Source organism: Nycticebus coucang, chromosome 18, assembly GCF_027406575.1.
Source record: "Nycticebus coucang isolate mNycCou1 chromosome 18, mNycCou1.pri, whole genome shotgun sequence".
NCBI lineage: Eukaryota > Metazoa > Chordata > Mammalia > Primates > Lorisidae > Nycticebus > Nycticebus coucang.
In genome coordinates, this window is record NC_069797.1 from 56,101,055 (window position 1) to 56,169,674 (window position 68,620).

Below are 68,620 nucleotides of genomic sequence, written 5' to 3' on the forward strand. Positions count from 1 at the left end.
TGAAGACCAGCTGCTTAGTCTGGGTTCTGCCTACAGCTAGCTGGAGGCCAGCCTTTGGTGGTGGTTGGGGGTGGGGGGTGACCTCCATCCAGGGCACAAGGATATCCTGTGGCAGCTACACTTAACACTTCTCTCCCAGCTTGGTTTTATCCTTAGTTTGTAAGAGAGTAGTCTGTTTCCCTCTTCTCCTACTCCTCCCCTCCCCAAATAACACTCAGCCCTTATTGAGCTATATAACTGTAGTAGTGGCCCAGCTGAGATCTGAGGATCTCCAAGCCCTTTTGTAAACACTCATTAACTGCCTGGGAAGAACCAAGAGCCCTGTTTAACAGCTGGGAGAGAACTGAGGCACATCAGGGTGAAAGCCTTGACCTAAGCTCACCCCATGGACTCCACCCTGAGGCCTTCCATCCTTACCATATAGCTCCTTTCCCCAGTTCTTTCTGCAAGACAGAGAAGGAGGTGGAGGCATTGCTGTCCTCTCCCTTCCCTTAAGGCTGTCCCTGACTTCCCCTGGCCCTTCTCCCCATGACATTTTCCCTGCTCTGCTGCTGAAGATACATGGAACTCTCCTTGCAAAATGTTCTAAATCCAGAACTTTGCAGACTTCTCATCCACCTTTTCCTTGCCCATCTGGCCCACCAAACCCAAATTCTGCCTTATGAGCTACTGAGAAGGTGGCTATCCTAGACTAAGTTACTGACCTTGAGTTACCTATTGTGTTAAAAGATCCCTTTGCCCTTGTATTTATCTAAAATGGTACCTGAGGACCAGGTGCGGTGCCTCATGTCCTTAATCCCAGCACTCTGGGAGGCTGAGGTGGATGGATTGCCTGAACTCATGAGTTCGAGGCCAGCCTGAGCTACAGCAGAGACCCCGTCTCTAAAAATTGCCAGATGTTGTGGCAGGCACTATAGTCCCAGCTACTTGAGAGGCTGAGGCAAAAGAATCGCTGGAGCCCAGAAGTTTAAGTTGCTATGAGCTATGACGCCATAGCACTCTACCGAGGGTGACTAAGTAAGACTGTCTCAAAAAGAAAAATAAATAGGGCGGCGCCTGTGGCTCAGTGAGTAGGGCGCTGACCCCATAGGCCGAGGGTGGTGGGTTCAAACCCAGCCCCAGCCAAACTGTAACAAAAAATAGCCGGGCGTTGTGACGGGTGCCTGTGGTCCCAGCTACTGGGGAGATTGAGGCAAGAGAATCACCTAAGCCCAGGAGCTGGAGGTTGCTGTGAGCTGTGATGCCATAACACTCTACCAAGGGCGATAAAGTGAGTCTCTGTCTCTACAAAAAATAAATAAATAAAGAAAAGAAAAGAAAAATAAATAAATACTAAATAGAATGGTACCTGGAAAGATAGTGTCTCTTTAACTTCTTTTTTTTTTTTTTTTTGAGACAGAGTCTCAAGCTGTTGCCTGGGTAGAGTGCTGTGGCATCAGAGCTCACCACAAGCTCCAACTAGGGCTCAACAATCTTGCCTCAGTTTTTTCTATTTAGTAGAGATGGGGTCTCACTTTTGCTCAGGCTGATCTCGAACTCATGAGCTCAATCCATCCGCCTCAGCCTCCCAGACAGCTAGGATTACAGGTGTGAGCCACTGCCCCCAGCCTTTTTTTTTTTTTTTTTTCAAGACAGGAGACAGAGTCTCACTTTCCTGCCCTTGGTAGAGTCCTGTGGCGTCATAGCTCACAGCAACCTCAAACTCTTGGGCTCAAGCGTTTCTCTTGCCTCAGCCTTCCAAGTAGCTGAGACTTCTGTGCCGGCCACAATGCCTGGCTACTTTTAGAGATGAGTCCTCGCTCTGGCTCAGGCTGGTCTCAAACCCATGAGCTCAGGCAATCCACCTGACTCGGCCTCCCAGAGTGCTGGGGTTACAGGCGTGAGCCACCACACCCAGCCAAACTTGTTCATTCTGGTAGTAAAGATTCAGGAACCTCCGGTTTGGTGGCTTGTGCCTGTAGTTCTAGCACTCTGGGAGGCTGAGGTGGGTGGATTGCTGGAGCTCAAGAGTTTGAGACCAGCCTGAGCAATAGTGAGACCCTGTCTCTACTAAAAATAGAAAAAACTAGCTGGCCATGGTGGTGCATACCTGTAGTCCCAGCTATGCAGGAGGCTGAGGCAAGCAGATCATTTGAACTCAGGAGTTTTGAGGTTACTCTTGAGCTATGATGACTCCAGAGCACTCTACCCAGGGCAAAGAGTCTCAATAAATAAATAAATAAATAAAACAAGGATGCAGGACCCTGCTGAGGACTGGGTAGGTGCCCTACTTGACCTCTAAGTTCTGCATCCTGTTTGACAGATAATTGCCATTTCTTTTAATGGATATGGCCTGAAGCCCTTTTTTGTTTTTGTTTTTCCCCTCCTACCGTAACCCCACCTGCTTATACTCTCACCTGTATTGTATATTTGCACACATCCCACCTTCCCAGATACACACGCCTCAATCTAAGTATATAAAACTACTCATTTCCAGCTGCCATCTAAGTCATCCTGCCCCTTTTACTTGCCAAAAATCAAGTCCCCCCCAACCCCAGGGTGGCCTCCTAGTCACTTAGGAATAGTGGGCAGGAATGAGGAGAGGACAGAAGTGAGCACCTACCCATCCAAAATGAATGCTCTCTTCCCAAAATTCTCAATAGCTAAATGATTCAGCAGAAGATTTTTTTTTTTTTTTTGGCAGGGGCTGGGTTTGAACCTGCCACCTTCGGCATATGGGGTCAGCGTCCTACCTCTTTGAGCCACAGGCGCCGCCCAATGTAAAAGATCTTAACCCCATCTCCAGCACCAAAATCCAAATCCATCCACTCAGGACAGGCAGAAATGTCTATTTCCTCCTGTTGTATGTCATCCTATCCTGAGCTAAAGTCATCCGTATGCTCTGTATTTGAGACTAGGGACTGTTCCTGTCTAACCCATGACTCAGATCTCCATCTTCCTTCTTATTTCTCCCTCATCGGTCCTTAGCTTTGCACCTGCTGACCCAGTTCTGGGTGATAGAAGAGGGTGGGGAGAGCCTTCTGCTTAGAGAGGGGGCTTTAGGACCCAACGGGAACCTGTGCTTCTTGCAGCAGCCTAACCCAGAAGCAGGGGGGAATCCTGAATCGAGCTGAGAGGGCTTCCCCGGTTTTCCTGGGAACCCCTTCGCCCCTTGCCAACACACACCTGAGCAGGTAGGACCATGCACACCCCTTCCCCATTCTTCCTTGGCTGCCTTTCATCCCGGCCTCTCTGCTTCTGATCTTGCCATTTCCCTCTCACCAATTCTAGCTTTCCCCAACCCTCCTTCCCATCCGTTTCTCACTGTAGTCCTGGGAGGTGGGATCCTGGGAACTGTGGGCTGTCTGAAAGCTCGGAGCCTGAGCACCCTCCAGTGCCCTTCCTGCATTTCCCATTCTCTAGCAAAGAGTGGAAAGTGTTTGGGGGGGTGTCTCTGCCCAGGCCCCATGCCCTTATACCCTCTGTTGTAGTACTGCCTAAAACCCCTTCCCCCACCTCACCTAGACAGGAGAATTGGCTAGGGTAGCAGAGAGTGGAGAGAGCCAGAGAAGGACCTGAGCCTCCCTGAGGAATTTCTCTCTTGCTTCCTTACCCAAAGAGCTCAGGACTTTGCCCCCATTCCCTACTCATCTTCTAGGGAAACTAATGCCCCCTTCCAGGTTCTTCTCACACTTGGGTGGCCAAGGTGCTGAAGGGTAGTAGAGATTGTTAGTGTTTTGGTAACCTTTTCCTCTAGGTTAAGTTCTTTAACCTTAGTGCCTCCATCCTTGCTAGCTCCTCAACACTTATTGCAAAAAGCCCCCACCCCATTCCTATGTGTGTATGTGCCTGTGGTTGTAAGATCTATAAGCTTTGGACAGAAGTGGTTATGTCCACTGAGGGGGAAGGATACCAAACTGTGACCCAGGCCAGAACAGGCTCAGCCCAGATGGCTAGGGAAGAGAGCGTAGACCAGATTCGGGAGGTTACCCAGCCCTGCCAGCTCCCTAAGCTCCTTGGCTTTCAGAGCTTCAGGCTCCTAGTATTACACTAGAGCTGGGAGGTCCCCAAGCTTCTGCCCTCCTACAGGCCCTCTTAGAGAGGGCGAGATGGGCATCTACTGTTTACAGTGGCTTATTTTTACCCTCCTGTGGCTGGCTAACAGGCCTTGCTCTCTGAAGATCTAGGGCATCTCATTCTAGTTTGGTGGGCTTACAGGAAGGGTGTATGACTTGCCTGGGTAACCATGTGTGAGTGTGTATCTTACCTCTGAGGATAGTGGATGGGAGGTGGGAGTGACAGAAGAGACTGGTCACACTTTAAGGGAATCCCTCTGGCTCTTAGTGTGCAGTGGGGTGGATGGCATATCCCCATCTAGTCATTCTGGCTAAGTGTGGGGTGTGCTCTGCATTCTTCCATGGCTCCCAAGGTCCCATAGGGTTGGTTTGGGGGTAAAAGGTAGATAATTGAGTAGCTTCAGACTTTTCTTCCAGTCTAGATCTGAGAAGAAAAGTAGAGATTCTGAGTGTGAACAGTGGACTAGGAATCAGAGGCCTGAATTGGAGACAGCCTGGTCACTTAACTGTGTGTATTTATACAGGTCTTCCCCTTCCCTAAGCCTCAGTCTCTTCATTTGTAAAAATGGCTAATAGTAGCAAGCCCTGCTTGCCTGACCAGGATACTGTCATAAAGGACCCATAAGATAATGTATCATAAAGCTCAGTACCAATGGTAGTTATAGCTGGGGGAATCGAGAATGGAATCCTCTTCCTAAATCTAGGTCAATCTCTCGGCCTTCGGTTTTCTTCCCCCATCCTTGTCCATCTGGGGGATGTAGGAACCAGGCAGGGCTATTACCCCAGGTACTGCAGAATTCCCCTAATGCAGGTTGTAGCTGTTGCCAGAGAGTATAGATCTCTTCACCAGGCTTTTTTCCTCTGGGGCTCCACACCTTCTCCCCTGAGTCCTGTCTCCACCTTCCTTCTGCCATCCCTGCTTGGTGTCCTTGTCTCTCTCTCTCCCCTGCCCAGTGGCCTCCTTGTCCGGCTCACTGGGCAGGAGCCCTAATCGGATTCGACAGCTGAGATATGTGTGGCGGCTAAGAGCAGGCGGGAGGGAAGCCGGTGGGAGGATGGTATGAGGGCTGCCCCTGGCACTGCCTGGACCTCCTGAGTTCTACCTTGGGCCTGCTAAATTCTCATTTGGCTTGGTCCCAGAGAAGGGGTGCCATAAGAAGCTCAGGAATGAACAGGCTGGGGTCTGGAGCTTAGGGGAAGAGGAAGCACACCAAGGTCCTGACGACCTGGTTGATATTTGATGCCCTTAATATCAGAGTGTCTCCCTCTGATGAGGATGGAGAACAGCAGGTGAGAGCCAGGCTGATCCCACCTCCTCCCCATTCCTGTGGTCTCACTTTCTTCTCTCCTGCTGTTCAGAAATGTCTTCACTTTCCCCATCCAGCCCCTTTGGCCACTATCTCTTTATGGGTCATGTCTGGGAGCTGTTGGGGGTGCCATGTGTCTGCCTTGATCTGGGCTGTTTCCTCCCCTCTAAGGTATTTCTCCCACTCACTCTCTGGGCTGGGTGCCAGGACTCCTGGGTTTCCCGCCTGCCTCATGGTGCAGGGCTCCAGAGAGTCACTAAGCTGGTTTCCTTCCTCCTGTGCAGGGAGGGCCTTCCCCTAGGGCTGGGAGGTGTCAGGAATCCCAGATGGGATAGGAGTGGGGGCACAACAGCCCATGGCACCATAGCACCCCAGCTTCTCCCTCCTAACCTCTGACTCAGCTTGGGGGCAGCACATGTCCAGCCTGGCAGGAAGGCCAGTCCTTGCTTCTAGACTTCTGTCTTTACATGTGAGTAGCCAAAATCTTCTGGTCTCATTTTTAGCTTTCCCCCATGATACCTGGGGGTAGCTGTTGAAACCCCTGTGTTTTGGGGAACAAGGGATTAGCATAATTGAGGCTAGGGCACTATTTTGTCTTCCCTCCAGTCAGGCCAGGATGAAGGAAACCAGCACAAGCTTCCACATGCCAATTCCTTCTGCCCTCAAAAGACCAGTCAGAGGAGCCAGGCCCTGCCCTCTTGGTACCCACAATGTGGTTGGCACTGATTTGTCAGAAATTGGGAAGGTTTCCCTCTAGACCGCTTGCCTCCTTTCTCTTCCTCCCACAGGGTAGGGTAGCTCTGTGATTGTAGGCACTTATGGGCAGGCCTCCCCCTAGGGAAGGGGTGTGGGATACCCCCAAGATGGCCAAGTTGGCACTAGCCCCAGGCTGGAGTGCTGGACACAGTTCTGACCTGGGAGTTAGTGGGGGAGGGCAGGGCATGGGCCTCCCTGCCCCCCTTATTTCCTGCTCTTTGGGCAGCTGTGGGTGAGAAAGGCTGCAGGGACTATTTTTAGTTGGTCTGTCCCCTGGCAGGAGGGACGTGCAGAAAAGCACGGGGCAGGCAGAAGGGCTGGCTAAGGTGAGAGTAAGCAGGCAGGCAGAGGAGTGAGGAGGGCCAGAGGAACAGCGACAGAGCAAATAGGCATATTGGGCAGGGCAGGACCTTGCCAAGAGGGACCTAACCCAGGTAGATGGGCTTAGCTGGGCTAGGTACGTAGAGTCGTAGTCCTGGGACTCCTCAGGGGTTACTGGAAGAGGCTTTAAAGGCTACCTAGATAAACACTTCCCTTCACAGAGGGGGAAACTGAGGCCCAGAGAGGTTATGACATTTAACCTAGGGCACTCAACCAGTCCTTAGCTCCATGAAGGACCCTTGCACCATTTTTCTCCAATTGTGGTCCCCCACCATCCTTCACTGTGCTTCCCTTGCATACTGTGGCAAGGACCTCAGGCACACCTGGTCTGTTTCCCTCTCTGCTTGTTTGTGCAGGGTCTCCATAAGCCCCACTCTGGTTTGTTTATAAGTCTGTGTGGAGAGAGTCTGTGTCCAGGCTGGAAGGAGGTCAGGGTTGGTGTTGGGTGGCCTGTGGCCACTGGTGTGAATTAAGGTGCTGGACAGGTTCCAACAGGCTCACAGGCTGGCAAGCTATGGAAATTGGAAATACCTTAGAGAAGGGACATCTGGTCCAACTCCCTCATTTTAGAGACCTAGAGAGGGCCAGGGATTTGTCTGCAGTTCCAGGATGAATCAGGGACAGACAGAAGACTAGGATGCAGGTCTCCATCGTCTCCAGATCCCTTTGTGAGCCCTTCTCCTGCCAAACCCAGGATCCTCAGGTCATGGTGGTTTGCTAATACCTCCAACAAAGGAAAGGGGGCAGAACTGAGGAGTGTAAAGATTACTACCTGCATATGATCACTAGTCAGAAGGGAGCCCTCCTCTGAAGCCTGGAGGCATGGGTGGGTGTTTGAGGAGAGTTGTGGGGTGTGGAGGTAGAAAATTCAGGGGAGAACTACTGTCCCTCAGAATTCAGAGTGTATTCTGTCTCCTGCCTCAGCCTCTCCCCCAGGGCCACATTGTGTACAGCCGCAGGGGAAGCCATTCCATAGACTGTGGTATGAATGACACCCCCTGGAGTTGTTCAGGGCCCTGCCTATGTAGCTAGTCATACTGCACCTGTCCCCCAGCTTTTTGCTTTGAGTTAGCTTCAGGCCCAGCTGGAAAGTGGTGTTCCAGACAGGCCTTAATCCAACACCCTCTTTCTAACCCTATCTCCTGCCAGTCAACATCTTTTATTCCTCTGCTGCTCACTCCTCCCCACCAATCAGGTCTCAGTGAGCCACAAATTGTGGTGTAGAAGCTCCTCTCCTTCACTCCACTCAGTTTCTATGTCTCTGGGGTGCTGATTTATCATGCCCCCCATCAGGCCTGCCACAGTGTGTGAGAAATCAATAGTGCAAATGGATTGAAGCTGTTCCGCCTGTCGGCTCCCCTTGGGCCCCACTGTCTCTCCTGGGACTTGCAGAGTTACTCATTCCCCTTCTGGGTCAGCATACACATGGACATACACATCTGTGGTTGTAGTCAGAGCACTGAGCACAAGAATTACTCTTTCTGTCCATCTCTGTCTCTTTCATTCTCTCTCTTTCTCAGCTACTGGGCTGGTGTTAGCATGACAAATACCCTTGAACATTTATTTTCTAGCTTGGGTAGAGGGGGGATGGAGGGGCTTAAAGGGCAGTAGGCTGCCAGCCAGAGGTTGAGAAGGAGGGAGGTGGGTGAGGGAGATGGTGGGAGAGGACAAGATGGGGAAGGGATTAGGTGACAGCCTACCCCATCAGCTCTGGTAACTCAATCCCTGCACCTCACCCTCCTGATTTCCCTCCTGCTCAACAACTTCAGCAGCTGCTGGCAGAAGCAGGGCTGGCAGAAGTATGTATGAGTGCATGTGTATATGAGGGGGTGAGAGGGGCTGTGGGGGCAGGAGGTGCTGCCAGGACATGTTAAAGGAGACTCACCTCCTGGGTACAACTTGGGTGGCAGGAGGAGGAGAGGCAGGGGGAGAGTGGGTGGTGAGTGATAGGCAGGGGGCAGGCTACAGGGGGCAGGGCAGCCCAGGGGTCTCACAAAACTTGTTAGCACTAGAGCTAGGCCTAGCATGGTGGGGGTGGGCAGTGGTGAGGGGGTAGGGTCAGGCACAGCCATTGTTGGCCCCAGGATGCTAAGAGCTGTTCTTCACCAGGGGGCGCATGTAACCATGGAGGGACAGTCTTCCCCTGTCTCCCATCCCTAGGCTGTGCCTGGCGGGCACCACAGTCCTGGTGGTGACTAAGTCGCTTATGTCCTGAGGCTGGCAAGGGGCCAGGTTCAGCTCTTCTCGGTAGGTGAGTCACTGCCCTGGCATCTTCCCCGGATGCAGCTGAGTCACCCAGCCATGCTTGCTAGGCAGGTGGGCACTATGCTTGGTGTGGGAGTGGAGGGCTATGTATGTAGCCCCCAGTGTCTGATCTCTCTCTGGTGTCTTAGCCCCCAGCCATAAATATGCAGAGCCAGGCAAGGATGGTGCTTCTCCCATGTGCTCCACTGACGGGGTAAAGGAAGAGGCAGCAGGGTACTGAACAGAGTGGAATATGTTTGATTTGGAATAAATAGTGGGTGAGGGGAGTTGAGGAGGTCACTGGGAGTTTGAATCCCAGCTCTGCCATTGACAAGTCATATGACTTTGGGCAAAGCAATTTCTTTTTTGTGTCTCAGTTTTCTCATCTTTCTCATCTGTGGGATAGAAACAGGAACCCTGCCCCTTCAGGACTTCGAGAATCAAATGAGGTGGGATTATTAAGATCTAGGGGGAGGAGCTCCTTTTGGGATAATCTGGGAGGCTGGGGAAGGGAAGAGGAGTTAGGGCTATTTCCAATAGACAACTCCACCCTACCCACATTACATCCAGGTGGTTTTAGGGACAACTGCTTTCTATCCTCTTTTCAAGCTACCATTTATGTGATTCTTTAGGAGTTCCCACAGATATGAGAGGGAGGCCTTGTTTCACTAGAAGTGTTGGGCCTTCTTAGGGTGTTTCAAAGCTATTTTATGTCTCCTTTGACTAGTGAGAGTTGTCACTGGCCCCTGACTTTATGGGCTCTCTCTTGGCTTCCTCTAGTTTGAAGAGGGATCCTTGTCTTGGGAAACCAGACAAGGCTGGGAAACCAGACTCAGGCTCCTCCCCCAGCCTATAGCCTTCTGTGTACAGGTAAAGGGTAGGCCCCAAGAAAGAGCATCTTTCCTAAAGAGTGAGGATCCCTTGGGCTCGTGGCTTTTCTTTCTGTGCTAGTCTCCTGTCATCTCCTGGGTACTCTTCTCTCTTGTACCAGGGTCCTTGGTGGGAAAGAGGAGGAAGCCCTGTTGTGAGCTCAGCCCAGCTGGAGTTCAGCTGCTGCTGCAGATTGAAGACTCCTAGCCTCCCACCTGGGATCTTTCCTGTTTTCTGGAGTCTAGTTTGGGTAGGGCTTGACCTTGGATGGGTGGTACAGGTTGCCCTGGGCAGGAAGAGAGTGCTGGAAGGTGTGCAGGCTGTGTTTGTATACATGGCTGCTGGTCTCATGTGTGCCTGTCTAGACCCCCTGTGGGGGCTGGGTTTGTGCATTTATGAATTTCTTTATCTGCATAGACCTACTGTTATGTTGGTTCGGAAGTGTGTCCCATCCTTGGCTTCATGCACTTACATATGCACAAATGTTTGTATGTTCTTCTGTATGGATGTGCATGCATGCATCTTGGGGGTGTACACATTCGTGCCCCGAATGCACGTGAGTATGCGTTTGTACGAGGGTGCCTGAATCTCAGCCAACAGGAGCGTACCTGACCTGCAGGTGTATATGAAGATAGTACGAGGCGGGGAGGAAGTATGCCTGCACACTTGCATTTTTGTGTCCGTGAGCCTTCCCCTCTAGCCTCAGCTGGAAGAAAGACTGGTAGGATCTAGGTCAGGAGGTGTCTGTGGGCACCGGGAGGGGAGGAGGAAGGTGGGCTGGCGCTGACACACCCCCCCACTAGTTCCTCAATTGGGCGAAGCTCCCTGCTGTTGGCGGGGTTCAGGCTGGAAGGCCCTTGCGGGGGCGAGGCTGGGGGCGAAGGGGTTAAGCGTCTGCGTCCACATCTGGGAGCCATTGGCGCATTCCTGCCGGCTGAGCGCATGTTTGCGGATGGATCTGGACAGGACAGGGCGGGAGAGGTTGGGCGGGAGGTTCGCACCGGTGGACGGAAATCCAGAGGCGAGCAGTACACAGCCCAGGCTCAACTGGCGGGAAGGGTCCCGGGAAAGTAGGGAAGCCGGGAGGCTCTGCCTGAAGCTGTCCTGAACTGCTGAGGCAATTTCTCCCACCGCTGGAGCTCAAGGCAGAGGGTCCCGCCAACCCGGCTTGTCCTACTTTACCAAGGTTGGGAGGCTAACGCCAGAGACAGATACCTAAAATTCTAGACCTGCCTCTGCAACTAACTGGTGCGAGCGTGGACAACCCCCTCCCCCGCGCCCACTCTTCCCCTGTCTGTAAAGCGGAGCCCGACTGACGGGTGGGTCTGAGAATTCTGCCACCGGGTCAGGCTGAGAGACACCTCAGGGGAGTGGACGCTTGGAAGTGTGGCACTTCCTCTTCCAATGGGAAGTCCTGTGGGGGCACTTGTGACCATTTCTCTGTCTGGGAACGGGAGGGGGGTCTGTTCCCTAGTGATTCCACTTCCCAACCCAGTGAACTGCTAGCGATAGGGACGTGATCCTCCTAAACAGAGCAACAGGCTGGGACGGGGCTCATGACGGTGTTGGGGCCTGGGGTCTCTGCAGATAGAGGGTGATTCAGATCCTTTGCAGCTGAAACATGAATGAGAGTTTTTCTGGCTCCTCTAGACTTGGCCAGGAGGGGGAAACTTGAGTCTGAGTCTTTTAGCCTGGAGGGGTGCTCCTGGGCGCCCCTACTGGAAGATCCAAAAGCCCTTTGGGGCGGAAGTGTACTTTAAGGGGACTTGAGGGGCTGGGTTGGGCCAGAGCCCCTCCTATTCACTTGAGCTGGAGAAGTATTTGGGGAAGGAGGTGTACGTGTGGGAGACCTACTCCTGTACTCCTTTTTTGCAGATGAGAAAATTAAGATACAGAGAAGGGAGGTGACTTGCTCAAGGTCATACAACTCTCAGTTCCAACCGGTCCCTGGAGGAGGATTGTAATTATGGGCAATAAGGGCTTGACAGCTAGGGTCAGTCACTGCGTTCACTTCCATATTACGCCGCTGCCTCTCTTCCTGGGTTTAGGTAGGTGTAAGGTGTGAGTGTGATCCGTGAACCTGTGAGTGTGGGTGTGTGTGGTTGGGAAGAAAGGAGTGTTGGATAGTACACTGCCGTCCTTTCCCCACCGAGCCCTATTTCCATTTTGTATACAGACTTTCACCCGTTCCTCGATCTGCATCTCCTTTTCTGGCCTTGAGGGAGGGATTCTCCCAGATTCCCACGGTCCAGCCTTGAGCTAGGAGGGCTCCTTTAAGACTCGCCCTTCCCTTGGTCTATTAGGAGGCGGGGCGGCTGGGCGTGATCCTACGGACCCGCCTCTGACTGATGATTGGTCCGTGGGCGGAGGGGGGCGGGTCTGAGGGAAAGGGCCTCCCTCCACCCTGCTCCGTACCCTCCTCCCCCCCCAGTCTGGGGCTCCGGGTAAAGTTTCAGCCTCCGCACGTGACTCGATATGGCCGCTGCCGTCGCCCCGCGCCCCTGAGCCGCGGCCCCCCGGACGGCTCCTCTCCGGGGACCCCGTACCCCCGATGCCAAGCGGTACCCAGGGTCCGGGTTAGGGCAGACGCCGTGCCCGCGGGCACTCCCAACGGGTTGCGTCCCCCCACTGCGAGGTAACCTCTCTCCGGGTTTTTTGGGGAGTCCCTGGCTCCCGCAGGCATAGGGTCCCCAGGGCCTGCTCTTGATAGGCGCTGCGGGAGGGGCCTTGGTGCCGGGCGGGTTCCGACGGGAACCCGGGGTTTCCTGGGCTTCCCACCCCGTCGCCGCCGCCACCGCGTCCTGGGTGGGGGAGCCCCGTCTGTGCGTCTGCCTGCGCGGTGTCTTCGCGCGCAGCCTTGAGGCGTCTGGGGCGGTCTGCCGCGCGTGTCCCCGGTGCTCGAGCTGTTGCAGAACTGCTGCTGGGAAATCCTGCTCTCTCTTTTCTCTTTAAAAACAAGCAAAACAAAAAGACTTTCAAACCTGTTTGGGGAGAGATCGGATGCCCAACAGACTGGCCCCCTCCTTCTTACCCTCCTGTTATCTGAGCTGTTCTGTGGTTTGGGGAGAATCAGCCAGGGGGCCCACCCCTACCAGAGGGAGCCGGCTGGGGGGCGGAGCCCGCTCAGCTGGTGTCCCCTGTGGAGTGAGAGGAGCCGTCAGAATTGGGTGCGGAAGCCAGTGCAGTGTGTGTCTGTGGGGTGTCCCTGGGTCTTGTGCTACCATGGGGTGTGGAAGATTTTGGGCGTGATAGTGAGGACGGAATAGACTGGCCGACCTTGCTTTGCTGAGGGTGTCTGGGACCTGGTGCCACCCACAAGGCTTGGAAGCTGCTAGCCAGGTGTGTGTGTTTTGGGGGAGCTGGGAAATCATCTTGGTTATGTCCCCTCTTTTCTGGGCGCTACCCTGTTGTCAGGTTGCTTGGTGGGAAGGGAGACTGACCCCCATTGTGCTAGGCTGGGGTGGGGACCAACTCATACAAAAAAGCCCTCCAGCCTTGGAGATGTTTCTCCACCCTCCATCCTATCTTGGATGTGTTGGCCTGGAAGGGTATGCCGTGATGGGGCTGGCTCCCTGTTCTGTAGCCAGATTGTCTTCTGCCTGCTGGCTGTGTGCACAAGTGTGTATGTATATAATCTCTGAAGGGATTGTTCCTGAAAACACTCCCCCTCACCCCTACTGCTTACCCCAACCACTACTTCTGCTCCTGATGTCCCCTACCCCCAGTTTTCTGGCTAGGAGATTCAGTGTCTCTTAACCTTTTCTTTGGCTGTAGTCTTCATAGGGCAAGATTGTTTGGGGGAAGTGGTTCAGTAAGGACCTCTCAGGTCTTGCTAGGAAATTGTCGCTCAGGCCCCAAACTCTCCTTTAGGGCTTGATGAGGAGGGTGCGCTGGGGAAGCCCCAGGTTGGAGTTGGGGTGGGTTGGAGTCTTGGGGCTTCCCCTGGGTGGGGGTGGAGATGATTTTGGGGGAAGGAACAGGAGAAAGAGTATGTGGAGTTAGATGTGTGGTTCATTGTCCTGGAGGAAGAGGGGGTGGTGGTTGTGGAGTCAGGGAGTTTGTGGTTCTGAAAAGACAGTACACTGGGAAGACTTAGGACATTAGCACTACCTGGTTGTCTGCACTTTGTGGTGTTCTGAAACAGAGAGGTCTGTGGGGTCAGACTCAAGTAGGCTCTTGGGAGCTGAGGATTTTGGATTTTCAGGGATTTTGAGGGTATGAGTAAGTGTGTGTGAGGTGGCCACTGCAGAGGTTTCACCACCAGACTGATGACAGTGGTACAGATTCAGTGGCTGTTCTGAGAAGACCTTGGGCTTGGAATGGCTTCATCCTGGCCACCTCCTCCTATAGCCTCTAAATCTCTCTTCCTCCAGTCTGACCCTAAATGCCCTTGCTTCTACCCTGGGACACATTTTTAGTCCACTTCTTACTCCCTAACTTGCAGCAGCCCGGCAGGAAGCTAGCTGTGGGCAGCCCCATCCTGATTGCCCTGTGCCTCCCCCACCGGGCACAGTCGCCTACACGTGCCATGACTTGGTTCCTGCCACCCTATCTAGTGTGGGGGAGAGGGCATTGTCTGAGAGGCCTTTCAGGTCTGTTTTCGGGATGTTGACCCAGGCCCCAGTTAATAAGCTCCTTTTCCCCTAATTCATTTAGTCTCTGAAGCTGGCTCTACCCACTGGGACCTTTCCTCCCAGGCTACTCCTTGCTTAGACTCCAGGGTCTTATGTGGGATGGTCCTCAGAATTGTGTGATGTGAGGGTGGGGCCTGTCCCAAAATACAAACTTCAATGTTCAGTTCCCTGTCCTCTGGGAAACATGAGCAGGGCAGGACTGGAGGGCTGGGTATGTTTTGCCTCTTTGGGGTCTGTTTGGGAGCACTGCCTGGGATCTGGGGTGATGGGTAATACTATCCCTGTGACAAATAAATGGGTAATCTTCACTTGCTCAGCACCCCACACCCGTCTGATGGAGGTGGTTTTAGGAGTATGGGAAGCTGGCAGGGTCCCTGGCATGATGACCAGGGTTGTCTTGACTTACTGGGTTTTGGGAAGGGAGTGTGGCAACTGATATCCCCAACTCTCAGGGCTTTGGCTGCACATTCTCTCTGACGCCTGCTGTCTTTCCTCCCTCTGCTCCCCTTTCCACCCTCAAGCTGCTGTCTGGAGCCCACACGGTTTGTGGGGAGATGCAGGGTGGGGGACAGCGCCTGGATCTCCGTGTGTGTCCAGGGAGTGTTCTGGAAATTGGCAGGATTGATTGAGGGTGTTCGGGTGTTCCCTCAGAGTGGGCGGCATGCGGGGACCTGGCCCAGAGTGTGAGAATGTGTCAGCGTTGGTGTGTCTGTCCCCAGTCTGGCTCCGGTGTGGGTGTCTCCGGTGTGGGTGTCTCTAACTTCGTCTGGATCTTGCAGTCCTTCCCCCTTCATCCCCCCCTCAGGCTGGGACCGCCTGCTTGTTCTCTCTCTCTCCCTGCAACTGGAGCCTCACTTGCCTGTTCCTGGAATTTGGAGAGGAGGAGGAGGAAGAGGCAGGCAGACAGACCTCCCACACTCTAGCCCGCCTGCCTGGCATCATGGGGAAATGAAATAGGTGCTGTGGAACTAAGTTTTCCCTGGCTTCCCCAGACCTTCCAGCACACATCACATGGCCCAGGGGCCAGCTCTTACAAAAGGGCCATGGGCTGCCCACCCCTCTGGGCAGTGATACCTTCTGTTACTTAACATCCTGCCCCAAAGGGCCCCTACCGGACCTCCAGGCACCACTGTCAGCCTGGGGAACGGGTGGGGGGATTAGGCTGCTGCCAGACTGGCCAGCACCTGTTACCAGCCCCAGCCCTGTAACTGGAGCTGGCCAGGGAGGGGGCTGCAAAATGACAGATGTAATTTTTGCAGCAGCCCACCTCCCACCTGGATATGCCTTTCCCTTCCGGCCGGAACAAGGAAAGGCTCCCTACTCAGTGTCACCCTGATCTCATGGATGATGCCCCTGTCCTGCCGAGTGACCGCCCAGCCCCATCACTGGCTTTTGGGGGGGGGAGGGGTCGCTCCTCTCCAAGTTTTCAAAGCACTGTAGCCCTGGCAGGGGTGTGGGGATTGTGTGGATGGGGGTGGTTCTCTGTTAATATTTTAATTGCATAAAAACTGGGAGCTCAGCTCCAGGCCAGTGGGGAGTCTGGGTCTGGCTGGCCGCCCAGCTTGGGCTAAATATAGTCTGGGACATCTGCAGAGAAAGGGAGGGGGGTGGAGGGAGGTTCCATTCTCCCACCTCCAGCCAAGGTGCCCTCGTCTGGGCGGGCACCTTGGAGCTTTGAGGGGGATTCCTTAGTACCAAAAGCAGAGGAGAGGCGGCAGGTGTCGGGCACAATCAGAACCTTGCCTGCCTGGATGCTAATAGATGCCAGAGATGAAAAGGAGACTCAGGACAGGTCCGGAGAAGGGTTTGCAGGGTCTGGATCCTCTGGCTCTATTCCTTTTCCCCCCAGAGTTGCCTGAGTTCAGGCTATCTCTGTGTGTCACTGTGCTCCTGCCAGGCCGTGTCACCATGAGACCGTGACCCATTCAGCTGGGTGTCTGTGTGTACACACCTACCTTGGAGTGGCTTCCTCCTGGCCCTCCCTCTGGAGATTCTGTCCCCTGGGTCCTACTGCAGGTCCTCAGCCCTCCTTCCCTCTCTCCTTCGCCCCACAGTGAAACCTTCAGCCCAGGAATCGAGACTTGAGAAGGGGAAGCTGCGGTGGGGAGTTCTCTGATCTCCAGTCACGGCAGGAAGTGGGGAGGAGGGGGGCTAAGGGGGGGAAACCGTGAGTGAGTGGCAGGCAGGGAGGGAGAGCCCAGTAAGTCCTGCAGCCCACCCCCACTGGGCACACAGCAGTGGGGGTGGCCACCCACCTAGTGGTGCCCCTTCCCTCTAGCTCCAGGTGGGGGGAAACTTGGGGGATTGCTGATTCCCCAGGGGCCAGGAACAATCTTCATCACCACCCCTACCCCAATGCTAAGAAAAAAAATGTGTTCCCGTCACGTGGCTGTCACTTCCTGTCCCACTGTGGTTCCTGGGATGTTTGTTGTTGGTTGCCATGGTGATGGCCTCCGTGGGTACTACCCTGGTTCTTGTGGGAAGGGAGCTACCCCTCCCCATGAAGCTGGGGGGCGGGTACTGGGGGAGTCTGGCTGGGGGACCCTTTCAGGCTGAGTGTGTGTGGTCTCTGATGCCCTAGATCCTCTAGGACCCCCCAGACTTCAGTCTGAGGAAAGGAGTCACCACCACCTACTCAGCCTGAGTGTTGGGGAGACCGTGACTACTTCTGGCTGTGCTTGACTGTGGCTGTGGCTGTGTGAGTTTGACTGATTTTGCAGACCTGGTGCCCTGTAGCCTGATCTCTCTGCCTCATGAAGATGCTGGTTCAGGGAACCCTGTCCCCTTTCACAGTGTTAGAGCCTGCCCCAGTCCTGTGTTCTGATGGAAACCACCTTCCCCAGGCAGTTTCTGTGGCTTCCTGGGATCCAGACTGGGGTGTAGGGACTCTGGGCAGGGTCCCAGGCTGTGTGTTTTTGGGCTGGTAGGTGTTAGCTCTGCAGATCATCCTCTCCTCTTCACACATAGCCTGCACCAGCTTCTCTCTGATCCGACATGTCCTGTTCTTTAAGGGTAAGGTGATGGGACTCCATGACCTATTCTCCTCACCCCCTTGTGGGCTTCCCTATTCAGCTGAGGGAAGAGGGGAAAGAGATTCCTCCTGGTTCTAGCCCAAACTGTAGAGTAGGATGTTCAGGGTGGGGTGTCGGTGAGTGGGGGTGGTCTGGGGCAGGGCACAATCTGACTCAGGCTTGGTCCGGGGTCAGAGCCAAAAGGATATCCTGAGGCAGAAGTGGGGGAGTGCATTTGGCTTCCCTGCAACTTTAGTCCCCAGAATGGGATGCTGGAAGGGGGCTGGGAGCATCAAGTCCTACTGATAGTTTGCCCCTGTAGGATTCGATCTAGAATATGGCAGTTCAGGGTTGGGGCTGAGTCAGGGGAATGGACTGGGGAATGCTGTCGCCTCCCTCCCCACCTCTGCCCTACTTGCTTTCCGTGTGTTTCCTGCATGGTGGAATAGGGAGAGGTAGTGGTGAAAGGGGCAGCTGTCAAGATGAAGGTGGGGAAAACCCATGCCAGGCTGGATGTGACGATGGGGGTTTCCAAGCTGGGGGGGTCCCCTTTTGTCTGTGTCCCTTTGGTCCCCTACACAGACATAGGGGACAGAGTTGCCTTTGTATGATCCATACACTCCTGTGGTCTGGCTGTGGCCTGAGCTGGCTCTTCTCTTCCTCTTCCTGTTTTCTTCCTTTCCTGTGGGTTGGTCTTACTCCTAGAGGCCTGGGCTGCCCCCTGCCCTTTCACCTACTCTCTGCTTGGAAGGAAGACCTGGTGGGAGGCTTTAGCTCTTGTTCTGGGTGGACCCCTCAGCCACCCTGGGCTTCATAAGTCCCTAGCATGTCCCCCAGAGACTTTGGGGTATGAGTCGCTGGGAGTGAAGGAGTTGAGAGCCCTGCCCTGTCCAGCAAAGACCCCCACTTCTTCCTCCTAGAACGTGGCCTGTCCTGAGCTTGGGTTGTCCAGTTGCCCTGTCAACCTCATGTACAGTCACTGCTGAAACTGTGGTGAATGGGGTCAGGCAGTTCTGTGTAGTTGGGCAGAACCTTGGGCTGAGTGGGGTACAAGTTGGGGAGATGTCAGATTTCAGATGTCAGATGTCAGATTTGTTCTTCTGGCATGACGCAGATCGAGGCAGGGGCAGTGGTAGCACCTAGAAGTAAGGCGCCGGACTTCTGCCTTCCCTTCATTACTGTGAGGGTCTGCTTATGGCCCGCGCATACTGGGGCAGATTTTCAAACCAGATCCAGCTATATTGCAGTGGTCCTGGGGTTGTGGGGCTCGTGAGGAGCCCAAACATCCCAGCCTCCCCCAGCTCTTTATTAAAGTGAGGCTGAGCTTGCCTGGCTTCCTGCAGCCCAGACCCTGGTAACTACATGGTAAACAGAGGACCAGAGTGGCCGGGCTGTGGGCTAGCTGGGGAGAAGAGGAGTGAGAGCCTTGGCCAGCGGGGTCCTGGAAAAAGAGAGTAGTAGTCATCACTGCTCCCCAACCCCTGTCTGCAGAACTGAGGAGCAGGGAGGAGGGGAGTGGTTGTGGCTTTGTGTGTATGTGAGTGTTTTCCTGGAAAGTTTATAAATAGTTCCAGCCCGCTGTTCTGGTTTGAAATCAGCTCTGTCCTGCCCTGCTTGGCCAGCTTCTGGCAGAGTAGGGGGTCCAAAGGGGGCATGTCTTTGTTTCTGCCAGGGCTGGAATCCCTCCTGCCCAAGTTGAGCCTGAGCCCTGGGTATCATTTGCATATGATTCATTAACTGTCTAGAATACTTAGGAAACCCCCTGCCTCCCCTTTTTTTAAGCTCCCCAATCATTGTCCCCTTTTCTCAGCCCCTCTGGGACTGCCTGACTTCTGTTCCTTGGGAACTGTTGTTGTGGGGAGGCTTGGGAAGCAGAGAAAAGAGTGAATAAAGAAGGGAGGCCGGGCCCAGCTGGGTTTGGGGACCCCTGGCTTCCCTTCTCTCAGGAGAAGGGAGGAAATAATTTATTTCTCTCCCCTTTCTCCCCTCCCAAATCCAAAGTTTCCTTTTTTGGCTTGTGAAATGAAAGAAGGGAATTTGGAAAGGAGTTTGGTCAGGCTTCCACCCACACCCCAAATATCCCTCTCCCCACATCCCTGTCCTCGATTGGGGGGGAAGCAGACCCTGGCAAATGCATAATTCTCCCTCCTAGCTGCTATCCCTGGTTGGGGAAAGGCAAAAAAAAGAAGGGAAACTGCTGAGGGGGTACCAAGGTGGTGGTGAGGGGCCTGGGAGGATGGGAGGGTCCCAGTTGCCCAGGGCCTCCCCTGCGCTGGGCTCTGGGCTAGGTGCTTTCCAGGACTTCCTCTCTTAAATCACACAGCCAGTTATTGAGGTAGGTAGCTCACAGACGAGTAAACAGATGCTTAAAGAGGTTAAGTGACTTACGTAAGGTCACCCAGAGTGGCAGAGCTGAGATTTGACCCTTCAGACCTCAGGTTCTTTCTACCATCTTTGTGGTCCAGACAGCTGTCAACTTTTTCTCTAGTTGTGTGACTTTGGCCAGGGGTAGAGATGACTGATGCTAAGGAAGGGATCCTGGCACCTTCTAGGAATGAGGGTGGCCTTAGCAAGCAGGGGCCACTTCAGACTAGTTGCAGGCACTTCAGACTCAGACCTCTCACCCTTTCTTCTGCTGTGTTCAGGCTAATCTCAGTATATTGAAGGGCCTGTGGTTTTCTCTCTCGTGGGGGGAGGGTGCCCATGGGCAGTGGAGGTGGTTGGCATAGGGTGGAGGTTGGATGTGGGTAGTTTGTTTTCCCTCTCTTTGGTGCTGGTTTCGATTTTCTGACGGGGCCTTCTCCACCCCTGGGTGCAGGAGGCTGGGGCCCAGGCATCTCGCTGAGGGTTTTGGCTCCTGGAGGACCCTCTGAGGCAGGACCTGTGCTCTTTTGGTTCCACCCTCATCATCCCTGCTTTTGCCCTTCCCTGTTTCCTGGTCTGCCTGGCCCTTGGCCCATTTCTGTGACCTTTACCCCCTTCTGTGGCTCAAGGCCCTCTCCAGGGAGCTGAGTAACTTTGCACTGAAGTTTGCAGGCTGAAATGGGTTAGGCATACTGGAGGTTCTCACCGGGAGTTGGGGAAGCCTTTCAGCCTCTCCCTGGAGTATGTATCTGAGGTGGGGGGCTGGAGGGAGGAATCTTTGGAGAGATTAAAGTTTGGTCCATTTCCAAACTCTCCAGGGGCATTAATTCTATCTCTGGGAGCAAGAGTGGACATCAGAAGGTCCAGGCTGAACTGACTGAACCCAACCCCCAACCCCCAAAAGCTGGGTAAAGATGCTGGGTTCTGGGCCTCAGCCTTGGTTCAGGCTTTGGTTTGCGTCAGTTGCCTCCTGGGCCTCACCTCGAGGGAGACAGGCCTTCATGTGGATGTGAATCCACTTGAGTTTTGCGGACCCTGGTGTGTGTTGTGGAGGGTGCTATACACCGGCTGGGCTCACAGGGAGGGTCTCATGTCTTCAGGCAGAGCAGCGGGTAAAGGGGCCAGCCTGGCTGTGTGAAGACCAGGGAATGTGCCGTTTGGGAAATTGTGTGGCTGTGATTATATGTCTTTGGGGAGCTGTGTAGCCGGGCCCGCGCTTGCAGGTTCTAAACTGTGTTCACTGTGTGGTGGAGCCCAGGCTTCACCCCTTGAGCTAGGGGAGATGGTATCTCTAGGTTCCCTCTTTTCACATGCATGCCCTTACACACACAGGCTGGGGCTGCAAGCATGCTCTTGCTCACCTAGATGTTTTCTGTAGACCTGCATGCATGAGTTTCTGCAAGTGTGTGGTATGTATCTGTGTGTGAGAGTCCAATTGTAGGCACTGGTGAGGTTCCACCAGCCCTTCCTTCCCTTGCCTACCTCCCCTAGCTCAAGTTCCCACTGTGTGGGGCTTCATAGGGGTGTGGTCTGTTAGGTGAAGCCTCTGTTCCCCTGATGGCAGTCCTCTCAGCATAAGAGGGAATTAATTGGCAGGGGCCTGAGAAGGGAAGAGGGCACTTCGCTTGGGAGAGAGGAGAGGCTCTTTGGTTGTCATAATGAATAACAGTAAAAATCATCTTCATTAATGAGGTCCAGATTTTACTCCTGGGGCAACTGTTCCCTCCCTAGCTATTACCTGTCCCCTCCTCCCTCTTTCCCTCTCTCCCTGAGTTCAACACAGGCTGGCTGGCTGAGCTGGGCTCAGAAGTCCTGGCCTCTTCCACAGTGGCCTTGGCAGGAACTCCCCTATCGCAGGCCTGGTCCCCAGCCAAATGTTAGGCATGTGCATGTCCCCTGGAGTCCAGGTTTGAGCCTTGAGTCTGGAACTTGGAACTTGAAAGCTAGTATGTCCTGAGCTTGGGGGTGGGGGCAGAGTAGGGGTGGTTGCTTGAAAGGGAGAGTCCTTACTTTGAGTATCTGTGCCCCTGTTTCTTTTCTTCTTCTTTTTTCTTTTTGGCCGGGGCTGGGTTTGAATCCACCACCTCCGGCATATGGGACCCGGCGCCCTACTCCTTGAGCCACAGGCGCCGCCCTTTTTTTTTTTAAAAAAACAGCTTTATTGAGATGTAATTCACATACCATAAAACTCACCCATTAAAGTATACAATTCAAAGTATTAGTATATTCACAGAGTTGTGCAACTATCACCACAATCAATTTTAGAACATTGTCCTCACCCCAAAAAGAGCCCCATACCCATGAATAGTCACTTCCTATTTCCCTCAGATCCACGCCCCAGCCCCTGGTAACCACAAGCCTACTTTCTGTCTCTATAGGTTTGTGTATCCTGGACATTTCGTATAAATGGAATCATGTAAAAATTGGTTTTCTGTAACTACTGTAGAGTCTTCAAGGAACAACAATATTGTAATATTAATTCATTCCTTTTTTTGGCAGAATAATATTCCATTGTATGGATATATAACATTTTATTTATCCATTCATCAGTTGGACATTTAATTGGTTCCACATTTTGGTTATTGTGAACGATGCTGCTGTGAACATTCATGTACAAGTCTTTTTGTGGACTTATGTTGTCATATCTCCTGGTAGACACTGAGGAGTGGAATTGTTAGGCCATATGCTAATTCTGTGTTTAACCTGTTGAGGAGCTGTCAGACTGTTTTCTAAAGCAGCTATACTATTTTATATTCCCACCAGCACTGAATGAGGATTTCAATTTCTCTATATCTTTTATTATCTCTCCTTTTGATTGTAGCCATCCTAGTGGGTGTGAAGTGGTATCTCATCTTGATTGTGACTGGCCATGTTTCTTTTTGTCTCTCTTTTGTCTTTCGTGGGTACATATTCACATATTGATGTATATAAATACACGTATATGTATAGCCTATACCAGAATGGATTTCAAACATCATCTTGTGGATCTATTTTTTATGTTCTCTTTGCTCTCTTTGCTGCCTGTCTGACTGTATTTTGGAATCTCTGGGTTCATCTCTCTTTCTCTCTACACATGGTATTATCTATACATATTCTCTGGTTCCCAGCTCTTCAAACAGGGTGTGGAGCTATGTACACACTGGTAGGGGGCATCTGACCTTTCATCTCCCACCCTGTTCTTGTGTTTTGCTTCAGAGTATGTGGGTGAACTCTGAGATCACTCTCTCTTGCCCCTCTATTGCCTGAGGGTAGGCGGCTTCCTGGGTAGTCCTGCCCTCCTATATTGCGTACCCCCGGACCATCCGTGCTGTTAAGCATTGAAGGTGAGACTTCAGAGTTCCTGGTTCCCATTTCCCTATTTGTGTGTATATAAATAGGTCTCCTCCCAGGGCCTGTGGGACAAACTCATCTGGGGTGCTGGGCTTGGATTTGGGGGGGAAGTGGTGTAAGAGGGGCCCCCAGCTTAGGAGTCATTTTTCTGAGAAGTGCTCATGCTTTAGGGAAGCGGCTTTTCCTCCGCCTCCCTCTTCCCCCCAAGCACTCAGTTCTCTGCATCTTGACCTCAGGTAACCCCCTTTGGAAAAGGAGGGTGAGCTGCCTGGTTCTGCTGTAGTGATCCCTTGGGGTGGCACTGTGGACCCTTTCCCCTCAGGATTGTGGGTGAGAGGCCCTCCAAGGCTCTGGGTTCTGTCCCTGTCTCCCCACCCTGGCTGTACTATTCTGCTACCCCCAGCAGTGTCTGGGCCCTGCTCCCAGGTTTTCTCTGCCAGCTAGGCATGGTGCCAGCTGTCTGCTCAGCTGGGTGCCACGGGAAAATCTCCGGCAGCCCAGGTTGGGGAGCTCCATGGGGAATGCCTGGGTGCCTGTTTCTCAGTGCCCACTCACCTGTCTTTCCTCTTTCTGCAGCATCACAGGACATGACCCCCCCAGCCGCCTAGCCGGGACCCATCTAGGAGTGGCATCCTTTTTGGTGTCCTGAAGGCCAGCTTTGGACCTTCCCAGGAAAGTGCCAGCTCACAGAACTACTTGACCAAAGGATCAGCTCTTGAGACGTCCCCCAGTTCACCTGACCCCCAGCTAAGGTGGGGGCTCCGGGAGGCTGAGAATAGCCTGCTCTCCTTGGACAACAGCTCCAGGACAAAAGGGGGTGGGGGTGGACTGACCACCCAAACCCTCTCTGGACTCAGGCCCCATGCCCCGAGGAGAGGCGGCCTGAAGCCTACCAGAGCCCCCTGCCAGACTGTCTGCCTGCCCTTCTGACTGTGGCTGCTTGGCATGGCCAGCAACAGCAGTTCCTGCCCAACACCTGGGGGCGGGCACCTCAATGGGTACCCGGTGCCCCCCTACGCCTTCTTCTTCCCTCCTATGCTGGGTGGACTGTCCCCACCAGGCGCTCTGACCACTCTCCAGCACCAGCTTCCAGTTAGTGGATATAGCACACCATCCCCAGCCAGTAAGTCTCTGGGTGTTGGGGGACATTTCGTGGGAGGGACCTGTGGAGGGTGGCAGGCCTTAGGGCTTGGGCTCTGGGCACATCTATTCTACCAGTGAGTGGCAAGGTTTTCTCCTATTTGAGGAGGCCGTGATTTGGGGGCTTGAGGGTGAAAGCCCCACAGTTTGTAGGCTGATCGTAGTGGTTGTTTGTTTGATGTTGGGGAGGCAGAGGGAGAGACGAAACCATGCTGTTCTGGCCCACAGTGCTCCTTGCAGCCCTCTTCTGTGCTTTGCTTTTGAGGGCCTTATAAATAGCTCCAAGGACTGGACATAGAGGCCAGGGGTGGTAAACAAACCTCTTGCTGTTTGGTGGAAATGGGAGCTCTACTGAGGGTAAAAGCAGCACCCCTATCCCACCCCACCTCCCCACGGTGCCTCTGAGGGCTTGACAGAATAGACAGAGGTAGGCCGGCTGGAATCCTCTTCTCTCTCCCTGCCAGCTCCATCCCTGGCTGTGCTAGGATGTGCTTCCCTTTGTGGGGAGGATGAGAGGGAGGGATCTACAGGCTAGCTTGGTGGATATATTGAGTGTCCCAGGAGGGGGCACTTGGCCTGGACTCCAGCCTTGGACACTTGCATGGTCTTGGCAAAGCTTGTGTTTTCTCCTTTGCCTCTGACCTCTGCCATGGGGGTCACCCATTGGCTAGGCAGGGGTCTTAGTAGCCTTCCCTGGCTGGCCGAGCCAGGTAGTGGGAGGTGGCGGCAGCTATGGCCAGCTGGCAGAGTCCAGAGCTGGGGCCTGCCAGGCCGCTTACAGTAACTCTGGCCCCCGGGGCCCAGCTGGGCGCCAGGCCAGGGCTTGGGGGAGGAGAGAGCCAGGGCCTGGTCTGGGGTGGGAGGGGGTGGAAGCAGCAGACTGGGCCATGGACAACTTACTGGCCAGCTGGTCAGCTGTTGACCTGGGAAACATGTCCCACCTCTCCTGGCCAGCAGGAACTGAATACCCTGTCCCAGGGACCTACTACCCCTTCCATAGCCACTGGCAAGCTGCCTGGCACCACTGCCCTGCGCACTTGGCTGGGTTGGGTCAGTGCCCCCTTCTCAGTATGGGGGCAGTGCTCTCTCTCCAGAGCCAGGGAGTCTCTTTGTCCCTGGAGCAGGCCCTGGCTGGGTGCCTCACTGCCCACACTGGCTGTCTGCCCACCACCACCACTGCTTCCTGGATCGCCTCCTCTGGTTTTGCCACAGCCCCTTCCCTCCCAGGCCCCACTAGCCACCAAGAGTAAGGACTTTATGTCTGTGGTCCTTTATTCCCCACCCCCCATCCCATCCCACCCCCACCCCCCGCACTCTTTATGCCTTGGGGCCAGTTAAGTGCTGCCTCAGTTTCCCCTGATACCCTTTCTCAAGCCGTGATCTGTTTCTTCCCTCTACCTCATATAGTAGTGTGAGGTAGACGGAATCTGGGGACCCTGATTTTGGTCTGGTCTTCTAGTCTGTGCTGATGATGAGAGGAGGCTGGTATCTGGGGTTTAGGGATGCTTGGGAATAGGTGGGTCTATCTGTAATATTTGCTATATTTGAAGGGACATGGATTCACTGGAGCTGGAAGAGTGTTCCCTGTCAGTGGGATTTTTTTTTGTTTTTTTGAGACTGTCTCACTCTGTTTCTGTGGTTAGAGTGCCTTGGCATCATCATAGCTCACAGGAACCCCAAACTCTTGGGTTCAAGCAGTCCTCTTGCCTCAGCCTCCTATGTGGCTGGGACTACAGGCACCCACTCTAACGCCTAACTAGTTTCTCTACATTTTAGTAGAGATGGGGTCTCATTCTTGCTTAAGCTGGTCTTGAACACCAAGTTTAAACAATCCACCCAAAGTGCTAGGATTATAGGTATGAGCCGTTGTGCCTGGCTGTGCCAGTGGGATTTTTAAGCAGAGAGGAGTTGAGAGTCTGCAACCTGGTGTCTGTGGACAACTTGTCCTCCCCCAGGTGATAGGAACAGAGCTCCCAGACACTCTGTTCACTGCGAGCCTGGACTCTTCGGAGGGTTGGAGATGGGGGCTGGGGCCTGGCCCCATCCTGTGCCCATCCTATGCCAGACTGAGTGAATGCTTTGCCCTGCCCTGAATGTTGCAAGTTTCTTCCTCTTTCTTAGAGGTGGGTGGGAAGCCTTGTGACCTTCTCCCCTCAGGGTGGGGTACCCACATTTCAGGCAAGTGTAGCCTTCTTTGGCTGTCCCCACCCGGGTTAGGCAATGCCCCCTTCCTGCCCCCTCCCTCTGTGAGCCTGTGGGTTTCTCTGCTCCTCCTCTTTCCTAGTAAACAACAACAACTTATCTTTCTATCTGGACCCCCAGTTTCTGAGCTTCTTATTGACCTTCCTCTTCTCTGGGACCAGAGGCATGGCCATGGGCCTTCCTCCTTCTCCTGTAGGGGTAGGGGTGCCTGATGACCAGAGCTCCTTAGCTCTGGGTAGGAAATCATGTTTCTGGCCTCAGAGATGGAGACTGGCGCCGAGGAGTTCGGCAGTTCGTAAGAGAGGTAGAAACCAGTGGCTCTCCACTCCTACAGGGAGCAAATGATATGCTCTGGTCCTCTGCCACTCTTTTTGTAGGACACCTCACTAATGAGGCTTCCTCCTTCCATTCCCTGCCAAAGGAGAAGTGTTGGATCTTTCCTATTTCCTCATCCTTCTCCCAGGTGGGAGGGAGGCAGCACCTTAGGTGGCATTTGTGTGCCTTTCAGAGACCTAGTGGCCTGTGGGATGACAGATTCTCTCCAGGTCACTGTGGGGGAGGGGATTTATCCTGCTACAGACTCCCAGGGAGCCATGGTGGGAACCCCAGAGATGGCACAGGGATTCCCCCTCCCCCAAGCCAGACCTTGGGGCTTGGTCTCTGAGGACTGGTGTTTACCCTGGAGGTTGGGATTCTGTGTGCATTATGGGGAGAGTCAGGCTTGTGTGTGTTTTAGGTGGAAGGGAGGTCAAGGTTGGATGCGTTAGGGAGGGGATTAATGGCTTATGCGCATTGGGTGAGAGGGTTAGAGAGTTGAGTGTGTTTTGGGAGAATCAAATCTGGAGCTGGGGAAGGGTGTCAGTTTCTTGGCTGCTGAGGCTGGGAGGGGGTATGACTTAGGGCACAGAGCAGTTAAAGGGCATAGTCTTCAGATTGTGTTGTGCTTGGGAGGGAAGTGTCTATTACCACTCTTCAGGCTGGAGAGAACTAATCTGCCTTTTTTTGTTGCTCACCCTGGGAATTCCACCAACAAAGAGGTTTTAGTGGGGGCTGTGGGATAGGCTTCACAGTTAAAACTACGAACTTTGTGCCACTTTCTAGGTCCTGACAACCTCTCTGAGCATGTTTCATCATCTGTAAAACAAGAATATTAAACCAGAATCCACCTTAGAGGGTTGTGAATTAGGCAAGATCATTGACTGATCACTTAGCTCCCTGTCTTACATATGACCTGGTGTTTTGGGACCTAGTCCTTTTTTAAGTGGGAGCTGGAGAGAATGGGATACTAACGTCTGTAGAGCTCTGTGTGTCAAGGGCTTTAACCTGCGTTTTACAAATCTTAAACTCTACAATTCTGGGAGAGAGACATCCTCATTTACAGAGAAAACAGTGCTGGGGGAGATTAAAGTACCTCGGAATTGGACCTATAAGATTGCAAAGCTGGGCTGTTTTCCACCATCCAGATAGGCAGGTTGGGGAGGGTATTGTGGGGCGTTCTCAAGGGTGTAGGGAGCGGATGGGAAGTAGAGGGTTAGTGCCAATGTTGAACCTTTTCCTCCATTGCTGAGACCCTACCTTGTCTTAAAACCTCTAGCCTTCCCCCAGTAGAGGGCGTAGGGAGGGCGCCCCACCCCAAGCTATGCCTCCTCTCCTTGAGGCTGGAAGGAAAGAGAGATAAGAGGCCTGGGCCAGATCTCCATCCTGTCCTGGATGCTGTGGATACAATCTGTTCACACCCATCCCCACCCCCAAATCTGCCCGCTGCAGCCCATGGTGAGTTTGCAGAGCTCAGTGGGTGCCCTCCCCCCATCTTCAGACTGACACTGAAGGAACAGAGTGTAAAAGCCACAGTTCTGATTCTTATTTTGTTTCAATTTGTGGGTGGGAGAAAGGCAGTTGGAAGCAATCGATAGGAGCCAGGAATGGGTGCCCCAAAAGGGTGGCTCCAGATTTCTAGTCCACATGTTTGCTGTGTGTGTCTAGAGATTGGGGAATGGCCCAAGGGTCAGGGTGAGCCCTGCAGGAGACAGAGAGGAGGGAGTGTGCACTTCTCTTCTTCCTTTCCTCTGCTTATTCCTTCCCTTTGCAGTCTGTGCATCCTCCCTCTCTCCCCTTTTCCCACTCTTTCCCTGGACAATAGGAGGAATAGCCCGGGGGAGGGGTTCTCCCTAGCAATGCCTTTCCTGCAGTCCAAAATGTACAGTCAGCCAAAAGACTGACTTTTGGGGCTTTGAATGAAAATCTCTGGCCCCTCACCTTTTATCTCCCAGCAAAGACAATGCATATGCCCTCACAGGGCAGGATCCATGCATGGACTGGGGGAGGGGGACCCAGGAAAGGAAGCCTCTCCTCCTCTTGGGCAGATCAGGGCCAAGGCACTGTATCCCTCCTCCGTGTGCCCACAGAGCTGTGTCAGTGTAGGCCCTGACTGTCCTTGGGGGGTGGGGGGTGTAATGCCTGCAGGAAGAGGAAGTGGTTCCCTTCTCTAAATCATTTTGGGGTGGTGCCTTCCTCCTCCACCCTCTTCAAGGAGTAGGACCACAGTCAGTTAGTTGGGTCTCTCAGGGTAGACTGGAGGCCACTCAGTCCTAGACAGGCAAGAAACAGAGGCTCTTCCCTCCCCAATTTGACTTCTGGGTTGCTAGAAATCTCAGCGAGCCCACAGACCAAGAGCCCCACCGTGGGCAGAAGTCTTAAGGACATCTTTTCCTGTGAAGGCTTCAGGAGTGTGGCGAAGACGTGCATTGTCTTGGGGAAAGGCCACCCTGTACTGGGACCCCGTCTACCTGGCATTCACCTCATGATTTCCTGTTTGTTATCCCCTCCAAGTGGGGTTGGGGACAGTAGGGTACCCTGCTTGGCATAAGTAGGGGCCAGTTCAGCCTACACCTGCTGAGGGCTTACCATGCACAAGTCCTGAGGAGTCACACTGGAATAAGGATGGGCAGGACAGGGCCTCAAGCTCCCAACACCAGCTGCCTGTCCGAATTTTCCTTTTTCTCTCTGCTCCCACTGCCCCAGGACACTGGGTTCTGCTCTGACCTGTCCTATGACCTTGCTGTTGCTTAAAACAGGTCTCTTCGGTTTCTCTCTAGCTCCAGAAATCCTATCCATCCTTCAAGGAACATCTTCTTATTTCTTATTTTTTTATTTTTATTTTTTTGTAGAGACAGAGTCTCACTTTATGGCCCTCGGTAGAGTGCTATGGCCTCACACAGCTCACAGCAACCTCCAACTCCTGGGCTTAAGCGATTCTCTTGCCTCAGCCTCCCGAGTAGCTGGGACTACAGGCGCCCGCCACAACACCCGGCTATTTTTTGGTTGTAGTTTGGCCGGGGCCAGGTTTGAACCCGCCACCCTAGGTATATGGGGCTGGCGCCTTACCGACTGAGCCACAGGCGCCGCCCTAAGGAACATCTTCAATGCTACCTCTTCCCAGAAACCTTCACAGATGTTCTCCCTTCCTTACCACATTCTCCCTCCCTTCTTAGAATGCCTGTGAATATTCATTAATTAATTCATACATACATACATACATACATACATATAAACAACACTCATCTCTCTACCAGGGTGTTACTTCTCTGAGGTTCCTGCCATGAGCTGTAATCATTTGGGAGATCTTTTCCTGACCACAAGGTCTTTGATGGCAGGGACAGACTCTCAGGTCCCTTAGCACCTTGAAGCTGTGAGCAAAGAACCTAGAACATAAATGGTGCCCAGGAGCTACAGCATTTGAGAGGAAGGATACCAAAAACATGGAAACACTCTGTCCTTCCTCTTCCTCAGTGGTCCTCTACGTATTGCCAAGACTTGCAAACCTGCCCCAGACCATTCCATCTGTAGCCCTGACTTTACTTTGGAGCCCCACACCTTCCTGTGCAATAGCCCAGTGGACTTCTCTACTTTGCAATCTCAGGAACTTCACCATTGCATAAGCTGCACACCAGAGAGTCCTCTTTGCTACCTTCCATCCCCCCATTGATTCTACCTGTAAACTACCTGGTGAGGCCACATAGCTGCTCACACCTTAAGGGGACCAATGGCTTGAGCTGAGAAGCCTATATTTACAGTGAGCTGTGATTATACCACTGTACTCCAGCTTGGTTGATACAGCAAGACCCCGTGTCTTAAAAAAAAAATCTGGTGGGCTGGGTGTGGTGGCTCATGCCTGTAATCCTAGCACTTGGGAGGCTGAGGCGGGTAGACTGCCTGAGTACATTAAGTTCAAAACCAGCCTGAGCCAGAGTGAGACCCCATCTTTAAAAAAATAGCCTGTAGTCCCAGCTACTTGGGAGGCTGAGGTAAGGGAATCGCTTGAGCCCAAGAGTTTGAGGTTGCTGTGAGCTGTGATGCCATGGCACTGTACCAAGGGTGACAAAGTGAGACTGTCTCAAAAAAACAAACTGGTGAATCCACTTTCCTCTGTCCATCAGCGCTGTCAGTGTTCTAGGCTAAGCCACCATACTGCTACAGTGGCTCTAAGCAACCTGTGGGTCGTGATCCCTTTGTAACAATGAAAATACATCCTGCATATCAGATTCATAACAGTAGCCAAATTACAGTTATGAAGTAGCAACGAAAATAATTTTATGGTTGGGGTTCACCACAATATGAGGAACTGTATTATTATTATTATTATTTGAGACAGAGCCTCAAGCTGTCCCCTGGGTAGAGTGCCATGGGGGCTACAGCTCACAGCAACTTCAAACTCAAGTGATTCTCCTGCCTCTGCCTCCCAAATAGCTAAACTATGCCTGCCACACTGCCCCGCTATTTTTTTTTTTTTTTTGGCTGCAGCTGTCATTGTTGTTTGGCAGGCCAGCTCAGGTGTATATGGCTGGCGCCTTAGCCACTTGAGCCACAGGCGCCAAGCCAAGGAACTGTATTAAAGGTTCGTGGCATTAGGAGGCATTAGGAAAGTTGAGAACCACTGCAAGGGGTCTTTCTTGTCTTCTATAATTCATTCTTCACATTGCTGCTAGAAAGATGTTTTTGCACTGTAAATCAGATCTTTTTTTTTTTTTTGTAGAGACAGAGTCTCACTGTACCGCCCTGGGGTAGAGTGCCATGGCGTCACACGGCTCACAGCAACCTCTAACTCCTGGACTTACGCAATTCTCTTGCCTCAGCCTCCCAAGCAGCTGGGACTACAGGCGCCCGCCACAACACCCGGCTATTTTTTTGTTGTTGTTGTTGCAGTTTGGCCGGGGCTGGATTTGAACCCGCCACCCTCGGCATATGGGGCCGGCGCCCCACTCACTGAGCCACAGGCGCCGCCCTGTAAATCAGATCTTGCCTGTCCTCTGCTTGGTCTGTTTTTATGGCTTTTCCTTGCATTTAGGATAAAATCCAAAAGCCTTACTGAGGCCTACCTGGCGTAGCCTTAGCCCAACCTCTCCAGCCAGGGCTAGTGTACCTTTCCCTCTTGACTTTTATTGCTCTATCCTTCCTAGTCTTCCTTCAGTTCCTTGAATGATTTCACCAACTTTTATAACCCTAGTATCTTTGCATAGGTCCAGTAAAAGAGCCTATGCATGCAAATTTACATCCCTACCTTTGGAGAGCAGAGTAGGATACCCACTCTTCCAGGGATATCCCCTCTTTCCAAGGACCTTTACCCAAGCTAGGCCTTTCTGCCAATGAAACAGGCACCCCGAGGGCTTCCGGGATGAAGTGGTCAGCTGGGAGGCACCAGCCCCTCCTTTCATCTCTCCAGGGCCCGGACTGCACAGCAGGGGCCGATCCTGGTTCCGCAGCTGGGAGACACCCTGGGCGGGGCTTTGCTCACCGGAAGCACGCGAAGCGTGGGGAGTAGAGCCGCCTCTACTTGTGTGTTGTGCCAACAGCACCAGCGCTGCCGCGTCGGGTTCCGGCTGCTGGAGTCACACATGATGTCACAGACAATGACACAAGCCGGGTGTCTCATTCCGACACAGCGCCCAAGCTGCACAATGTCACACCCAGAACACCTAGCACGCCGCGTTTGTGGCGCTAACACTCGGCCACACGATCCCCAGCCCTACGCTTCCTGCGGCCGCTCTCCGCGTGTCCGTGAGAGCTGGCCCAGTCCGGTCGGGCATGGGGCCGGCGGGCGAGCCCCACGGGCTGGCTGGCGAGCGGGTGATGTCACGGGCAGCGGTGGGTGGGTTACCCGGAGGTGAGGCGCCGCCAGGCGAGTTCAGAGAGAGTTCAGCCGCATTGCATTAGGCAAATGAGGTCCGGCCTGGGCGGGGGTGTGTGCTAAGGGGAGGACACCGGGACCACCCCCCTCCTCCCCGACTCAACACCTCCCCTCGCCGCGGCTTCCCTCGGGTAGGGATTGACCAAACCACGGGGGAGGCTGGGAACCGGAACTGGGATGGGGAAGGCGCCCGCCCCTCTTCCGTCCTGGCGAGCGCCCGCAGCCCCCTCCTCTCCTCGTACCCTGCCATGGTCTGCACTCTGCGGGCTCCTTCTCTGGTGCCTTTCTCCTTCCTTCTTCTCTTTCCTCCTCCCCTTTCGCAGGCTCCCCCACTCGCTTGTCCACTTGCCTCTCCCTCTTGGTTCCTAGCATTTCGCCCAGACCCGCGGGGAATGGGTTAATCCAGGGGCGGTGCCTGGACGGGGCGGGGTGGAGAAAGGGGGCTGGGACCCGCAGGGGAGGGGGCGCGCAGGGGTCGGGGTGGGGGCCGCGGCGCGCACTACCGGAGACCCAGCGAGCCGCGGGCTGCCCCGGACCTTTCGGAGGCGGAGCCGCTCGGGGTCCCCACCCCCACCCGGAATCCTCGCCCGGGAGAAGCCCGGGAGCCCCGGCGGGGAGAAGGAAGTGCTAGTCGACCCCCCTCCCCGCCCTGCGCTGATCCCGCCCCCGGCCTCCGGACTTGGGGAGCCGCCGGACTCTGCCTCGACACCGTGAGACTCGAGCCTGGAGCCCCCTCGAGGTGAAGGCGCAGAGTACCCGGGTCCTGCCAGTCGTTCTTTGGGAAAGCCGAGGGACACCCCGCACCCCAGCCCACGCAACTTCCCCGCTTTTCACCTGGACTGGCGGAGCGGCTGGCGGACTTAGACTCGGGGACTTCAGGGCAGGGGGACCACCCCCCTGCCCTGGTTGCCAGTCGGAGCGAGGGGACGTCTCCTCGCCCCCAGCTGCTCCACTCAGATGGCGTCTCCCGCTGAGTGAGGGGGCAGTGCGCAGGACTTCCCCGCCTGGACTTCTTGCTTTCGCGTGGGAACATGTACGAGAGTGTGGAAGTGGGGGGACTCACCCCCACCCCTAACCCCTTCCTAGTGGTGGATTTTTATAATCAGAACCGGGCCTGTTTGCTCCCGGAAAAGGGGCTACCCGCCCCGGGTCCCTACTCCACCCCGCTCCGGACTCCGCTTTGGAATGGCTCAAACCACTGTACGTACCGGCCTCTGCCTCTGCTGTTGTAAGGGTCAGGGTGGGCGGTGAGGCTTCTATTCTTACCCCCGGGACGAGCCCGAGGGCGTGCTTGGGGGGGGGTCTTATCTCTAACCCTTGTGTCTCTTCCTGCAACTTGAGTGCCTTTGATGGACAATTGCCACGGCCTCCCGTACAGCAACCCTGGGTGTTGCTTAGAGGGGCATAGAGGTTCCTTCTTTCAGGAAACATCCTTTCATCTCTTCTTCCACTTCTTCCAGGGAACGTGCAGCTCAAGCCCCTTACTTCCCATGTGTATCTTCTTGGAATCCAATAGCAGGCAGGAGGGTGGGGTAAAGGTCTCAGAGGAGGAAGGGCCTCCTCCAGAGATCTCACTCCTGCCAAAGACTGAGGGAGAGACACCCCTTCTGTGTTCCAGCTCCTGCCCCCAGCCCGTGTTGCTAGAGTGGGTGCCAGGGGAGTGCTCTTTAGTGTTGACAGTGGGATGTGGCAGAAAGGGGCAACTCTCTCAGATACCTGCCTGCCATCCTCATCCACCCTTATATCATGGGAAGGGGCACTTTATTCATCTTGGGATTGTCCTGGCCTCACACTTGGCAGGCATCTTTGAGGCTTCTGTTCCCAGGAATGGAAGAGAGAAGTTGCTCTGGTGGGAAGAATTCCTCTCCTCCTAATTCTAATGTTTTGTTCTCTGGAGGATGACTTTGTTTTTTGTGGGGCTGGGGCTTCTTTGGAAATGAGAACTATGTCCCCTCCCAAACCTGCCACTGAGTGCTTTTGTTACCCTGCCTTCACTTGGGGATAGGGCCAGGTCCTGGACCATCCCTTCCTATGAGGGGTGCTGATAAGAACCCTGGCATCTTAGCAGTCTAGTCACCTTTTCTCCTTGTTGCCCCCTGCCTGGATTCAGGGTCCTCTGGGAGGGAGGGGCTCTGTGCACACTCAGGTGCTGTGAGCACACAGGGTGCACACCTGGGTGTATTGGTGCCCAGCTGTAAGACAGTGTACACTGGGTGGGCGGGAGCAGGCACTAAGGAGTTATTGTTGGGTGGCTGGGGTTTCTTTGCCTGTGTGGCTCACTTCTGGCCTCTGCTCTTACCTGGAGGTTCTCCCATCCTCTTGACCTGCTGCCTTCCTCCTCCCTGCCAGGGAGAAGAGTGGAGTGGGTCTCTAGGAGCCTGGCAGATTGGAGAAGATTTTGAAAGGCAAAGGATTTACCTCACTCAAAGCCCTTCTTGCTCAGAGAGACCTGAGGTGGACAGACAGCCCACCTCTGCCCTCCCAGAGCTGCCTCAACCCCAGCCTTTCCTATTGTCCTGTCTCTTGAACTTTACCCCTGGGACTGAATCTGTGTGCAGCTGCAAACATGGGAGGGAGGGTGTGAGCAACCAGCCATTGACTTTGGGGAAAAAAAAAGAGACTAAGAGGGTGACATTAGGACCCTCTTTCCCCTTCTCCCAGTGCTGGAAGAAGCCCCCCCGAAACGGACTAATTGAGGCAGGGCTGCCAGGGTTACCCCTGCCACTGCCTTGTCCATTTTCTCCAGAGGGCTAGAGGGAGGGAATCTGGGATCTGAGACCTTGGTTCTAGTCCTGTCTCTTCTTTAGCCCATGGGGACAGTTCAGCTTTTCTTGGCCCAGAACTGGAGGGGGAGAAGGATCAGAGTCTGACTGGCAGTGGATTTCATGTGCACTGCTTGCCCCAAACCACTGGACATGAGGAAGTGGAGACTTATTCCCCACCCAGTCTGGGGTGGGGTAGACCTAAAGGCCTCGGCTCCCAGTTCTGGTAAATGGGGTTGATTGGGTATGTATATGTTGGGGTGTCAGTGGATGCAGAACCCAAGGCTGTATGTTGAAAGTGACAGAGATGAGATGTGTGGATTGCCCTGATGCACAGAAGGACCTGGAGTCTGAGGGTTGTGACTACACCATGTCTAGAGGATGTGGGCCCAATGTTCTTGGAAAGAACCCCTTGGTGTGTGGAGGTCCTCTGGTGACTGGAGCCACCTTCTAGCCCCGTCTTGGTAAATTCTCCACTCCCCCTTCACCTCCAAGCGGGGAAGACAGCAGGTTGGCTGTGGAAGGAGGGGGTCTCTTAGGTCCTGCAGGCCTCCAAGGACCTTGCCTCCCTTCCAGAGCCTCTATTTGGTGCATTAGAGGACAAGGGGTGCATAGGATGTGGCTCCCCATCTGTCCCCCGCCAGTCTCTGCTGTTCACGCCTCCGCCTGCTCCCAGACATCCAAGAATGTGAAGCACGTGGATGCCCATAGTGGGGGGAGGGGAAGAGATGCTTATCAGGCCGGCTGGTCTAGGGGCTTTCTTCCACATCCTGCAGGCTGCGGTCCTACACCCAGAGCCACCTTCACCTCCTCAGAAGAGGAAGGGCTGTATGGAGGGCCTTGCTCCCCTTCCCCAGGGGTCCCTAGGGTTTGTGAGGGGAGTTGCAGAGGAGCGGGCGCCAGCTGGATTGGGAGGGGAGCACTGGCTCAGGGCCCGGCTGATTTCCTGCTGATCTCCTCCAGGAAACCAGCCCCTTGTGTGAGCCTGCAAACGGCTCAGGGGTGTGGGGAATCCAGAATGCTCTTTGCACCAGGATGGGGGAGCAAGGGAGGGGCACCCTGGCAGCATTGGTGGGAGGGGACGCCTGGCTTCCTGGGCAGGTTCCAGCCCTCCACCGGGCGGGCACTAGAACTTTGAGCTGAGGTGTGGTCCTTCTCTAGCCTGAGCTGCAGGATGAAGAGAGATTGTGGGCTGGGGCCTCTTGGGAGAGGTTATTGGGGGAGGGGGGGCGCCAGGGCAGTCCCTCCCCCTCCCCCTGTATGTGGGGAGTTATAGCTATGTCCTAACTTGTAGAGGCTGGAGTCCCTCAAGCCTTTGCTTTGGTCCTTCTACCTCAGCCCCCTAGGCTTCTGGCTGGAGGCCTGGAGAGGTGGGGATTGGGCCTCAAGCTCTGAGTTCAAAGGGCAGAACAGGAAACCTCAGAGCCGAGTTACCTGGGTGACAGGTGGGGATGCGGTAGGGGAGTAGACTGTGTTATAGCCTGAAAGACAGCCAGCACTATGGGGTGGGCTGAAAGGAGGCCTTACCCAGCCCAAACTGTAGCCCTTGCCTCAGGTCATCTCTCCTCTCCTGCCAAAATATAATTTTAAAAAGCACATTCTTTCAGTTCTATAAACACCCTCTGGATTTTGCCTTAGTTCCAAATTTCAATGGGTCTTTGCCCCGCTACTCTATCCCTGGCCTTAGAGCTGTTGCCCCTTATCCTGGTATCACTGTGTCTCCCCATGCCCCATCTACCTGCCCTCCACGCCACTCTGTACCCCAAAGTGCCTTCAGTCCGTGCTCCCCCTCCACTCTGGTTCATTTTAGAGGTGGGGCCTTGGGAGAGGCAGGTCCTGGGGCAAAGGGTGGATAGGAGGGAAGGAGAGGTCAATGCCTTCTTCCTTTGCTTGTTGGACTGCCCAGCCGGATTCTAGGCCATAGTCCCCCATCCTTACCACACCCCCTTGTCCTTGACATCCCCCTACCAGTCTGGATTGTCTATTGTTACTGCTTTTACGTCTTGGAAAAAGTTAGCACGACAAAGGGCTCCTTTGTCGGCTTGCCCCCCTCTGCCTCCCTGCCTCACCCAGGCCCCTCACTCCCCACACCCCCAGCAGCTGTTCTCTGGCTTCTCAGCCTGTCTGATTTGCTTGTCTGGCCTGGGGAGAATGAAGTGGGAAAAAAACACCTTATGCTGTCTGGCCAGGGCAGTTCGTGTTTGGGGGAGGTCCGTGAAGAGGCTGCTTGACTGTTAGCAGTGTGGACATTGCTGGTCCCTTTGCTTCAGGCTGATCTCTGGGCAGGGAAGGAGACATGGGGCCTCAGCAGTGCTGACCAAGGAAGTGGTGCCTAGGCCCTACTGAGAGCCAGGAAAGCCCTGCCAAGGTTGTTGGCCTGGGTCCCTGTCATCGGCTGCCTGGTAGCCCTGGTGTGCCTACAGGTGAGGAGGAGAGTGGTAGCATACCATCTGTCCCCAGTGCGCCCACACTTACTTCCTCTGTGTCTGGATGTGGGGGCCATGTGACCCATAGCTGTAAGGTGCTTGGGTCAGGAATATGCCAGAACCTCACATGCTGGAGTTGGGGTAGGGTGAAGTAGGATTCTGAGGTGTGGGAGTGAACATGGCAAGAACTCTGCAAGATGCTGTATGGCTCCTTGGGAATTTGGGCTTGCCTTGGTCAGAGTTCTTATCTAGCACCCTACACCCCCAGCTGTGCAGGCTTTGGGCACAGACAGCTCCTGCCCAGCCCATCCCTATTCCCTTGGGGTGATGGGCATGGAGCCAGGTCCAGGGGAGGTTTTGGGCAATTGGGGCTCCCCCTGTGGCTGGGTCACCCTCCTGGCTGCCCTCTTGGAACTGAATAGCAGGGGGGAGGGGATAGTAACCGGGACATAGTGTTGAGGCCAGACAGACAGAGCATTGATGGGAACAGACCCCCCTTTGTCATGCTGTCCCCCCTCCAGACGGGTGCCCAGAATGATGGACTTATGGGGCCCTTTAATGTCCTCTCCTCTTTATGTTCAGAGGGCCCCCCTACCTATCCCAGGGAGTTCTTGCCTGCTGTGCCCCAACATTTGTGACTCTTCTTTACACACCCTGCCTTGGGTCCCTGGCCAGGGGATTGTTTGGGTGGAGGAGGGGCTGTGGCCGCTGGCAGAAGGGGGAGCGGAAGCAGAGTGGTGGGGGAGTGGCCAGCTTTGAATATCCTGTTGACCCCAGTTTCCTCTGCCCCCAGCTTGTGTCCTCTTCCCTCCTCTTCAAGCCTTAACTCCTTAACTTGGGGGAGAATGGGGCCCGGCAGGGCTTGAGAATCAGGCTGACTCCCACCCCCAACTCCCCAAGTATAGCCATGGCATGTGTACAAATCCGATGGTATGTAGTCTGGTCTTTTTGGCTTTGAAAGTGGGGGTCCTGGAGAGAAGAGTGGTGGGGTGCTTCAGGCTCCATTGGCAGCCTCCTTCTCCCCAGTCTGTCTGGGGAGTCCCTGCTTTTCTGAGACACCACTGTTTCACGGTTTGAATCCTGCCAGCAATGGGGAGGCTGGGAGAGGCTCCTGGGGGAGACCATGAGGCAGGGCGGGGCACAGTATTAAGGATGGCAACCTGGGTCTCTAACTTCCCCCTCCCCTTTTCTTTCTCTAGCCATTGAGACCCAGAGCAGCAGTTCTGAAGAGATAGTGCCCAGCCCACCCTCGCCACCCCCCCTCCCTCGCATCTACAAGCCTTGCTTTGTCTGTCAAGACAAATCCTCAGGCTACCACTATGGGGTCAGCGCCTGTGAGGGTTGCAAGGTGAGTTGAGGGAGTTGTTGGGAAGGGCAATCCTGGTTGGGTAAATGGGATGTCCCACTTGCATTTCCTGGGAGTATGTAGTTGGAGGTAGCTGGAAGTCCCTGCTGCTTCTGCTCTTGTTTCTATGTGGAAACCTTGGAGGAGGAGGGGATGTCTGTAACAGAACCTCCCCCATGGATAAGCAGGGCTCTCCCAAACCAGAGGTGCCCTTCTGCCTCGTCTCCCTTCCCTGTCTCCACCCTCCAGCTAGCAGGGCCTACGCCCACTCTGCCACCACTGCCCAGGTTGCCATAGTGAGCTGGCTGCCACTGGCTCTTGGCTGGGGACCCAGGAGGCCTGACCCTTGCGGTCCTGCCTGAACCTCACCATGGCAGCCTGGCAGGAGGCAGTTAGGAGCAGGCACCCTGCCTTGGCCTCCCCTTCAGGTGCTCAGGCTGTAGGCTCCCCAATGTCTGGCTGGATTCCCTCACCCTTCTGTTAGGCTCCAGGGTGCAGATGGCGCTATACCTTCTCAGCAGCTCTGGGCCTGGCTTCTCCTCCACCCCAAGGGCTTAAGCCTCTGTAGTGGTTTCTTCCTTTAGCGATTGGGGCTCAGAAGAGGCACAGCTTTGGTACTAGGGGCTCTGGGTTGCCTCTTAGCCTAAAGTGGCTATCCCCAGGTGTGGGACAAAGGTCAAGGGCAAACCACAAGGCCCCAGACTGTGTGTCTGTCTATTCTGTCTGGCTGTTCCTGTCTGTGTCTCTGGTTGGCCTGTATGAAGAGCCCCTGACCAGCCTGGCTCTGTCTCTGGGATCTATCGGTGCACATCTGTCTGGTTGCTGAATGTGTGTCTTTCTCCTTGCCCCTGAGTGTGTATGAGTGTACGTGTGCACCTCCATCTCTCTGGCCAGCTTGTCTGTCTTCTTGGCCTCCTCCTGCTTGTCTTCTCTTCCTGTGTTCTGAGTTCAAGGCTGTAGGTTCCAAGCCTTTGGCTCTCTCCTGTGTAGCCCCATGCCTTTCTCTTCCTGAATTACGATCAGCCCTGAGGTCCTTTCCCCTAGAACAGAGGAGTTATATATATGGGCATAGGGTGGGAGAAGACTCCCGTCCGCCCTGCAGCCTTGCAGCCTTGAGGCAGGTGCTGGGGTTCTCCTGAGGGGTATCCTTTTAGATGAATCATTCTCTCCATCTTTTCTGGCCTGCTTAGGTAGGTGTTGGGTAAAGACTTGAGGGCAGCAGCTGGCCTGGCCCTCTCCCCACAGAGTGGGACCACTGTGGGCGTGGATGACCTGACTCCCTCCCCTCTATTCCCAGGGCTTCTTCCGCCGCAGCATCCAGAAGAATATGGTGTACACGTGTCACCGGGACAAGAACTGCATCATCAACAAAGTGACCCGGAATCGCTGCCAGTATTGCCGGCTGCAGAAGTGCTTTGAAGTGGGCATGTCCAAGGAGTGTGAGTGCTGTGGGGCCTGAGGTGCTCCATGGCCCAGGGAGCAGGGCTTGGTGGATGTGTGCACACACGTGAGCGTGCCCGCTGTGGTGTGCAGGCTTATAGTTAAGGTGATTTGTGTATGGCTACAGGGACCTGTCTGGCCGTGTCTGTGGTGTGCAGATGGATGCTCAGGTCCGGTGCACGCATAGGCGTTCCTGTTGATGCTTGTCTGGCTGTGTGAGCTTGCACATGTGTGTCTCCACATGGCTTTCTGCCAGGCCCTGGGTGGCTCAGGGCTGGGGCCCAGAGGCATACCTGAGCCCCTTCTGATTATGTATCTTAGGGGAGGGGTCTGAATTCTGGGGTCCTAGGTTGGGATTTATGTGTGTTGGAGAGCTGGGGTGCTGGCAAAAGGAACCAGAGCCATTTTCTGGTTAAGCCTAGAACCGGGAGTTGGAAGAGTGAATTGAGACTTCTCAGATCCCAGAAGAATGGGGGTTTCTAGTTTGGGCTCAGCTGAGGCCTGAGGAAGGAAGGGAGGGAAACGCTGGACAGGGAGACCCTCTTGTGTTGAATCATGGGTGTTGCCGTGGTGACCGGTGATTGATGATGTCAGAGATAAATGACGCTGACAGACGCCTCCTTGTCTGCATGGCCGTTACCATGGAGCCTGAGCTTTGGGGGATGGGGTGGGGGAGGGGGCTGCAGGACCACCACCCCCAGACCTTTGTGGGGAGGGAGCATGGGGGAGTGATGGTTCTGACTCATGCTTGAAGAGCCTCAGAAAGGAATGGAAGGGCTCTGAGTATCCTGCTGCAGGAGGCTGGAGGGTGCCTTGCCCTGAACCCAGAAAGTGGTGGCTCCCCACTGCAGAGTGGGTGGCAACTTGGGACCCACAGGCCTGGAACCCTTGGCGTAAGGGCTGTCACTTCCTGCTCCCTCTGTTAGTGCCACCTTCTCTGTCAGAAGGACCAGGGTGGGGACCCCCGCTCCCTCCCACCGCCAGCTCCCCCTCCCCTGGCTCCTCTGTGCCCTGGAGCTGAGCAGCTGCCATTTCAATAGAATTAAAGCTTCCGAATGATAAACGTCTTGTCACAGCTGCAATTTTCTCTTCCCAAATTATCCCCCCACTCTCCCTCTCCCTCCTCTCCCCTGCACTTTATTGAATTTGCAGAATCGACATGAGTGATCTCCAAATTATGCCAGCTACCCCCTTCCCTGCCCCCTCCCCCACCCTCTCTTCCTCCCGAGTCAGCAGCAGCCACCACTGGCCCTGTGAGTGATTGTGTGTCTGGGATAATCGGCTGGTAACGACCCCATCGCTTCTTTAAAGCTGAGTGGTGTGTGCGGCTCAGCGCCCCTGGTGATTTGTCAGCTCCCCAGCTAATGGGCTGAGAGATTCTCCCTGCCGGGTACCCCACTCTCTGGCTGGGGAGCCTGCTCCCTGCGTGCCCAAGGAGCTGCTCAGAGCCAGTCTGAGGGACCCCCAGGGAGACTGCTGCCTGAATGACTGAGTGGAGGTGGGAGCAGGTCCTTTCTGGGGGCAGGAGGCAGAGCACAAAGGAGGGTGTTGCACACCTGGAGTGTGGGCTGGTGTAGATGCGGGGGTGGGGGGGTGGGGGGTGGGGCTGCACTGCGGCTGGCCACCGGGGTGTGTGCCAGGCCACAGCTGTGGTCAGGGTCCTCTAGGCAGAACTTTGTGTGTGGGCTGGGTAGGCATGGAGGGCTGGAACATGTGGCCGTGCCCTGTCTGCTCATGCGTGTGTGTGTGCGCGTGTGCACGCATGTGCTTACCAGCTGGGGTGACCATCTCTGTAGCTAGTAGCTGGCAGCTCTCTGGTGGGAAGAGCTCAGGCTGGGGATGGACAGAGTGCTGCTCACAGCTGCCCACTAACTGCCTTTCTGCCCACCCCTGCCAGCTGTGAGAAATGACCGAAACAAGAAGAAGAAGGAGGTGCCCAAGCCCGAATGCTCTGAGAGCTACACACTGACACCGGAGGTGGGGGAGCTCATCGAGAAGGTGCGCAAAGCACACCAGGAGACCTTCCCTGCCCTGTGCCAGCTGGGCAAATACACTACGGTATGGCTTTCCCCTGCCGGGGGTGGGGTATGCCCAATGCCACAGGGCCAGGATAAGCCCCTTCTGAGGTGCCCCTTCTGCCAGGCCTTCCCTCCTCAGCCTTGGCTGGGCCTCCGCATCCTTCCCTTTCCCTTCATCTCCCTCCTCCTACTTCCTCCTCCCGAAGAGCTCTCAGGAAGTGAAGGCCGGCTAGAGGGCAGGCTTGTGGGGGCTGGCAAAGCCAGGCTGAGAAGGGGTGCTGCGGAGGAGAAGGCCCTCACTCTCTTCCCTCCCCCAGAACAACAGTTCAGAACAACGTGTCTCTTTGGACATTGACCTCTGGGACAAGTTCAGTGAACTCTCCACCAAGTGCATCATTAAGACTGTGGAGTTTGCCAAGCAACTGCCCGGCTTCACCACCCTCACCATTGCTGACCAGATCACCCTCCTCAAGGCTGCCTGCCTGGACATCCTGGTGAGGGTCTGCACTCTGCCCCCTGGCCACTGCCCCTGTGTCCTTGGTGGATGCCCTTCCAGCCACACAGCCACCCTCATAAATGACCACCTGGAATTGATCTGTCCAAATGTCCATTGCCCACATAGCCACCCTTCCCTTCCCTGTATGTCCAGCTGTCCACTTGTCCATCTGTCCACTTGTCTACCTGTCCACTATGCCACTCAGCAGCCAGGTGTGCATGATTTACTCATTCTCCTGAACATGGGTCATCCACCCTTTCTCCATCTGTCCAGTGAACTGTCCAGCCACCCATCCATGTATCCATTTATTCTGTAATAAAGATTCACCTAGGACCCTCTGTGGCCAGTTCTTAAGCTGGGTGCCAGGAACCCAGAGGTGAACACAAGACCCTTCCCTCTTGAAAAATTTCCATGTAGTGGAGGCAACAGATAAGTCAACAGAGTTTGTGAAACTGTGATAAATGTTGGCTGGAGATGGGAGGAGGGCCAGTGACTGCCTAGGTCCCAGGGAAGACATCCCAAAGGAAATAGTGCCTAGGGGTTTATAGAAAGGGTGGGTGAGAGGTGGTGAAAGTCCTGCTGTTGTGAGACCATGCTGCGTTCAGGGGACTGCAGGGCAGTTGATCAGCCCAAGGGTGAAATGAGCTGGAGGCTGGATGCAGGAGGTAGGGGATGGGGAGGGGGGTAGGAACTGCCAAAGCGAGGGCTGTTGTCCCTGACTAGGCTCAGTCTGCCTGTTCCCTTTTGGCCACCACAGGGTGAGGAGCTTGAGATTTGACAGGGCTGTTGTTCCCTCGTATGATGTATTTGATTGAACACTAAGGTGGGTAAGGGGGCAGGTATAAGTGTGCTGTCAGCTGGGCAGCCTCCCATCCCCATTCCCCAGGTGCAGGAGGCACAGTCAGGGTTCAGCACAACTCATTTCTTCAGCTCCTATTGTGTGCCCTATGCTGGGAACTACACTCAAAACTCTGCCAAGTTCCTTGTCTCCTAGAAATTCTAGTACTCCTCTAAGTCCTCTTCGAGAGGACAGGGTGACCTAGACCTGCACCATCCAGGACAGTAGCCACTCACCACATGTGACTATTTAAATGAATTAAAATTAAACTCAATTCAGTTTCTCAGTTGCATTAGCCACATTTCAAGTTCTTGATACCCACACGTGGTCAGTGGCTACCCTATTAGATGGTGCAGACAGAACCTTTCTATCATTGTAGAAAATTTATCAGACAGCACTGCTGGCTGCCGGCCAGGTAGTCCTTGGGGGAATGCTGGTGCAGGAGTGCTCGGGGTGTTTGGGGCTTACTCCCTGAACTCGTGCATCCTGTACACCCAGATCCTGCGGATCTGTACTCGGTACACGCCCGAGCAGGATACAATGACCTTCTCGGATGGGCTGACCCTGAACCGGACCCAGATGCACAACGCAGGCTTCGGCCCCCTCACCGACCTGGTGTTTGCCTTCGCCAACCAGCTGCTGCCCTTGGAGATGGACGATGCTGAGACTGGGCTGCTCAGTGCCATCTGCCTCATCTGTGGAGGTGGGCAGGGGTGGGGTTGGGCCCAGGGTGGGGGGGTGCAGCCCCTGGCTCTCAGAGGGGAAACCAAGGCCCAGAGGGCAGCATCTGGTCTGCAGCCACACAGCAGGGCAACAGCAGTGGGGGCCTTGGCTCTGGTTCAGGGGACTGAGTGGGGGTTTGAGGGTCGGACCACCTAGGTTCGCCATCTGGTGAGCTGTGTAACCTTGAGCAGGTTGCTAAACCTCTCTGAGCCTCTGTGTCTGTAAAATAGGGCCAACAATGGCCCCTAACTTGTGAAGTTGATGGGAGAATTAAGGTGGTCATGTGCAGTGTGCACAGTAAATGTTAGTTGCCTCTTATTTATTCTGATTTCTGCCATGTCAGGCTGGTTTCCTGAGTAATAGCAGGTGGGAGTGGGAGGCCTGAGAGTCGCTCCTCTGCCTGAGGACAGCACAGCCTGTGTTTGGGGGTTTCATCCCATTACCTGGGCTTTTAGGGAGGGATTTGGGTAAAGCCCACCCCCAGTTCATCTTTGCCTACATTTAAGGGCTCTGTCCCCAGTGGCAGCTTAGAAACCTGCATTCCTTGCCCTGTGAGGAGGCACCCAGCTGATAGATGGCGCTCAGCTGTGACCTGGGCAGGCGTGCCTCCTTGTGGCCAAGGCTGGTAATGCAACCGTGTTCCCAGCTTGGGAGGGGCAGCTGCTCAGGAGGTGGCTCTGCTTCCTCAGACCGGCAGGACCTGGAGCAGCCTGACAGGGTGGACATGCTACAGGAACCGCTGCTTGAGGCGCTAAAGGTCTATGTGCGGAAACGGAGGCCCAGCCGCCCACACATGTTCCCCAAGATGCTGATGAAGATCACAGACCTGCGGAGCATCAGCGCTAAGGGTGAGGCTCACAAACTGGTGGGGTGCCAGGTTCTGGGCCCAGGCCAGGCCCCCTACATCCAAGCCAGTACCCCATGTCTTTGCCAGCGCAACACACCACTCACTTGGGCTGACAGTTCAGGCCATGGCTTTGGAACCAGACCTCATGGGTGTGTGTCTTTGAGCAAGTCACTCAAGAGGTCTGAGCCTAAGTTTCCTGTCTGAGAGTGGCAGTAATGAATCATGTTCGCAGAGGTATCAGTAGGATAAGCCATAGTGGAGAGGAAGGGCCCAATATCAAACCCAGGCAGGGAGTCTGATCCTGCAGCCTGAGTTCAGAACTTGCCCCATTGCCACAAGCCCTTGGACTTGAAGACTTAAGAGAGTTGGCTTGGGGCTGGGCATGGTGGCTCACACATGAAATCCTAGCACTCGGATTCTGAGGCAGGTAGATTGCTTGAGCTCAGGAGTTTGAGACCAGCCTGAGCACCTGAGAAAGACAGCATCTCTACTAAAAATAGAAAAACTAGCCAGGTATTATAGTGGGTGCCTAGAGTTCTAGCTACTTAGGAGGCTGAGTCAGGAGGATTACTTGAGCCTAAGAGTTTGAGGTTGCTATAAGCTATGACACCATAGCACTCTATCCAGGGCAACTGGGTGAGACTCTGTCTCAAAAAATAGAGAGAGAGCCAGCTTGTGTCAAAGAACCAAGTCCTAGTTTCAGGGTGTGGTAAATGCTAACATATTGGTAAGATTGATCCTCCCATCCCCAGGAACTTTCCTTCCTAGGACCAGGCTTGTTGGGATGGGGAGAGTGGGCTGGCATGCTGACCTCTTCCTCTTCCCACTCCTTTCCCTTCAGGGGCTGAGCGGGTGATCACGCTGAAGATGGAGATCCCAGGTTCCATGCCACCACTCATCCAGGAAATGCTGGAGAACTCGGAGGGCCTGGACACTCTGAGCGGACAACCGGGGGGTGGGGGACGGGACGGGGGTGGCCTGGCCCCACCGCCAGGCAGCTGTAGCCCCAGCCTCAGCCCAAGCTCAAACAGAAGCAGCCCGGCCACCCACTCCCCGTGACTGCCTGCGCCACATGGACACAGCCCTCGCCCCACACCCCGGCTTTTCTCTGCCTTCCTACCGACCATGCAACCCCTGCCAGCTCTGCCCCCACCTGTCCTCCCAGACAGTATAGGGGGACCTTTCCTAGGGGATGGGAGGAAGGAGGCAGTGATTCCCTGGACTGAGGCCTGGGCCTTCAATGGACTGCCTGCTCCTATAGCCTAGGCTGACATCAGGGGCCAAGGCCGTGAACTGAGTGAGGACCCTGGTCCTGGGCCTCAGGGTTGGGCCTAGGGGCCTGCATTCATCAAGATACCCCTCTGCCCACCTTGCCATATCTTCATCACCAGCAAATGCCGGGACCTGGCTCCCCGTCCTCAGAACTCACAAGCCATTGCTCCCCAGCTGGGGAACCTCAGCCTTCCCCCTGCCTTGGTTGGTGACAGAGGGGTGGGCTAGGGGTGGGGGTTCCCCTTGTACATACCCTCCATACCAACCCCCAGGTATTAATTCTCGCTGGTTTTGTTTTTATTTTAATTTTTTTGGTTTTGATTTTTTTAATAAGAATTTTCATTTTAAGCACATTTATACTGAAGGAATTTGTGCTGTGTATTGGGGGGGAGCTGGATCCAGAGCTGGAGGGGGTGGTTCCTGGGGGAGGGGAGTGGCTCAGAGGGGCTCCTGCTCTCCCTCCGTGTCCCTGTACCCCCTTACCCTCCTCAGCCTTTTCCTCCTCAGTTTTCTCTTTAAAACTGTGAAGTACTAACTTTCCAAGGCCTGCCAACCCCTCTCTTGTGCTAGAAGCAACCAGCCCCCCCCCCCCCCAACCACTGGGTGTGGACAGCCCCAGGCAGCCCCTGGAGGGATGGCTCCAGTCCTTTGCTTAAGGGACAGGGGAGAGTCGAAGCGAGGGGATGGTCGCAATACATGGAGTGTTTCTGCACCCTGTCTGCCTGGCAGAGCTGCCTCCCTATCAGGGCCCACATCATCCAGGCTCCCCAGCTCCCACTGTGAAGGGTCTGGCCTAGGGGCTCTGAGCTGCTCCACCCCCAGCCTCAGCCACCAGCACCCCCAAAGGTCCCCCAGAAACACACACACACACAGGCCAACATGCACTTGGCCTGAGTTCCTCCATTTCCCTGGTCTGCCCCCTCCTCCACGTCCCCCACACTGTGCCCCCTTTTTGCCCCGCAGGACGGGCCTACAGGGGTCTCCTCCCCTCACCCTTGCACCCCCAGCTGGGGGAGCTGGCTTTTCTCTAACCTCCTTGACCTGGGGTTGGGGTCTCAGCTCCCTGGAGCCCGCTGGTGCACCTGTTACAGTTGGGCTTTCCACTGAGATCTACTGGATAAAGAATAAAGTTATATTTATTCTACACACGCCTCTAGCCTCACTGCCTCCACCCCTTCCTCTCAGAGTCTGGACATGGGGCTGCAGCTGGGGGCTTCCTTATCAGATCTGGGCCCTTGGTCAGGCATGAGCACTGGGGCCAAGGATTTGGCCAGCACGTGTCCCTGTAAGATCTGCCTGTGGTTTCTGGGACCTTTTGAGACCTGAGTAAGGAGACAGGCCTTGGGAAGCCCTCAGCATCAGAGTCCACTATCCATGTCAGGGAGCACCTAATCTGAGGGAGGAGTCCAGCCCCTGCCTAGAGACAGTCCCAGTCCTTAGGAAGCCAGAGTCTGGATCTGGGGACGGGTCACTCAGTGGCAGAGGAATTCTATTTGGGGAGTGATGACAGACTGGATCTTCACCGTAGGAGCGGAAGATAGCACGGGGGAGGGGGTCAGGGGCTCGTGGCAACCTAACAAGAACCCAGGATTGAGAGGAAGCTTAGGAGGCCAGACCTCTGTCTCCAGGCGGCGGGCGTGGAACCCTTGGCAAGGAGAGAGGCAAAGCATTTTGTCCACCAGGCCGCCTGCCATTTCTACTTCAGCCACCAGGGAGCAGAAGCTCCTTGCTTAACTTCTTGACCCAGGCTAGAGGGAGCAGGCGGGACAGAGGTCCTTTACCTGCTCACAGCAACCTCAAACTCTTGGGCTCAAGTGATTCCCTTTAAGGATCTGAAATGAAATTTAATAAAACATAGCTGTACACCTGTACACATGCTTTCAAGAATCAATATGGTGGCCCGGTGTGGTGACTTACACTTTGTAATCCTGGCACTCTGGAGGCCAAGGAGGGAGAAGGATCACTTGAGCTTAAGAGTTGGAGACCAGCCGGAGCAAGAGTGAGACCCTGTCTCTACTAAAAATAGACAAATTAGCCCAGCATTGTGGCAGGCACCTATAGTCCCAGCTACTCCAGCAGCTGAGGCAGGAGGATCACTTTAACTCAGGCGTCTGAGGTTGCTGTGAGCTAGGCTGACGTCATGGCCCCCTAGCCTGAGCAACAGAGTGAGACTCTGTCTCAAAAATAACAAACAAACAAACTATATTTTATCTATTATAAAACCATGCCAAACAAAACAATGTTTTACATTTAAAATAGAGTCAAGTTTTGGGCTCAGGGAATTACAAAGTTTTTCACTATGAGCATGTCCATTGGGACATTCTAAAGTTGTGTGCAACAATTTTTGGTTGTGGAAGGATACCTTGGCATTTGTGGCCCTGCTTCCTAAATGCCAACAGAATCCTCCATCATTGTGACAACCAAAGCAGTGGCCCCTAGATTTACAAAATGCCCTTCCAGGGTAGTGCCTTTTCTAGTGGGAACCTCTGGGTTGTCAGGTGCCCTCTTTGGTTAACAGTTCATTGCAGTAAAGCAAAGTTTCTCAACTTCAGCCCAATTGACATCTTTTTGTTTGTTTGTTTGTTTGAGACAGAATCTCAAGCTGTTGCCCTGGGGTAGAGTGCCGTGGCGTCATAGCCCACAGCAACCTCAAACTCTTGGAGTCAAGTGATTCCCTTGCCTCAGCCTCCTGAGAAGCTGGGACTACAGGTGCCTGCCACAACACTTGGCTTTTTTTTTTTTTTTTTGAAATTGTCATTGTTTGGGAGGCCGTGGCTGGCTTTGAACCCACCAGCCCCAGCCACTAAGCTGTAGGTGCCGAGCCCTCTAGTGACATTTGGGGCCAGGTAACTTTTTGTTAGGAGGGGTTGTCTTGTGTATTGCACACTGTTAGAGCAGAAGCCTCTACCTATTAGGTGTGCTTCCCCTGCGTGCTGTCCCTCGAGCTGTACCAGCCAAGTACAGCTCCAGACATTCCCAAATGTCAACTGGGGGCAAATATGCTGAGAAGTATGGTATGTACTGGGGGCACGTACCATACTTGCCCCCAGTTGAGAATTACTGCTGAGAATCTGCTCATAAGCAGGACCCATCCTCCACAGAGAAACTGACCCAGAAGCTGATGACTGGGAGCTACCTGGGGAAGGCAGTGAGTCTTGCACAGGCCTACAGGGATGCAAGCAGAGGTATTTATGCCCAGGCCCGGGGCAGGCTCAGAAGCCTTCCTAAAAGAGGTGGCCCCTCTCAGCTAAATCTCTAAGGGAAAGAGGTGTGGTGCCAAGGTGATAAATATCTTTGCATGATCAGAAATTGTCAACAGCTTGGTGTTTTGCTTTTCTTTTTTTGCAGTTTTTGGCCAGGGCTGGGTTTGAAGCCACCACCTCTGGTATATGGGGCTGGCACCCTACCCCTTTGAGCCACAGGCGCCACCCCAAGCCACAGGCACTGCCCCTGTTTTGCCATTTTTGATTGAAGTGGTAGAAGAGGTGAGGCTCAGGTTAAAGCCAGTTTTTGAGGCCAAAAGGAGTGAGGAGTTTAAAGCCAGCAAGTGAGGTGCTCTTGTGAGGGGTAGGGTTGGAGGAGCACTCCAGGTCATCGGCGATGGGCTGGGCAGCCTCTGAAGTGGACAGAAGAGTGGACAAGGCAGGGGGAGGGATGATTAGGTGGTAAAATGGGAGAACCAGGGATTGATGAGATTCGAAAGGTGGGCAGAGAACAGGCTGGGCCACAGCTGGGTGAAGGTGGCCAGGGTGTACAGAAGTGCCAGTAACTGAGCTGAGGAACTAAGAATGTTGGAGTTGTGTTTGAAGTACTGTCTTCTCTCCTTGTCACTCACTCCACTCTGGTCACACCAATCTCCTTGCTGGCCTCCATCCCCTGACCCCTATTGCCTTTCTGCCTGGAGGTCTTTGCACTTGACATTCCCTCCACCTGAATGCTCTTCTTGTAGGTAGCTTCATGGTCAGCCCCTTGCTATATCCCGTTTCAGTGTCTCCTAGTCAGGAATGGCATTCTCTTACTCCTACTGCTGCCTGACGTATGTTCTGTGTCTGCCTATTGCCTTCCCCCCAGACCGTAAGCTCCATGAGGGCAGGTGCTGTTCATTAGTGTAGACCGCCATGTGCATCAGCTCCGTCTATAGAGCTGATGTATACACAGCCAAACTGGCTAGTCCAAACTGAGATGCTTAAAGTGTAAATCACACACCAGACTTGGAAGACTTGGTATGAAAAAAAGAATGTAAAGTGTCTCCTTAATGCTTTTTAATATCAGTGATGCTTTGATTTTTTTTTTTTTTTGTGGTTTTTGGCTGGGGCTAGGTTTAGAACCTGCCACCTCCGGCATATGGGATCGGCGCTCTACTCCTTGAGCCACAGTCACCACCCTCAGTGATGCTTTGAAATGACCCTATTTTAAATATGCTGGGTTAAAGAAAATATATTGCTAAAAATAATTTCACTTGTTTCCCTTGACTTTTTTTTTTTTTTGCGGTTTTTTTGGCTGGGGCTGGGTTTGAACCTGCCACCTCCAGTATATGGGGCTGGCGCCCTACTCCTTTGAACCACAGGCGCCGCCCTACTTTTTTTTTTTTTTTGTAGAGACAGAGTCTGACTTTGTTGCCCTTGTAGTATTCCGTGGCGTCACAGCTCACAGCAACCTCCAGCTCTTGGGCTTAGGCGATTCTCTTGCCTCAGCCTCCTGAGTAGCTGGGACTACAGGTGCCAGCCATAACGCCCGGCTATTTTTTCGTTGCACTTTAGCCAGGGCCGGGTTCGAACCTGCTACTCTCAGTATATGGGGCTGGCACCCTGCCCCTTGAGCCACAGGCGCTGCCCTCTTACTTTTTAAAGGTGGCTAATGAAAATCTTCAAATTTCATATGTAGCTCACATGCCATCTCTATCAGATGCCACTGATCGGGTGGCACCTGTAGCTCAAAGGAGTAGGGTGTCAGCTCCATATGCCAGAGGTGGTGGGTTCAAACCCAGCCCCGGCCAAAAAAAAAAAAAAACTTCAGATGCTGCTGATCTCAAACACTGCCTGACACACAGTGAGTGCTCAGTAAATAGTTGTTGAATTAATATATCTAGAAAACAACTGGACATTCAGGTCTGAGTGTATATGGAGGGGTCCAGGTTGTGGACACTGACTTGTCATCAGAGAGATAATGGTGCCCACTATCAGCATGGATAATGTTCGGCATAGGGATGATGTGGGCCTGGGGACACCTTCAGTTTTTTCATTCAATGCCTATTCACTAAGCACCCATTGTGTGCCATGGATGGGGAGGGCGATGCCATCCTGTAGGAGAGGTGCTTTTCCTGGGGAAGCATCACACCCTGGGACCTTTAGCTTTGACTTGGGGTGGTGGCCAACATGGATCGCCTCTCCCTGAAGGCATCGGTTTCCTTCCCATATGAGAGCAAAAAGGCAGTAGGTGTTAGCTAGGGGAGAAAGAGGCTGCAGAGAGAAGGTGGCTGCTCCCGGGAAAGGAACGGCATGTTCAAACACTTGAAAGCAAAAGTGAGCGTGGTGCTTTGTAAGAACAGAAAATTAAATATGGTTAGGAGCCTGGAAACCAGGGGGAAGCCAGTGTGCTGAGGCTGGAGGCTTAAGAAGCTTCCTGAAGGTGCTGGACTTACCCTGAGGGCAGGGGAACCTGCAAGGGCTTAAATAGGGGGGCTGTTGAGAAAGTCCTCCCAATCAATGTGCAGGGCAAGGGAAGGAAGTGGAGGAAAGGAGCAAGGGAGGGGGGAGAGAGGGAACTACAGGGACACCCACTTGGGCAGAGGGGGGTTGTAGCAGTCACAGGTCTGGCTGAGTCAGCAGGGTCTGACGAGATCCCCAAGGTGCAATGAGATGGTGGCCCCTGGATATGTCACTCAGGTCTGGGTGGTCTTGTTTTTTTTTTTTTTTTTTTTTTGGTTTTTGGCCGGGACTGGGTTTGAACCCGCCACCTCCGGCATATGGGACCAGCGCCCCACCCCTTGAGCCACAGGCGCCGCCCGGTCTGGGTGGTCTTATGGAGAGCAGTCCACTGGGGTGGTGAAGAAGGAGAACAGATGGGCAGGGATGAGGCGGGAGGAGGTGCAGGCAGCCCTATAGACAGCTCTTTGAATGACTGGGGGGAATAAGGGGCTGGCTGGTGGCAAATAATTTGTTTTGGGGTAAGGTTTCTCCTGAGGATGGAAGGAACTTGACTAGTGTGTAGACTGGGGAAGCAGCAGCGTGGCATGAAGGGTGAAGATGTGAGAGGAAGGGACGACGCCTGTCCACCTGTCTGTGCTGCCCTCTGGCCCCACACCCACCCCCAGCCTCCCTGCAGGGCCAAAAGGTGGACAATGTGGATGTACTCACAGCCCTAGGGACTGAGGCCTGCCCTGGGAGTGGGTGCGCCCCTCCCCCTCCCTTCCTGGGTGGGCTCTCAAGAAAGGAGACTTCCTGAACCCTTGCAGGTGGGCTGGCTTTAGGCAGTAGGGAGGGAGCCATTGTGGCTGGTGCTGGCATTGGATCCTGGCCACCCCTACAGTGCATGTCAGAGAACACACACACTCGGGGCTCACACCGGATGCCCCTTGCACGTACAGAGAACTCACAGGATGTGCATGTGTACAGGTGGGCACACAGAGGTGACACGTGCACACATAGGGAATCGGTGCAGCAGGGACACGTGCACGTGTACAATGCAGTGCACTCACAGAATTCACACAGGACATACACGTGTCCGTGCACACACACAGCTCACCTAGGGCTTACACGTCCGTGTGTAAGCATGCACCATGCACGTCACACATGCACATACACGAAGAGCTCACAAGGGGTCTACACGTGCACATGCACACACAGCTCACGGTGCCTATGCGTGTGTGTGCACACCCACAGAGAGCCCACACGGAGGCCGCTCCTCTCTCCCAGGAGAGCACCTGGGAACGCTGGTATCACAGTAAAACCACCAGGTGACCTACTGCCTGCCTTCCACCTTCCACTCTGCTCAGCCCACTTCCTGTCCACTCTCTGAGGCCCCAGCCTCCATCCTTTCCACCTGGATGGTGACATCAAGGACCTGAGTTCCTTCTCCGCTTCCAGCTCATCAAGGCCCCAGCTGCTGCCAGCCCGGCACGTGGGAGGGAGCTCAGGCAGCTGCGACCTGCGGGCTATCCCCACTGCGGTCTCCAGCGCGGCAAGTTCAGCCACAGCTCTTGCGGAAGTCGCTTCTTGCTGCTGGTGGGGTGCCGCCTTGGACCTCACCGTCCGCCCGAGGCAGTGCCCGCCGCTAGATGGTCAGATCCTGGCGGCCAGTAGCCAGTGACGCCTTGCTGCGGCTGTTGCCGCCCTCGCCGTCGCCGGCGGGCGCCCGATGCGCATAGGCGGGCGGGGCGTAGGGGTCTGGCCCCGGGCGCCTGGAGGGCAAGGGCGGCGGCGGCGGCGGGAGCAGCTTCTGCGCTTCCTCGTGCGCGCGGCTGCAGCGATTGTCGCGTTCCCCCGCGCGCGGGCGGCTCTTCCAGAGCAGGTGGCCAAGCTCGGCCACGCTGAGCAGCGCCGACAGCAGCCCCACGGCGAAGTAGAAGACCACGAAGACGGTCTTCTCCGTGGGCCGGCTCACGAAGCAGTCAACCGTGTGCGGGCAGGGCGGGCCGGTGCACGCGAAATGCGGGGCCACGCGGAAGCCGTAGAGCAGCGCCTGGCCGCCCAGGAAGGCCAGCTCGGCCCCCAGGCGCAGCGCCACGCTCAGCAGGTAGCAGCGCCGAGCGCGGCGGGCGCGCAGGGCGCAGGATGCGCAGGGGCCCTCGGGCCGCCCGCTGGCGCACACCGCCTCCGCGCCGCCGGTCTCCTTGCTGGCCTGGTGCATGGAGTAGATGACAAACAGCACAGGGGGCGCCGAGAGCAGCAGGATGTGGAAGAGCCAGAAGCGGTAGTGTGAGACCGGGAAGGCGCGGTCGTAGCAAGTCTGGCGGCAGCCCGGCTGCAGCGTGTTGCACACGAACTCCTCCTGTTCGTCCTCAAACACGGCGCCGCCCACGGTGGCCAGCACCAGGATGCGGAAGATCAGCATGACCACCAGCCAGAGGCGGCCCACGAGCGGCGACTGTAGCTGCACAGCGTCCAGCAGCGAGCCCAGGAACGCCCACTCCCCCATGGCGCTGGGGACACAGGGCAGGGTCAGAGGCTGGGGCAGCTCAGGGACCCCCGCTCCTTCTTCCACATCTATCGGGACCGGGTCAGTTAGACCTTCTCTAACTTCAGAGGGCAGCAGGTGATCCTCAACTGTGGATTCTCTAACATTTGGGTCGCTGATGCTGGGGAGGAGCCTCATCCTGACCATCTAGCCACATGTCCCCCCTGCCTGCTCGGTTAGACCCTGTGCTCCTCCAAAATCGAGGTTCTGGAAAGGACCTGGTGGATCAGCAGGGGCAGGCCCTGACCTGCCTGGTGGAGCAGAGACTCACCAGCGCCCTCACTGCCAAGAATGCTTGCCATGGTTATAGTGGGGCTTCCAACCAGACTCCAGTGTGAGCTGGGAGAGGTGGGAGTAGCAGACCCAGGGAGACCACTCTTTTCTCAGCCCACCACTTCTCTGCCATTTTTACTGCGGTGAACTCCTCTCCGGTGGCAGGGCTGACACAAAGTAGCCCCCCACTTCCATAATCTCACAGGGTCCTTTGCTGGAGGTGTCCCGGCACTGCTACCCCAGTGTGGTGGGAATTCGTCCCAGGCCTTCCCTCTCCTCCCTGCTGCCCTCTGCTTCCAGCATCTGAATCTCCTGAGAACCCCCCTTGCCTTCTCACACAGGTCCCGCAGGCTCCTTGTGCCCCCAAACCCTCATCCGACTTCACTCACCCTGGGGCTGGGGGCTGAAACTTCAGACCTGAGCGAGGGACCTTGAGAGGTGGCTGGGACCTGCTTCTCCTGTTCCCTCTTTCATTTTCCCTTTCGCATTTGGCTGGGATGGATGACAGGACAGGATGGCGGAGAGGGGCTAGCTCTCCCCCTTCTCTTAAAGGGACAGGTTGACCCTGCTGGCTGGCTCCACCCTTGGGAACAGATTCAGGGCCATGCCCCTTGCTGGGCTCTGCCAGTCCTCCCTTTCCAGCCCTCCCCTTGTCCCCCCATAGCTAAGTCTCCACCTAGAAGTGGGGGATGGGGTTAACCAGAGCACATCCTTTATCAAGGGATCCAAGGGGTCCAGGGCAGCCCTTCCCTGCCAGACTCCTCCAAACTGGGGGCCTAGATGTGCTATTAACTATGTCACCTCAAAGATGGTCTTCAGGGGTGGAGGGAGGTTGGCTGCTGGAGTTTAAGGAATGGCAAACATCTAACGGTTTCTGGTTCTAGCTCTGCCACTGCTCACTTTGGACAAGTCATTCAGCAGTTCTGGGCCGTAACCTCCTGGCTTATTAACTGAGGAGGCTGGGCCAGCTAATCCCCACAGTTTCCTTCCAGCTCTGCGTCTTAAAGTTGAGGTCCCGACCATGTTAATAGAGAACCAAATGTTCTCTAGGACATCTGGAAGAAATCCCATATAGAAAGACATTAAACTATGAAGTGTAGCTGGCTTTGAAAGTCAAATGATTAGTTTTTATTTTTTTCCACTTTTCTATAATTTCCCAGATTTACTTTTTTTTTTTTTTTTTGAGACAGAGTCTCACTATGTCACCCTCGGTAGAGGGCCGTGGTGTCACAGCTCACAGCAACTTCAAACTCTTGGGCTTAAGCGATTCTCTTGCCTCAGCCTCCTGAGTAGCTGGGACTACAGGCACCTGCCACAACGCCCGGCTATTTTTTGGTTGCAGTTGTCATTGTTGTTTAGCAGGCCTGGGCCGGGCTCAAACCTGCCAGGTTTGGTGTATGTGGCCAGCGCCCTACTCACTGAGCTATGGGTGCTGAGCCCCAGATTTACTATTAATATAACAAACATGTTATTTTATAATGTGAAAAGTAGAAAAGCTTCTGCTGGGCGGCGCCTGTGGCTCAGTGAGTAGGGTGCCGGCCCCATATGCCGAGGGTGGTGGGTTCAAACCCAGCCCCGGCCAAACTGCAACAACAAAAAAATAGCCGGGAGTTGTGGCAGCGCCTGTAGTCTCAGCTGCTCGGGAGGCTGAGGCAAGAGAATCACATAAGCCCAGGAGTTGGAGGTTGCTGTGAGCCGTGTGACGCCACGGCATTCTACTGAGGGTGGTACAATGAGACTCTATCTCTACAAAAAAAAAGAAAAGCTTCTGCTTTTCTAGTCCCCTTAGAAGACTCTGGATTGAGAGTCCACTCCTACTGCCTGAAGGTAGTGGGGGAAGCTGTCCCATAGGGGAAGGGAGTTAGGGTGACTGATAGTGATCTGAGTAGCCAGGGAGGGGACACTCCCAGGTTAGGATGTTTTATTTGTCCTCTCTGCCTTCCTAGGAGCCTAACTGCATGGTACACCTCTCCTCACCTGGCCCATGGTGGGACAGGCCCTATATAGAGCCAAATTAGCTCATTTAGTTCTCTTTTCCACAGTGGCAGGAGGGTACTATTTACAGCTGGGAAACTGAGACTCAGAGGGTCTAAGCCACTTGCCCACAGACACATGGCCAGTAGGGAGTAGGTCCCAGCCTCAGGCCTGCCTGATGAGTTCCAGAGCCTGAGCTCTTTAATCTCCTACAGAATTAATTGTCTTTCACCTGGCCTGGCCCAAGGCCTTGTTTGGGGCTGATGGGTGCAGACACTGGAAGTGGGTCAGGCCTATCCCTTTAAGGGGGAAGGGTGCCATTTCCTCTCCCTGCCAGCCATGAGGGCCTGTTTCGTGTTCCATCTGCCCAGGGGACCCCCCAGGCCCGCTTTCAGGAAGGGATGGGAATGTGCCTTTCCCCCACCTCCTGGCTCAGGAGCCCAGCCCAGCCTGGAAAAACTCCAGGTGAACCCCTGCTTAGGCGTGCCCGGGAACCCTCTCACCCTTGTGCAGGCTCCCTGGGGAGAGGGTTAGGGTGGGGGGCTGCTACCCTGGAGAAAGTCCAAAGGAAAAAGCACAATACTGGGCCCCCACATTTTGAAAACAGGATGTGGGGTGGGGGCGCTCTGACTGCCCCGTCTCTGATCTCAGCCTGCTTCTGGCAAAGCTGCTATCTGCCTCTTGCCCCCAGCCACAGGGGCTCAGGGTCACACCTCATCTTCCCTGTCCAGGAATGGCCTCCACCCCATCTCTGTGGCCCCTGCTGGGCCAGGCCACCAGTCCAGCCCGGAAAAACCCCATCAGACCCTGTCTGCCTGCTGGGAGTGGAAAGCAGCAGAGGTGGTGGGGTAGGGTGGGGCGGGATGTGAAGAGCTCGTGATCACACTGCACTGTCCTTAGCCCCTGATGCCACAGGGCCAGACACAGGAGACTCTACAGTAATCTCAGGGGCCCCATCCTCCTTCCCAGATAGCACTGTCCAGCTTGGGAGGAGGTGTCGCTGATGCTGCCCAGAGCTGGCAGTCCAAGGCCCCATTCTTGGCCATGCTTGAAGCCTGGGCAGGACTGAGAGGCCCATCTTGGCCTGCTCAGGTCTCTGTTCCAGGCACCTTTCCCTGGCTGTCAGACTGTGGAGCCACTGCCTACGTCAGTCACATACAGATATGGTATGCAGGCATTTCATGTTCATACCCAGTAAGTTAATTCCAATGACATAATCAAGACATGACTGCATTTTTTTGTCTCCTGTGCCCAGCTATCATTTAAAAAAGTCTTTACTGAAATGTTGCCTTTTAATGAGGCCTTCCCTAGCCAGCCTAGCTGAAATGTAACCCCCTACTTCCTGTCCTTTATTAGCTTTATTTCCTTTGCACTGATCAGTATATATTTATATTTTTCTTATTTATCCTGTTTAGCATTCATGTCACCCATTAGCATGTATGCTCCACAGGAGGGGATTTTTGGCTCTTTGGTCACTGTCCTACCCCTAGCACCTAGAACAGTTCCCAGTAGGCAGGAGATGGGGAGTAAATGTCTGCTGGATGAGAAAGAATGAAGTGGGGTGGGAAGACTGGGAGCGTGCTGGTCTTCTCTGCCTCAAGATGGTGAGAACTCTGTGGGTCCCGTCCCTCAGCTGCTCCCTCTGGTCTCTTCTAGGGGTTGTGGGCACCTAAGTAGCCAACTCAGATCAGAAATCAGAACTTCTTAATCCAGGATAGGAACAACTCCAGAAAGAGCTGATGGCAAAACGAGCTGCCCCCAGCTCTGCTGGCTGTGGGCCAGACGCCTGGAATGGGCATAGTTGGTTCCTCTCGGTCACTTCTAGTCCTTCTGTACCGCTCCTCGACCCTGACCCTTCCCAGCTAGGCAGGAGAACGGTCTGTTCACCAGAGTGCCCCCGTCCTGCCTTTGGGCCCCCCACGAACCCCTTGGTCTCTTAAGTATCACCAACACCTGGGACCCGCCTCCGCATCTAGTCTTAGCTCCTCCTTTGGCTCCATAATTATTTCGGTTCGGCTGGTACAATAAAAACACGAAGCAGTGGGTTAAATAAGAGAAGCCCATTTCTTTCTAGCAGAAGGAAGGCGAAGCCAGACGCAGCCCCGCCAGGCCCTCCAGGCGCAGGCTCCTCCCACGCCCCGCCCACAGGCCCGCGGTCTCGGGAAAGTGCCGGGGCGCTGTCACGTGACTGATCTGCTAGGTGATCATTGGCCACCACTTATCCGCAGGGGGATGCTGGGAAATGTAGTCTAGTCTAGTGGGCCTAGAGCCCCGGAAGGGTGAAAGCGTCTCTTGGTATCATAGATCTGCCCAGGAAGGGTGAAAGCTGCTCTTGGTGTCATAGATATTGGACCTCCAGGGTGAGATGGAGCATCAGAGGCAATCGGTTTCCCCCAGGCAGGTCTCTGCCTCCACCAGCCCCGCATGTGCAGCTGCTCCCTGGAGGAAAGGGAAGCCTTGTCAGTCTGCTTGTCACGTTGTCCCAAGGTCCCTTTAATCAAAGCACCTTTGGGTTTTCCTTCATGAGCCCCTGGCAAGCTCCATCCCTTCTTTCCCATCTTTGGGCAGAGGGGTCATTACCTCTAAATGGGAGCCCCACGTTTTAACCCAATTTTAATCTTTTCACCCATTTTAAACCTTGCTCCAAAAAGACAGTAACTGTAATTGAAAGTGGCTCAGCCTTGTAATAGCCTCATTTGAGTGACCAACGGGCTTGAGAGTCCCTCTTTTCCATCCTTTAAGCCCAGAGTGAACTGACAGGTGAGAAAAACTGCTTTGAGATTGGGGGTGGGAAAGGGGAAAGGTTTGATTCATCTAGCAGCATCTTTCAAAGTCCCTTTTCCCCTCTGTGAAACTCTGAATGGCCCATGTTTGTAAATGTCAAGCTGTGTAAGCAATCATTATCACTGCCTGGAGCCTCTCTCTGTCACCCTACCCTCATGATGCTGGACTTAGGGCTGTATTGAGGTCCCTCCCTTTCAGCATCTCAAGGGAGACTATGCAGGGCAGAAGTGGGATCAGGTCAGATCAAGGTTAATTGCCTGGCAGACCTTAGCCACTCTCTTCCTGAAAGCAATCCTTCTGGATCCAAAAAGCTGTACTTGGCACAGATTCTGGAAAGTCATCACTGGGGGGAAGAAGACAAGGTCAACCATAGATTGTGCTTCCTTTCCCCCAGCTAAAATAACTTTTACAGGTTTATCTTTTTATACTCATCAGGTGGTATTGGGACCACCTCGAGGCCAGAGAAGATATAGTTTTATCCAAAAGAACACAAATCTAAGTCCTGAGGAATGTAAGGGGGGATGTGAAAATGACACAGCTACCGTGAAAACCATTTCCTCAGTTTCTTATAAAGTTAAACATACACTTAACAAACCACTCAACAGGGCGGCGCCTGTGGCTCAGTCGGTAAGGCGCCGGCCCCACGTACCGAGGGTGGCGGATTCAAGCCCGGCCCCGGCTGAACTGCAATCAAAAAAATAGCTGGGCGTTGTGGCGGGTTCCTGTAGTCCCAGCTACTCGGGAGGCTGAGGCGGGAGAATCGCTTAAGCCCAGGAGTTGGAGGTTGCTGTGAGCTGTGTGAGGCCACGGCACTCTACCGAGGGCCATAAAGTGAGACTCTGTCTCTACAAAATAAATAAATAAATAAATAAATAAAACCACTCAACAATTCCACTTCTAGTATTTACCAAACAGAAATCAAAAATTATGTCATAGCAATTTTCTTCATAATGCACCCAGGTGAATAGATAAACAAATTCATACAATGGATTAATAATTAGCAATAAAAAAGCAACTATTGATACTTGCCAGCTACTAAAGCATGTATACTGTGATTCCATATGAAGTTCTAGAATATGGTTGGAGAGAAACCTAAGAATGTTTTGGGCCTGATGTGGTGGTTCACACCTGTAATCCTAGCACTCTGGGAGGTTGAGGTGGTGTGAGGATCACTTGAGCTCAGGAGTTAGAGACCAGCCTGAGGAAGAGTGAGACCCATCAGGGTGACAAGCACTTGTACTCCCAAATACTCAGGAAGCTCAGACAAGAGGATGGCCTGAGCCCAGGAGTTTGAGGTTTCAATGAGCTGTGATAATGCCACTGCACTCTAGCCTGGGCAACAGAGAGAAACTGTCACAAAAAAAAAAAAAGAGACAACTCTTTAGGGTGATAGAAATTACATTTTGGCCAGGCACTGTGGCTCACGCCTGTAATCTAGGGAGACTGAGGGGGGTGGATTTACTTTAGCTCAGGAGTTCGAGACCAACCTGAGCAAAAGCAAGACCCCATCTCTACTAAAAACAGAAAAAAAAAAAGAAAAAGGAAAAAAAAAGTGAGGCAAGAGGATCACTTTAGCTCAAGAGTTGGAGGTTGCTGTGAGCTATGACACCATGGCTCTCTAAGCAGGGGAACAGCTTGAGACTCTGTCTCAAAATAAATAAATAAAAGAAATTACTTTTTTTTTTTTTGAGGCCAGGAGCCCAACAAACTCTTGGGCTCAAGCAATTCTCTATTCTCTTGGCCTCAGCCTCCCAAGTAGCTGGGGCTACAGGTGCCCACTACAACGCCGGCTATTTTTTGTTGTAGTTGTCATTGTTGTTTAGCTGGCCTGGGCCGGGTTCAAACCTGCCAGACTCTGTGTATGTGGCTAGCACTGTAACCACTGTGCTATGGGTGCCCAGCCAGCTCAGGCAATCCACCTGCCTCGGCCTCCCAAGTGCTGGGATTACAGGCATGAGCCATCACTCATGGCCCTTTTTTAAATTTTACTTACTTTTTTTTTTTTTTTAATTGTTTTATTTATTTTTTTTTGGCCAGGGCTGGGTTTGAACCCACCACCTCTGGCATATGGGACCGGCGCCCTACTCCTTGAGCCACAGGCGCCGCCCAAATTTTACTTACTTTTAATTTTTTTAGAGACAGTGTCTCTCTGTTGCCCAGGCTGGAGTGTGGTGGTCAGATTATAGGTCACTATAACCTCAAACTCCTGAACTCCATACCTGGCTAGTATTTAATTTTTTTTCAGGAAATCTCCTCATGTTGCCAAGGCTGTCTGGAGCTCCTGACCTCAATCAATCCTCCTCCCCGCCCTCAGCCTCTCAAAGTGCTGGGATTATCGGTGTGAGCCACTGTGCCCAGCCAGAAATGCCTTGTATCCTAATTGTGATGGTAGTTAGGCAGGAGTGGATGTTGTCTACAGCCATACAGCCCTGAACTTAAAAGCTAAGCAGGGTTAGGCCTGGTTAATACTTGGAAGGGAGGAATATGAATATACATTTGTCAAAAAGTCATCAATCTGTACGCTCAGAATGGCTGCATTTTAGGTATGTAATACCTCAATAAGGGCGATTTAAAAAGAAAAAGAGCCATGTAGATCTGTACTTAAAGTTTTTGAGGATAGTGAGAATAGGGAGCAAGATGTCCTGCAAGTCATCCATCATTGCACATTTCTCTCTCTGCCTCTCCGGGACTTTTCTGTCCTTCTCCCACTCCTCCTCTTTCCTCTCGTCCTCCCAACTCCACACTGGTCAGCTTATTCTCTTTTACCACCTACCTCTTTTTCATTCTTTTTGAAATAGAGTAATTTTTCTTACTCTTATCAGTTGAGTCTGTAATGTCTGAAGAGAACTTTTGTGTGATAATTCAGTATCTTTGGGTTTTAATTTATATTCAATTTATTAAAACTTTAAATTTTTAAAAATCCAGTTTTTTGGCTTGGCATCCGTAGCACAGTGGTTATGGCGCCAACCACATACACCGAAGTTGGCGGGTTCAAACCCAGCTAAAACAACAATGACAACTGCAACAAAAAATAGCTGGGCAGGGTGGTGCCTGTGGATCAAAGGAGTAGGGTGCCGGACCCATATGCCGGAGGTGGCGGGTTCAAATGCAGCCCCAGCCAAAAACTTCAAAAAAAAACAATTTTATATATATATTATATAGCTGGGCATTGTGGCTAGTACCTCTAGTCCCAGCTACTTGGGAGGAGAATCGCTGAGGCAAGAGAATCACTTAAGCCCAAGAGTTTGAGGTTGCTGTGAGCTGTGACGCGACAGCACTCTACTGAGGGCAACATAGTAAGACTCTGTCTCAAAAAAGAAAAAAAAAAATCCAGTTTTTTTTCTTTTAAGCCTTCGAGTCCAACTTACACAGTTGTTATTCTAGTTATACATTTAATAATTTGGTTATAAAAATAAGAATAATCACTTCAACTTATTCTTTAATTTTCTTTTTTTTTGTGGTTTTTGGCCGGGGCTGGGTTTGAACCCGCCACCTCCGGCATATGGGACCAGCACCCTACTCCTTGAGCCACAGGCGCCGCCCTATTCTTTAATTTTCAATTATTTCATAATTTTGAGAAGTTAAATTTGCTTAAGCGATGAACAAACTGATTAAATTTCTAACCATTCCCAATGCCTGGTGGGACTGACTTACAACTCTAACAAATAATATCTTCCTACACATTAATACAACACTTACAAATGTCATAAATCACATTCACAGGGCAGAGCACGGTAGCTTACACCAATAATCCTAGTACTCTGGGAGGCTGATGTGGGTGAATTGCCTGAGCTCAGGAGTTTGAGACCAGCCCAGACAAGAGTGAGAATGTCTCTAAAAATAGCCCCGTGTTATGGTGGGTGCCTGTAGTCCCAGCTACTTGGGAGGCTGAGACAAGAAGATGGCTTGAACCCAAGAATTTGAGGTTGCTGTGAGCTGTGATGTCACAACACTCTACTGAGGGCGACAAAGTGAGACTCTGTCTCAAAAAAAAAAAAAGAAAAAAGAAAATCACATTTATAAAGGTAGTAATTCAAGTTCTTTTTATACTAATGTAATTTAATCAAATCAAAATGTAATCAAATTCTTTAAAGCCTTTTAAGTTAAAATCAAACCTAAAAATTCACACATTTAAATTGGAATTATTAAGGCCAGGTGTAGTAGGTAATCCTAGCACTCTGTGAGGCCGAGGTGGTAGGATCTCTTGAGCTCAGGAGTTTGAGATCAGGCTGAGCCAGAGCATGACCCCCATCTCTACTAAAAATAGAAAAATTAGCTAGTTGTTGGCATAGCACCCATAGTTCAGTGGTTAGAGCACCAGCCACATACACCAGGGCTGGCAGTTTCGAACCCAGCCCAGGCCTGCTAAACAACAATGACAACTACAACAAGAAAAAGTAGCTGGGTGTTGTGGTGGGTGCCTGTAGTCTCAACTACTTGGGAGGCTGAGGCAAGAGAATTGCTTAAACCTGTGTTGGAGGTTGCTGTGAGCTGTGACTCTAGGGCACTCTACCAAGGGTGACATAGTGAGACTCTTGTCTCAAAAAAAAAAAAAAAAAGAGGGCAGCGCCTGTGGCTCAATGAGTAGGGTGCTGACCCCATATACCGAGGTGGTGGGTTGAAACCCAGCCCGGCCAAACTGCAACAAAAAACAGCTGGGTGTTGTGGCGGGTGCCTGTAGTCCCAGCTACTAGGAAGGCTGAGGCAAGAGAATCACCTAAGCCCAAGAGATGAAGGTTGCTGTGAGCTGTGTGACACCATGGAACTCTATGGAGGGTGACAAAGTGAGACTCTGTCTCCAAAAAAAAAACTAAAGAAAAATTAGCCAGGTGTGAAAAAAAAAATTAGTCAGGAGTGGTGGTGGGCACCTGTAGTCTTAGCTATTTGAGAGGCTAAGGCAGAAGGATCCTTGAGCCCAAGAGTTTGAGTTTTTTGTGAACTAGGCTAATGCCATGCCACTCAGCCTGGGCTGTTAACAGAGTGAGACTCTCTCTCAAAAAAAATTAATTAATTAAAAATAGATAAAATTGAAATTATACAATTTCGGTGTCACATTCTCTTAAGCATTAAAGACATTTAAAAGTTTGTAATACAAGGCAGTGCTCAAGGAGTAGGGCACCAGTCTCATATACTGGAGGTGGTGGGTTCAAACCTGGCCCTGGAAAAAAACTACAAAAAATAAATAAATAAAATAAAATTTGTAATACATATTATCTGATAACTATGAAATTTATCCCTAAATTTAACACAAAATTATAAATACTATTGGTTTGATTACTTTATCACTTTCTACATTATTTCTTTACTTTCTTTTCTTTTCTTTTTGGTTTTTGGCCGGGGCTAGGTTTGAACCTGCCACCTCTGGCATATGGGACCAGCGCCCTACTCCTTGAGCCACAGGCACCGCCCATCTTTTCTTTTCTTTTTGACACAGAGTCTCACTATGTTGCCCTCAGTAGAGTAATATGGTGTCACAGCTCACAGCAACCTCAAACTCTTGGGCTTAAGCCATTCTCTTGCCTCAGCCTCCCAAGTAGTGGGACTACAGGCGCCCACCACAACGCCCGGCTATTTTTGTTGTTGTTGCAGTTGTGTAGGTGGCTGGAACTGGGTTTGAACCTACCAGCCTCGGTGCATGTGGTGGTGCCGTAACCACTGTGCTACGGGCCCAAGTCTATTCCTTTTCTTTTCTTTGCAGTTTTTGGCCTGGGCTGGGTTTGAAGCCACCACTTCCGGTATATAGGGCTGGTGCCCTATTCCTTTGAGCCATAGGCGCTGCCCCCAAGTCTATTTCTTTTTTTTTTTTTTTTTTTTTTGGCCAGGGCTGGGCTTGAACCCGCCACCTCCGGCATATGGGACCGGCGCCCTACCCGTTGAGCCACAGGCGCCGCCCTTCTTTTTTTTTTTTGTAGAGACAGAGTCTCACTTAACCACCCTCAGTAGAGTGCCATGATGTCACACGGCTCACAGCAACCTCCAGCTCTTGGGCTTACGCGATTCTCCTGCCTCAGCTTCCCGAGCAGCTGAGACTACAGGCGCCCGCCACAACGCCCGGCTATTTTTTGGTTGCAGTTCAGCCGGGGCTGGGTTTGAACCCGCCACCCTCGGTATATGGGGCCGGCGCCCTACTCACTGAGCCACAGGTACCACCCCCAAGTCTATTTCTTTACTTTCAAGGTTGTAAAGTCGTCTACCCAACTCAGAACAGTCAGGTGGACTGAGAATTTCTAAATATATATATATATATATATAAAAACAACAGATTCAAGGCTGAGATTTGGAAACAGATTGCTTCTTTTTTTTTTTTGAGACAGAGCCTCAAGCTGTCGCCCCGTGTGGAGTGCCGTAGCATCACAGTTCACAACCTCCAACTCCTGGGCTCAAGTGATTCTCCTGCCTCCGCCTCCCACGTAGCTGGGACTAAGGCGCCCGCCACAACACACAGCTATTTTTTGGTTGCAGCCGTCTTTGTTGTTTGGCCGGCCCGGGCTGGATTTGAACCCGCCAGCTCAGGTGTATGCGGCTGGTGCCTTAGCCGCTTGAGCCACAGGCACTGAGCCTGCTTTTTTTTTTTTTGAGACAGTCATACTTTGTTGCCCTCAGTAGAGTTCCCTAGCGTCATAGCTCACAGCAACCTCTAACTCTTGGGCTCAAGTGATTTTCTTGCCTCAGCCTCCCAAGTAGCTGGGACTACAGGCGCCCGCCACAACGCCAGCTATTTTTATTTCATTTGTTTATTTATTTTCAGTTTTTGGCTGGGCCTGGGTTTGAACCTGCCAGCTCCAAAAATGGGGCCGGCACCCCACTCCTTTGAGCCACAGACACCACCCTGCCTGGCTATTTTTTTTTGTAGAGACAGAGTCTCACTTTATGGCCCTCGGTAGAGTGCCGTGGCCTCACACAGCTCACAGCAACCTCCAACTCCTGGGCTTAAGCGATTCTCTTGCCTCAGCCTCCCGAGTAGCTGGGACTACAGGCGCCCGCCACAACGCCCGGCTATTTTTTTTTTTGGTTGCAGTTTGGCCGGGGCCGGGTTTGAACCCGCCACCCTCGGTATATGGGGCTGGTGCCCTATGGACTGAGCCACAGGCGCCGCCCCTGCCTGGCTATTTTTAGAGATGGGGTCTCCCTCTAGCTCAGGCTGGTCTCAAACTGATGAGCTCAGGCTATCTGCCCAGCTCAGCCTCCCAAAGAGCTGGGATTACAGGTATGAGCCACTGTGCCCAGCCTGCTTCTTTTCTTGTAATTGATTCTGCTTTTTTAGTGGCAGTCTCCAAGCTCACTCCTTTCAGTGGGAATTTGTTTTATAACTCAATTTGTCTAATTGTTCACTCGTTATTAGGTTCAGGTTAAGTCTTTTTGGCAAGACTGCTACATGGGTGATGATGTATGTTTCCCATTGCATCACATCAGGAGCACATTAAGTCATTTAGTCTCGTTATTCATGTGCCAGATTTGATCACTTAGTTAATGCGGTGTCTGCCAGAGCTCTCCACCTTTCCACTTTGTAATTTATCAAAGATAGGTTTTTGTGTTCTCATTTTTAGTCTTCATAGACTATCTGGCCAAGCAAAGACAATTACGAAGCATGTAATTTTGATACAAATGGTAATGTAGCCATTTTACCATTGAGCTTAAACTCCTGTTCCATGGAGTGGACTTCAAGGCTGGATTCACCAATGCTCCCCCATGGTGTATCAAAAATCTATTCCCGGGGCGGTGCCTATGGCTCAGTGAGTAGGGCGCCGGCCCCATGCCGAGGGTGGTGGGTTCAAACCCAGCCCTGGCCAAACTGCAACCAAAAAAAAAAATAGCCGGGCGTTGTGGCGGGCGCCTGTAGTCGCAGCTGCTAGGGAGGCTGAGGCAAGAGAATCGCGTAAGCCCAAAAGTTAGGTTGCTGTGAGCCGTGTGACGCCGCAGCACTGTACCGAGGGTGGTACAGTGAGACTCTGTCTCTACAAAAAAAAAAAAAAAAAAAAATCTATTCCCGGGCGGCGCCTGTGGCTCAGTCGGTAAGGCGCCGGCCCCATATACCGAAGGTGGCAGGTTCAAACCCGGCCCTTGAACTGCAACCAAAAAATAGCGGGGCGTTGTGGCGGGCGCCTGTAGTCCCAGCTACTCAGGAGGCTGAGGCAAGAGAATCGCTTAAGCCCAGGAGTTGGAGGTTGCTGTGAGCTGTGTGAGGCCACGGCACTCTACCAGGGGCCATAAAGTGAGACTCTGTCTCTACAAAAAAAAAAAAAAAATCTATTCCCAGTAGCTTCAGTGCACATTCTGGTCAATTCCAGATCTTACTGGTGGGTGACTTCTTAGGTCTTTTAAGTAGGTTTCATGAATAAAAATACAAAAAAGTCTGGGTGTGGTGACTCATGCCGGTAATCCTAGCACTTGGGGAGGCCCAGGTAGGAGGATTGCTTGAGACCAGGAGTTTAAGACTAGCCTGAGCAAGTGCAAGACCTTGTCTCTCTAAAAGAAAATCAGGGGCGGCACCTGTGGCTCAAGGAGTAGGGCGCCGGCCCCATATGCCAGAGGTGGCGGGTTCAAACCCAGCCCTGGCCAAAAAAAAAAAAAAAAAAAAAAAGAAAATCAGAAAAATTTGCTGGGTGTGAGGGTGCATGCCTGTGGTCCCAGCTACTTGGGAGGCTGAGACAGGAGGATTGCTTAAGCCCAGGAATTTGAGGTTGCAGCAAGCTTTGAGGATACCATTGCACTGTGGTCTGGTGACAGAGCAAGACTCTGTCTCAAAAACAAAAAAGCCCACAAGAATCT

The 68,620-nt window shown here is 53.4% G+C and overlaps 3 protein-coding genes across 15 annotated transcripts; 1 reads left to right on the top strand and 2 right to left on the bottom strand.

Annotated features, from left to right (window-relative positions):
* Window positions 1-3,058: 3,058 nt before the first annotated feature.
* Window positions 3,059-47,789, top strand: RARA (retinoic acid receptor alpha). Of its 13 annotated transcripts, none has more exons than XM_053570834.1 (10): window positions 12,109-12,248; window positions 22,818-22,945; window positions 23,529-24,075; window positions 38,866-39,014; window positions 40,309-40,450; window positions 42,349-42,509; window positions 42,787-42,963; window positions 44,302-44,506; window positions 45,216-45,374; window positions 46,215-47,789. In XM_053570834.1, the coding sequence occupies exons 3-10, from the start codon at window positions 23,898-23,900 to the stop codon at window positions 46,430-46,432; spliced, it is 1,389 nt and encodes a 462-aa protein (XP_053426809.1). In that variant the 5' UTR covers window positions 12,109-12,248; window positions 22,818-22,945; window positions 23,529-23,897; the 3' UTR covers window positions 46,433-47,789. The 13 variants fall into 13 exon arrangements, with proteins under 13 accessions (XP_053426808.1, XP_053426807.1, XP_053426814.1 ...); XM_053570835.1 differs by having other exon boundaries at window positions 12,184-12,248; window positions 22,875-22,945; XM_053570836.1 differs by lacking the exon at window positions 12,109-12,248 and adding an exon at window positions 20,343-20,363.
* LOC128571111 (uncharacterized) lies at window positions 11,831-23,531 on the bottom strand. Its single transcript, XM_053570756.1, has 4 exons — window positions 23,508-23,531; window positions 17,674-17,832; window positions 15,995-16,077; window positions 11,831-12,559 (listed from the first exon to the last, which is right to left on the bottom strand). Exons 1-4 carry the CDS (start codon window positions 23,529-23,531, stop codon window positions 11,941-11,943), a joined length of 885 nt encoding a protein of 294 aa, XP_053426731.1. The 3' UTR covers window positions 11,831-11,940.
* A 4,868-nt stretch (window positions 47,790-52,657) lies between the features above and the next one.
* Window positions 52,658-55,548, bottom strand: GJD3 (gap junction protein delta 3). The gene is made up of 2 exons (XM_053570851.1): window positions 55,483-55,548; window positions 52,658-54,785 (listed from the first exon to the last, which is right to left on the bottom strand). The coding sequence occupies exon 2, from the start codon at window positions 54,779-54,781 to the stop codon at window positions 53,918-53,920; it is 864 nt and encodes a 287-aa protein (XP_053426826.1). The 5' UTR covers window positions 54,782-54,785; window positions 55,483-55,548; the 3' UTR covers window positions 52,658-53,917.
* Between the last annotated feature and the right edge of the window lie 13,072 nt (window positions 55,549-68,620).

Bases quoted from the DNA above. Each gene is read 5' to 3' on its own strand.
- GJD3 (XM_053570851.1), bottom strand. From the start codon at position 54,781: ATGGGGGAGTGGGCGTTCCTGGGCTCGCTGCTGGACGCTGTGCAGCTA.
- LOC128571111 (XM_053570756.1), bottom strand. From the start codon at position 23,531: ATGCTGCAGAAAGAGGAAAGACAG. The intron at 16,078-17,673 runs GTAGGGCAGAGG...GAAAAGGAATAG, and splicing joins AGGAAACACACGGAAAGCAA to AGCCAGAGGATCCAGACCCT. The intron at 12,560-15,994 runs GCAGGCAAGGTT...TTGTTTTTAAAG, and splicing joins TGGCATCTATTAGCATCCAG to AGAAAAGAGAGAGCAGGATT.
- RARA (XM_053570833.1), top strand. From the start codon at position 23,898: ATGGCCAGCAACAGCAGTTCCTGCCCAACACCTGGGGGCGGGCACCTC. The intron at 42,510-42,786 runs GTATGGCTTTCC...TCCCTCCCCCAG, and splicing joins AGCTGGGCAAATACACTACG to AACAACAGTTCAGAACAACG. The intron at 45,375-46,214 runs GTGAGGCTCACA...CTTTCCCTTCAG, and splicing joins GCGGAGCATCAGCGCTAAGG to GGGCTGAGCGGGTGATCACG.